Here is a 62,673-nt window from a genome sequence, read left to right on the forward strand (position 1 = left end):
TAAAAACAAAGAGCAAAGTAGACAAATGCTTGCCTTTATTCATTGCTTATCAGAGGCATCTAGCTAGGCCATTAGAAACAGAATGAGTAATATCAACCTTTGATTTAATTCTTCAGTGCTCTTCGGTGGAAATGAAACAATTTTGAATCTAAAGGGATGGAATGGCTATAAAGCACAAGTAATAAATTCTTAAGAAGCATTTTACCTGAATTGAGTCTTCAGATCCACGAAAGCTTCTTCTTCAACATCTGCCCTACTGTTAGGGCAAACTGAAGCAACTTTAAATACTAAAACTGTAAACAAAGACCATGCATTTTGTATATATATATATATATTTTTAAAAAAAAAAAGCATATAGGAGGAGTTTAGCCATGCTCTTATATAAATAATCACTTCCTAGAAAGACTGCCAAGGACAATAGTTTGTTCTTTGTGTATCCTCGTAAATGCAACTTGTTTCTAATGATTTCCTTAGGTATATCTAATATGTTAGTTCTCCAAAGCAATAATTATTTCCAGTACCTGCTATTCAGCATGATAGTGGGTAACTGTCTCCACTAAAACTGCTTTCTTTTTTTCATTTAAAAAAAAAAAAGAGGACAACAACCAGAAATTTTCCAAATTATACTTTATATTAAAAATGTTTTCAGGGAATGCACTTAGAACAGGCTTGCTTCTCTTTGTTTGAAATATAACGAGAATCTGCTGCAGATATAGTCACTGAGAAAGCAAGAGGAGTATCCCAGTTAATGCAATAGGACCATTATAACCTTGTATCATGAATTTTCATTAAAGTTGAGTGGGAATAAAGGTTTGGTGATGCAAAAGAAAAGGGAGAACATGCAGTAGCTTCTTCCCACTACCAATAAAAATATATGGTAGTTTTAAACACATTGGTTAAAAACACTTTTCATTGAAAATACTGAGAGGGAGGAAGAGCAGGAAAATGCATAACCTCCAACTATCCCAATTTAGCAGGGATGGCTTCCAATTATCCTCTTCCATCCCACTTTATCAGCTGCTTTTAAAGTGTCCCAGTTTCTCTCTCCTCCTTCCACTTTTGCCCTTTGTCCCTGGCTTACTTCAGTTTCTGCAAACTGAGTTTGAAGTGCAAAAATAGTTTGCACTCAGTTAATTCAAAAGAAGGGAGAAGGATATTGCCCTTTTAAGTTGACTCGGACAAAAGCAAACTCCTGCAGCCTCTCCTAGCTTGTCTCTCCTTCCTCATTAATAACTTTTTGTCCTCCTGACCACACTCTGATGTTGCTTGGCCACCTATGCCCCAGTTTCCATTTGTGAAATGTTGGAGGGGATGGAATATCTGTAAAAGCTGGGGGGGTAGTTGCTGAGCAGTCAGGTGAGATACAGACAGAGTGTCTGTCTGACCTCAAAACAACACCAGATTGGTAGTGCCTGAAGTAGTTTTGAGGTTAAGGTGAAATTCCCAGAAGGAAAGAATAGAACCCTGTAAATGACTGGACAATCACCATGAATGTCCCTTGACAAAGGAGTCTCACTCCCAGAGTGAGGTAATCTTGGACTTCTCTTCATGTGTAAACACCAGGTCTATCATTCACCATTACTCCTATCAGTGAAGGGATTATGTAAATGTAAATATTAACTCATTTATCCTGGCTAAGTGCCCTGGCCTCTCCCATGCTTGGCCAGCAGGAGCTCCAGATATGGTCATGAAAGTCCTTATATGTTTCCTTCACTCTTGGCTACCTGCCTAAAACTTCCCTTTAATATCAAATTGAGATCAAAAGAGGGGGCAGAGGGAGGCTAGACCTTGGGGTAACATAGGAAGGAGAGAAAGAGAGAGATTTTGTTTATTTGTTTATTTCATTTCTATGCTGTCTTTCTCCCAGAAAGAGACCCAACCTTCCCAGAAAGAGACCCAACTAATGGAATATTGGTGTGTTACAGACGCGCCTAAAGTATGTACCATGTACATACTAGGGTTTCCTGGGGGCGTCTCTTCCAGATGCCCCCAACCCTAGTACGTACATGGTACGTACAAAATGCTGGCACCCATTCTAGATGGGCACCGCGATTAGGACGTCATGAATGCGGCACCTCCAAATGGGGCAGTGCAGACGTGATGTCCTTGCGCTGCGCGAGGGCGCCTGGGGTGTCTGTTTCGCAGCCACAGAGGATTTGCATCGCTGGCACAGCCTTTAGACGGTTCTTGCAGCAACACCAGACAAAAAGGGGCCAAGCAGCCCCTTTCTCCTCCTCCCTGCCACTGTCAGGTGTCCTTGGGGCATGAAGCCACAAGGACACCCCTTTCCAGGCTGCAGGGAAGCGGCCTTTTGCCACTTCCCCACAGCATGGAAAGCGGCGGATCAGGGCCTCAGAGGCTGCCGCTGTGGCAGCTGAGACCCCGATCCGGCGGGGAAAGGGCCGGATACAGGCCGCCCCAAACGGGTGGTCTGTAACGCACCATAATTAGTTAAGAAAGATATAGTTGGGAAAAATATGATTGTCATATATCCTTCTGAGTAATTATATGTGTGACTGCATTGTTAATGTAAGTGGAACATTATTCTATGCAGGGAAAGTCCTTCTTAACTGGCAAGGCTCTTCACTTTGCCTGCTTTTTACAAGATTTGATTATTCCTCTTGCTTTGTTAAGTAGCAATTTGGAGTCATGCAGCATGGGATTTTGTTTTGTTACAAAGCTAGAAGAACTTGCAGCACTTTGTTTTGCCTGAGCTTCCTGGGAAGGGGAGTATTCTATTCCCACCCATCCTGTTCCTCTCACTGTGTTAAATGAGTGCTAAAAACATTAGCTGTTTAAACTCAGGTTGCAGCAATTTAAGTAAATCAAGGATTAAGGGGGAAAGTTGAAGGAGGAGAGGAAACCAGGACATTTTGAAAGTAGCTAAGAAAGTGGGATGGCAGAACTGGATTCCCTGCGAAACTAGGATGGATGAAGAGTATTAGTTCTCCCTTGAAAATAAGATCTGCAAAATTTTGATGGTGACAGCATATAGTAAGCCATGGTGGGGAGTTCAGCATAAAAGGCAAACATAACCAGAGAAAGCATTATAGTTGCTGCTCTTTGGTCATATAGATGTTAGTTCAGAATTTGAGCTATTTCCAGAATAGGTCTGCATATTCCTCTCCCTCTCTTTCTTTCTTTCTTTCTTTCTTTCTTTCTTTCTTTCTCTCTCTCTCTCTTTCACACACACACTCATACACATACACATACCATATTGATGCTCACTTTCTCCATGCCAGAGTGGATATAGGGAGACTAATCTCCTCCCTTCCTCTCTCATCAACAGTGACAGCGGCATTGTACAATCAGCCCTCTATATCCACAGATTCTTTAGCCATGGATTCAAGTATTCATGGCTTGAATTCAAAAAAATTATAAATTCCCAAAAGCAAAGCTTGGTTTTGTCATTTTTATATAAGGGACACTATTTTACTATGCCATTGTATTTAATGGGACTTGAGCATTTACAGATTTTAGTATCCATGGGGGATCTGCAGCCAAACACATGTGGATACCAAGGGCCCAATGTACTAGGTTCAGTCCAGAGCTTGGGAAATGTATGTGCTCAAACTATACCTCTCTGCATAGTCATAACAGCAAAAATCAGCTGACAAAAGTGTGTCCTACAAAGGCAGGTAAAGAGGAATCAGGGCACCTTTTAGGCACCAATAAACATAAAATGAAGAAAGAATAACTAGTTGAGAATGAATGGATTTATTATTTCTCCTTTGCAGAGGGATCAGCAATTAAGAATGCCACATTGCAATTATCTTCTAGTCCACGAGAGGGCAATATTAGACTATTTATTGTTTCTTTGCTGGGTGTGTGTGTGTGCGCGCACACGCGCGTGTTGACAGAATTTTCATCCACTTCACTGGCAGTGGATTGTACAAACTTTTCATGCTCTCACAGAACTCTGGCCATTCTGAGTGAGACAGATAAAGAATTTGTAATACCAACAACTGTATCTTAGAGTGAAAATAGTGATTTTGCAAAGGGAGTGGGAGAATTCCAAGTCAGAATTTGCAAGTCACACTTTACATGGCAATCACTGTTGATGGAGTTATACCAGCATTTCCCATAATAAATATGATTAGTTGAGTATGACAGACATCCAGTTCCTTGTGTATTGCACCTGGAAGGCCTGGTTAAGAGGAGATTTAAAACTCAAGAGAGAGAGAGAAAATGCTTAGTGTTTATGGTTTTAGCCTAAGACTAGGAAGACCCAGAATGAAATCTTTGCTCAGCAATGAAGCAATTATCTATTGGCCAGTTGCCATTTTTAAGCATAGCCTGCCTTATAGGGTTGTGAGGATTAAAACAAAAATACAAATACTCCACCTTGTACCTGTACTGCAACCATTCACTCACAAACCTCAAGGTTATGAGTTCAATACCAGCCAGGGGCTCTGGGTTGACTCAGCCTGCCATCCTCCATAGGCCACTAAAATGAGTACCCAGCTTCTTGGGGGCAATTAGCTTACACTTTGTAAACCGCTTAGTACATCAGTAAACAGTATAGAAATGTACTCGCTATTGCTATTGTACCACACTTTGATTTCCTCAGAAGACAAGTAGGCTATAAATTCAATAAATAGACCAGATAAAAACAAACAAAATCTTGGGGTGTGCACCAATATGCCTGTAACTAACACTGCAGGCATACGATGAAGTGAGTTCTATTCTGTGAAAAATTACATTACAGTAAACTTTTAATACATGCTTTATTTCTTTTGGCCAATAGCCATTGCAAAGAATAAACTTTTAATATGTTTTTTGAATTCTTGAGATACCACACCAGCCATCCAAAGGGCAATGTGGCATAGTGGTTTGACTGTGAGACTGCAACTCTGCAGACCAGGGTTCAGTTCTCTGCATGGCCATGAAACCCACTGGATGACCTTGGGCAAGACATATGTTTTCAGCATTAGGTAAACCTCTTCTGAATAATCTTGTCAAGAAAACCCCAGGATACATTTGCCTTAAGGTCACCATGAGTCAGAAATTAATATTCTATTATTAATATTATTAATTATCACTCTGGTTTAAATACCCTAAAGTGAAGTTAATTGTTTGATGATCCAGAGCCCAAACAAGTTCCTGAACTGAATGAGAATACTGGGAATACTTTTGCTACTGAGAGCCAATGTGGCATAGTGGTTTGAGTGTTGGACTATGACTCTGGAAACCAGAATTAATTTCCCTGCTGAGTCATAAAACCCATTGGGTGACCTTGGGGAAATCACATGCTCTCAGCCTCAGGGAAAGGCAATGGCAAACCCCCTTTGAAGAATTCTTGCCAAGAAAACTCCATGCTAGGTTCACCTTAGGATTGTCATAAGGGAGAAATGACTTGAAGATACAAAGCACACACACAAACTTTTGCTATTGACTGAATCATATCTCCATTATGCAAATCTGGATGGACATGCACTGCATCAACAGCAAAAAGATGAACTAACTGGGACCATGGAAACAGATTGTATAGCAACGAAAATTAAGCCATATGAAATGAAAGTCATTCCAAGTATAATGCAAAATAATTTATAGATATTGGACTATTCTTTATTCACAGTTATTAAGAAAGAACTACAACGAGGAAATACAATGGATCCAGATAACAAGAAAATAAGGAGAATTGTCCTCTGTATGCTTAAATTCATTAGTTACTTAGAGCAGAAGAAAACCACTGTAATAATCTTTTCTGAAACCACAGCCTGTCCAAAACAGGCCCTATGATTACCATCGAAATTTTGGACAGAAGAAAGCCATAATTTTCAGATTGAAAATCTACTCATTTCCGCTCTATATTCTGATTCTCCTCCCCCAAACATCTTTGAATAAGCAGAAATTAGAATGGTCTTGTATTCTGCTTCAAAGAGGACAGAGCTTTCTTTGAAAGCCTTGCCTGTTTGAAAAGTTATCTAGTCTTCATCCCATTTAATAAAGATAAAAAAGAAAAGTAGCAGCCTTGAAGTTCACATCAATAATAGGACAGCTGATGAGGTGCACCAGTAACATGTTTCCCCACTATGATAACATAGAGTTGGAAAAAGCCTCATGGGCCATCAAATCCAACCCCTGCTCAATGCAAGCTCTCTAGCCAGAGCATTTCCAGCAGGTCCCTGTCCAGCCTCTTTTTGAAGACATTCAGTCAAGGAGACCCCACCACCTCTCTAGACAGTTGGTTCCATTGCTGAATGTACTGTCAAGAAGTTACTTCTAATGTTCAGTCTAAATCTACTCTCATGTACCTTCGGACCATTAGACCTGGTCCTGTCCTCTGGGGCAGCAGAAAACAGACATGCCTACAACTCTCAGTGACGGACTCTTTCTAAATTTGCATCAATACATATCCTCTTCTGTTCAGTGGCATCATTAGCAGAGTGCAGGGGATGCATCCCAAACTGGGTGACACCATCAGATGGGGTGACACCTCTGTGGTGAAACTATCTCCAAAATGACTGTCTATAAAACAGTTTCCCTCTCCTCCACGCTGCCCTCCAGTGCTATGTATTGGCAGGCAATCATCTTGGAAGGACCAATAAGAGAAGCAGTTCGGGGACATCCACCTCATTCTCCCCACTCAGCCTCTCCAACTTGGAAGCTCACCAACCCACCTGCCATGCTTGCCACTTTCCATCTACAGTAGAGCAAAGTGGCACTGCGACCACATAGGGCACCATGCTGCCTGTCCAGCGCTAGTTGGAGGCTGCTGCCAGTCTTTGCCAGAGTTAAGTCCTTCTCCAATTAATACAGCCAACAATAGGAGAAACAGCTGCTGCCACAGCAGACAACCATTGCCTTGACCAGTGAAGACAAGGGAGAGACTAGCAAGCACCATCAGCTCCATGTCCCCTCTGGCTAACACATCTGTATGTCTGGACCTTATCAAACGTGTGTGTGTGGGGGGGGGGGGGTTGCAGCTCACATCCGCAGTCACTCCTGTTCTAGCAATGCAAAGCATGATGTTTTTTCACACCAGATCCAGAGTCACTCCTGTTTAGCAATGCGAATTAAGGTTAAAACGTGATGTTTTACCACACCTGGTTGCCTTTCTGTTTCCCTTCCAAATCGAGGGGAAAGCAGAGTCAGTTCTATTACAAGCAAGTCACGTGATGCAGATTCAAGCAAAGCGGAGTGAGTGCACATTATATTACCACACCAGAGGGTTCAACAGTTCGAATCGGCACCCTTGCACATGCTCAGTGGGGCTCTGGACGCTGTCCTCCTTCCCTACCCCCTTCTTAGCTGTCATCCTTCATGGGGTGAAGAAGCAGAAAGGGTGAGATGAGGATGCCGGAGCAGTCGGGGGATGATGGGATGGATGGCAGGGGGTCACTGGGGCCAGGATTGGGATGCAGGAGAAGGCAGGGGATGATGGGATAGGTCGCTGGAGGTCACTGGGGCCAGGATCGGGATGCAGGAGAAGGCAGGGGATGATGGGAATGATGGGATGGGTTGCAGGGTGGCAGAGGGGGTGAGATGGCATGAAGGAGGAGGAGGGGAATGATGGAGCAGGAAGCAGGGGGCAAGGGGGGTGACATCAGAGTGGTTTTCCACACCAGACCAATTCGCAGTGCAATCGAAGTGAGCCTGGAAGCGAATTCTGTGAAGTCACTTTTTCCGGTTTTACCAAAATGAGGGGTCACTTTGGAATCACTGCGGAAGCACCTCGCAGCACCTTTGTTTTTGTCATGGGAGGACTCAGGTTCTTTGATAGAATGATTGGTGGGACACAAAAGGCAAAAGATTGAGAACCACTGGATTTGTGAAGAGCAGTCTTCTGGGAACCTCAACCTATCTACGATGTACTATCAACCATCCCTGGGAAATTGGCCATAGTTTGTGTTATGTATGTATGGAGTTTGAATTAGAAGCTTCTCACACAAATGAATCAGTAGTTTCTTTAAAATAAAAAAGATAAAATATGTTTCTTTATTCTCACTAGTTCTCTGGGCTGGCATCTATTAAAAACAAGGATGATCTCCACAGAAATTGGAAAACTTACATTTTTGAACTACAACTCTTGGAATCCTATAGCCAGTAGGGATGCTGGCCATGCTGGCTAGAGGATTCTGAGAGATATAGTCTAAAAACATAACTTTTCCAAACATTCTGATCTAAGGATGCTGTTTAACACCGAATAATGAAATTCATCCAGCAGGTGGCAACATCATTGCCTGCTCAGAAGTATTTCAGCTATGAAAGCAACTTAACAATTCTTGAAAAGCAACTATTCTAATACCATCTTTATTACTATATTTGCATAACATAGATCCATTTAAATATCATACAGTCCAGTAGGTTTGGTGTAGGAAAGGGTGGTTTGGCAGTTTTCATTTAGCTGTATATCAATGTTGTCCTTTTCTGTTATATCACAAGACTGATCAGCATGAACATAACATGTGCCTGTGCACCGTATTTCCCACAGCTGTGTAACTGCCATTAAAGCAATGGCCCTGGATTTGCTTTCCCTTTTTCTCACCAGGATAAACTGTTGGGCAAAAGTGAGTTATGAACCCCAATACAAGAAACTAGCAAGGTAGATATTTATCCTGCTAGCTAGCTACTTTATTCATATGTCTCTTTTCCACAGCAGATTGTGCCCCAAACCATTCAAATTGAACACCAGTTTGATAAAATAGATTACAGTTGGCTTTCCAAATCCACAGATTATGCATCCACAGATTCAACCATCCACAGCTTGAAAATAAAATAATAAATAAATAAAAACCTTGATTTTTGCCACTTTTTAAAAGGAACACCATTTTACTACACAATTGTATATAACGGGACTTGAGCATCCATGATTTCACTGTCCACAGGGGTGTTGGGACCAAATCCCAGCAGATACCAAGGGCCCACTATACATATGAAAAGTGGGGAAAGCATTTTAAAAATATTAATGAATTCAAATTAAAAACAACAGTGACGATTTTTAAAATCAGTGATGGTAAAGTCACCTTTCCCCAGCCCTCTACGTTTCTACCCCTGCTGCTGCTCTACCTGCACTGAATAGTATTATATTACATGTGAAGTTACATTGAGTTGGGCACCATGTAGTCCCATGATCACACAAAGCCTCAACAGTTTGCTTTGAAGCTCTCCTAAGGCACTCCTCATTATTGTGCCGCTGAAACTGAGTGGTAAATCAAGCACCCAAACATAGTGCTGTTGTTGTATCCCTTCAAGTTGTTCTCAATTTATGGTAACCTCAGATGAACCTAACATGGTCTTTTCTTGCTTATATCCTCCCTGAGGCAGGTGCTGAGGTGAGGGAGGAACAAACAATCCCCCATCTTCAAGTAGCTCAGTCCAACAAAGGAAAAAGGCAGGCTTACTTGTATCCTCCTTGAGGCAGGTGCTGAGGCAAGGGAGGAAGATTTGTTTGGGGGGTTGCCTTTGCCTTCCCCCGAGGCTAAGAGAATGTGCCTTGCCCAAGATCACCAAGTGGTTTTCCATGGCCAAGTGGGAATTCGAACTCTGGTCTCCAGAGTTGTAAGCCAACACTCAAATCACTGCATCGCACTGGCTTTCTTAATCATAGCACTACAGACATGAGTAAGTACAGCTCACAATGGGTCTCAAAGAAGCAAAACTGTTCCCTCTAGATCATCAGGGTTTGTTCACCCCTGTATTAGGCAAACATCCAAATGAGATCTGGCCATGGCATATCTCTGTGGTTAGAAATCCAAGTGTGATGCAACCACAGAGAAAGCAGCAAGTGAGAGTATAATTTAAGGATCAAAAGGAAAGTAAGGTGAGTATAGATTACACACCTGCAACTCTAATTACCAATAGTTTACCACCCTACAGCACCTTTTGCAAGGTGGGATGAAGAATAAGGACTACAGTGGGCCCTTGGTATCCGCTGGGGTCTGGTTCCAGGACGTCCTATGGATACAAAAATCTGTGGATACTCAAGTCCCATTAAAAACAATGGCATAGTGAAATGGTGTCACTTTTATAAAATGACAAAAACAAGGTTTGTATTTGGAATTTATATTATTTTTGAATATATTTCAGGCCATGAATGGTTGAATCCATGGGTTAAAAAAATCCGTGGATAAGGAGGGCTGACTGTATTATCATTGATAATTGCTGTCAAGTTGACTTCGACTTATGGTGACCCTATGAGTGAGAGACCTCCAAGTCACCCTGTTATCAACTGCCCTGCTCACATCTTGCATACTGTGCACCCGCTCTATACGCACCATATCAGGCTTCTTGTTTACGCGGAAGCCGCGTTGCCATTGAATGAATGGCATGCACACCCGGCGCACGTGCATACTGCAACACCGCAAGCACGAGGCCCATTATATTGAATGAGGCTTGAGCTTACATGGGATTTGCCTTCCGTGGAGGGATCCATGACTTCCTGGTTGAGTTTGTCCACATGCACTATTGTCTTCCACTTTTCATTTTGCCTCCCACTTTACCAAACATTGGACCTCATCACACGTGGGGGGGTTTGCAACTCAAATCCGCAGTCACTCCTGTTCTAGCAATGCAAAGTGTGATGTTTTTCCACACCAGATCCAGAGTCACTCCTGTCTAGCAATGTGAATTAAGGTAAGAACGTGATGTTTTACCACACCTGGTTGCCTTTCTGTTGTCCTTCCGAACTGAGAGGGAAGCGAAGTCAGGTCGATTCCAAGCAAATCACGTGATGCGGATTCAAGCAAAGGGGAGTGAGTGCATATTGCATTTCCACACCGGAGAGTTCAACTATTCGAATTGGCACCCTGTGGGAAAAAGGGGACAAGGCGGGGCTCCTTCCTCTTTCCCTTCCTTCCTGTGGGTGCTGGCGCTGGCGCTGCCTCCTCCTCCTCCTCCTCCTCCTCCCTTCCTTCCCACAAGTGTCAGGCACCCACGGGGAGGAAGGGGTGGGGGGCTACCTCCTCCTCCTCCTTCCCTTCCCACGGGTGTCAGGCACCCATGGGGAGGAAGGGGCAGGGGCTGCCTCCTCCTTCTCCCTCCCTTCCCATGGGTGTCAGGCACCCACGGGGAGGAAGGGGCAGGGGATGCCTCCTTCTCCTCCCTTCCTGTGGCTGCCATGCAATCGCGGGGAGGAAGGGACGGGAGGCTTCCTCCTCCTCCTCCTCCTCTTCCTCCCTTCTGGGGTGTTTGCGGTGGAGTACCAGAGCAGTAGCAAAGCTGCATTCCACACCAGACCAATTCGCAGTGCAATCGAAGGTAGCTTGGAAACGAATTCTCTGAAGTCCCTTTTTTACTGAAGCGCCTCGCAAGGAGCTCCCATAGAAATCAATGGTGTCTGATAACACAGTCACTTTACAGCGTGAAACCACATCGTTGGAAGTGCAACCACCTCGGAAATGAGCCTGAACTGACCCAGAAAACCACCAGAAAGCTTCGTGTGATATACTCCATTATCATCTTTTCTAATGATTTGTGTTGTCTTATGAAGTACAACAGTCTCAGATTAGTCATCCTGGCCTCAGGGGAAAGTTGCTCAAGGATATATTTAGCTGTCTTTTTAGCAGTCCATGATATCTGTACAACTCTCCCCCAAAACCACATTTACAATGAGTTGATTCTTCACTGTCCAGCTTTCACAACCATACAATGATATGGGAAAATGGAGACTGGAGAATCTTCACTAGTTTCAATGATACATCTTTACACTTGAGGATCTTGTCTTGTTCCTTTATAGCTGCCCTTCTAACTCCTGGTCTTCGTCTGATTTCCTGATTGCAGTCCCCACATTGATTTATGACTGAACCAAGGTACCACAACCTTAAACTTTTTCAATGTCTTCATCATCTGCTTCAAAGTTATATAAATCTTCAGTGATCATTATATTTATTTTCTTAATGTCCAGATCTCAAACTGCCTTTGCACTCTCTTCCTTGACTTTCTACAATACTTGTTTCAAGTCTTTGGGGTTTTTTTCTGCTAGGAGATAAGGATACAAGAAACTAGAAAAGAGCATGTGAATCTCAGACCCCCTTCCTCCTGTTCCCTGTGGCAAACCACTTCACAGCCTCCCTCTCTAGGCCCTTTTCCTTCAGTAGAGATTTTTGTTTTTTGTTTTTTAATTTCTATCTCCTGAGTTTCTCAGTATGGAGCCCAAGCTGGTTCACAGCATACAATAAAATGAAATATAGCAACAACAAAAAACCCACCAAAACACCACTTCTTTAAAACAATTTAAAACTATTTAGAACCATAAAAGCATAATGGGAGGGGGGGGGCATGCACATATACAACAAAAAATAGCCCACAATATAAGAAATATACATTCTGTACCAAGATAAATGTGGAATATTAAATACATACATGTGTGGATTTTTGTAGTTTTATCTCCCCCCCCCCCCCCTTTATTATCCTTCCTTGTGTTTCCTGACCCTTACAGTTTGGCTGGAACACAGACATATTGTTGTTGTTGTCTTGGCCATCAGTTTGGCTTCAGCTCATGGCCATTCTATGAATGTGAGACCTCCAAGGGCCCCAGTCACTAACAGCCCTGCTCAAGACTTGAAATCCCAAGGCCTTGACTTCCCCCATTGAATCCATCTACCTGTACTGTTCCTCTTTTCTTCCTGCCCTCCCATTTACCAAGTATTCTTGTCCTTTCTAATGAGCTGTGCATCTTATGTTGTCTCTTCCTTTTTATTATACCCTGCACATTAGCATGCCACAACTCATACAACTTTTTAAAAAAGAAAAATTCTGTTGCATGATACAGTAATTAAACAAAAACAAAAGTGTGGCTGGAAACTCCAGGCTCCACCTAGAAACAAAGAAGTCCAGTGCCAAGTAGTCACATCATATACTCACTATGTAGTTGTTTTATATGCTCACTGTAATATACTGAGTATTATAAAGGAAGTCATCACCCTCATATTGTGCTGGCAGACTTCTCATAGGCAAGTGATTGGTCATTGTGTCAACAGAATATTAGACTGGATAGTCCTTTGCCTTGGCTCTTATGTTCTTATTACACTTACAGCTGACAAGAGAATTGATGATGACTTCACTATATGTTTGTGACTTAGAAGTAAGAATAAGTAATACTTAAGTATTTGTGAAGGGCCTTTGTGTTTGTTTGAACTAGGAGGGCATATTAAGGAGTTGTGTACACATATCTCTGTGTTAAGTGCTTTGAGTTTATGAAAGGATTTGAGTGTTGGGGGAAGAGGGAAACATGAAGCACCTGGGGCTTTCTATAGCACTGTGTTTGTGTTCTATTTGTCTTACACAAAAATACACATACACACACACACACACAAACTCATACACACCATAAAAGGAGTAATTTCAGGATCCTATGCAGTAATGTTTAACAGTGGAAATGCTGTATTATGGGCTTCTTCAAGCAGCTAAATAGATTTTTAAAAGACTTTGAAAAGAACAGATAAATATAGGCATATAAATTTCATAAAATGCATAGTCATTTGAGTCATAGACTCAAATATACCCTGCACATACTTATTCAAAGAAAAAGGCTTTGTAGAAGAGTGTCTGACTTTTATGTCATGGTTGTGAAAGCTGGACAGTGAAGAAGAAAGTACCTGGGGGGGGGGGGGAGCAATTAATTTGAAATGAAGTTTGGAGAATGGATATCACAAGCTGTTAAAAAGATGAAGGGGACTTACAGCACATCAAGCCCATTCTGTCCCTAGAAACCAATATGACTACACCGAGACTGTCATACTTTGGACAGCTCATGAGGCAAAGTGACTCATTAGAAAAGACAATAGTGCATGGTAAAGTAGAAAGCAGTAGGAAAAGAAGGTAACTGTTAATCGTAGGGTGACTTGGAAGGCTTTCATTCATAGAGTGATCATAGTCAACCTGATGGCAATTAACAAAAAATACTGCATGTATATTGATTCAGTCAAAGAAGCCACAGCTTTGAGTTTGCAAGTCCTGAGCAGGGCAGCTGATAACCCACTGGTCTTGGAAGACTTTCATTCATAGGATAGCCTTAAATTGAAGTCAACCTGACAGCAAATAGCAATGACAAAATGAATTATGTCAGCATTAATTCTCTTATTAACCTGAGGATTTTCCAATAGCTTGGGTACTTGATTCTTGGGAAAGCACATTCAGTGACAGCCTCATAATAAGCATTTGAAAGACTCTTGCAAGCAACAAGAATTCTGTGGGTGTTGGTGGACCAATCCTCCCCGCATCATAGAGACCTGTACTTTGCTGGCCAGAACATACTGTGACATTTCAAAATTGCTGCTCTGTTTCAGGAAGACAAAAACACCATAAAAGCCTCTGTAAGCCAGATTCACCATTCTTAATTACTTCATTTGTTTTCCCCTCTGTAATTAATTGTTTTCCCTCTGTAATCAGTTGTGCTCACTGCTTACAAATTCTTCCAATTTTAATTAAATAAATTAAAGGGGCCAATTGCTGATTTACAGCAATTGGATTTTTATGATCCTGGAGTGCTCAACCACAACAAATGTCCATTCCTTCAAACTCCTTCATAAGGACAAATATCACTTTTGCTTTCTTTGGAGATGTAAAGCTTCTGAAATGTTCTGCTTTAGAATCTCATGTGGATTTGTAGAATATTCATGGAAATGAGCATAAAACAAAATGTTTCTTTCTCCTTTTTTCTTAACAGAGTCACAGAGACTGACTTTGGGGAAAGGGAATATAAAATTATTGGGCCTAGGACAGTTAACTAAACACCTAATGGAAGTATACATGGGAGAGAAAGATTATAAACTACCATTAAAACATAATGGCTCAAAAAATCTGTTACGTAAGAGTAGAAAAACATGAATAAGAAATAAGATGGGAACTGTGTATTGTTACTCTGAAGTCCAGGCTTCCCCTCAGGCAATAAGTGTAACTAGCAAGGGTAGCTGGATTATATGTGGTTGTTTTTTTCGGTGCATAGCTGTATCTAAAAGTCTGAAAACACACAAGCATTTCTTTGTTCCATTGTAAATACGGCCAGGTGACTTGAAATAATTAAAGTGAATTTAACACTATGTAGCTCTTTCAACAGCTGCTACTCTCGACTGCAGATTCTGTTCATATTCCCCAGAATTCCTTTCACCACAATCCATTTGTGAAATGCTTCATTTCTTAGAATACAACAAAATGTTAACTTTTATTGGGCCAACTCCAAAGCATAAAATACATCATGCAAGCTTTCAAAGCTTCGCTGGCTTCTTCATCGGGCAAAAATGTTGAAAATCATTCAGGAAAAAAATGATGATGATGTTAGAGTCACAGGCCAACATCTTGTCTGAAATTTTGCCAGTTAAGATGGTACTGGGGAATTTCAATGCAGACAGAGGCCACTACTAGACCTAGACTATCAATAGATTTTACAGTGGGAAGTGCTGTATTTAATTTCAAGTGCTGGTTATGACCTATAAAGCTCTATATAATAATAATAATAATAATAATAATAATAATAATAATAATAATAAATTTTTATTTATATCTCCCGCTTCTCCCTTCGGATCGAAGCAGGATTACAGCAAAAAAAAAATCATAAAATACAAAGACAATATAAAATACAAAATACTTCAATCAGAAATAAAAAGGGAAGAGTTGTTACAGTATTGCTTACAGTCGTAAGAATCGAGTCATCATATTCAGTTATTCAAAATCAGATTAGAGGAGATCTGTTGGATAGGCCTGCCAGAAGAGATCTGTCTTCAATGCCAGAGGTTACCAGTGCGTGTACTACTGTTTTAAGGTCCCCCTGAGCCAGGTAGGGACGCAGTTGGCGTATCAACCAAAGCTGACACCATGCACTCCTGGCTATCACCTCCACCTGAGATGTCAACTGTAGAGACAAGTCCAGGAGCACTCCCGAACTGTGAACTTCATTCTTCAGGGGAAGTGTGACCCCGTCAAGGATGGGTTGGGAAATCTCCTATATGGCTTAAGTCCAGTCCATCTGATAGACTGTATTTCCCCTGTGAGCCAGTGGATCCTGAGATCAACAGGTCAGACCTTTCTTTTAGTCTCAGCACATTCACAGATACAGTTGGTGGGAACATGAGATGGGTGGCTTCTCTTCCTTAGGGAGGCTAGAATGGCACCCTCTGTGCTGTCTTTCCATCAGCAGACAAATATCTATTATTATTATTATTATTATTATTATTATTATTATTATTATTCAGACAGGTTTTTAGAACTGAAGGCTTTTATGGAAAGAGTTTGTAAAAAGATGCTGTATTGTTTTAAATGAACAGAAAATTAAATTATTTAAATTAAATGTTGTTCTTGTGTGCCTTCAAGTCATTTCCGACTTATGGCGACCCTAAGGCAAACCTATCATGGGGTTTTCTTCAGAGAGGGTTTGTCATTGCCATCCTCTGAGGCTGAGAGAGTGTGACTTGACCAAGGTTTCCATGAGAGCTGAGATTTCAATCCTGGTCTCCAGTATTGTATCCCAACGCTCAAACAACTACATCTCACTGGCTCCCTAACTATTTTATTTAAATAAATTTAAAATACGATCCCTGGTCATGGAGAAAAAGAAAATAAGGCAGGAACAGCTCCAGTGTGTCTAAGCCCAGAAAAAGATGAAGAGCCCTCCATCCATCCCAATTGTCACTGTCCTGGCCTCAGAGGGAGAGGAGAAGAAGCAGTATCTGCTGGACATAATGCCTTCCCCCAGTATTATCCCTGTCCTTGTATGCCTTATCTTTAGATTTTCAGGCTGAGTATAAGATACTTAATAGTTTAGGGTTGATTTTTTGTATGTGTTTATATTGCAATCATTCTAATTTGTAATCAGATTTGAATCCCAATATTGGAGAAAAGAAAAGTCAACCCTATCATCATCATCGTCGTCATCATCATCATCATCATCATCATCATCATCGACCAGAATCCAGTTGAGTTTCTTGATTTCTCTGCTATATAGCTAATACATAAACTTGTATTACATAGATCATAATACAGGATTCTGGCCATCGTCATCATCAGTATTAGCATTTAATTTCAAAAAATACTTTTACACTCAGAAAGGCAAGGGGCTAATTCTAACCAGTATGAGACATGGAAAAGTCTGTTGAATAGGAGACAGATTTAAGCAACCCCCAAAATAAGAAACAGGGCAAAGTCAGGGCAGCTTCTTTGGTGAAGACTGGGTGGTAGTTGGCAGGACTACTTCTTACTTTTCAGAAGCTTCAGACTTTTCAGCAAATTGATCCTTGAGACATGCCAAAAGAGCAATCTCCCAAAAGAGCGGCTCCTTTGGCTGAATTTTCCTGACAGAAAAGACAAGAAAAAGGAGTTGAGAAGAGACATGAATAAATAAAATCAGAATTCAGTTTGTAAAAGCTTATATTGATTTGATGAAGAGAACTCAAATTTAACCTGTAAAAATTTGGTTGACTGGCAACTTAACCAGTGAGAGTACGCAAAGGGATCCAGGAAGGACAAATGAACTTCATTTCACTCCATTCATCTGAGAAAGTAGACCAAGTCTACAAAAGCTTACGCTACAACTTCTTAAACAAAGTAAGTCTCAAAAGTGCTGCAAGATCCCTTTGTATATTCCAGACTAATATGACTATGGAGATTATCACACACAATTTATCTCGTCGTTTTTCTGACAGGATACAAGCACATTTAACTTCAAACACAGGTCTTACTGCATTCTTCCGTATGTAGCCCATATAAAACTTGGGCTTATGCCACGGCTTTTCAAGGACAATGAGTTGCACTCTCTGAGGTCAAACTGAGAGCCCAGCTATATGATCAACACTGGCTACTTCAGAGGTAGCGATCTGTACTGCCTCTGGCAGATGGCATGGCAGGATGCGGTGTAGACAGCTGCCTGCCATAACTCTAGAGTATAGAGGTAACAGAGGGACTGGGGGCAACTCCCAGAGTATTCTGGCCAATACACCATCAGAAAGATCTTCATACAAGAAACCAACATTTTCTAAAAGAGTACAAGCTCTACACTGCACTAGTTTCTGTATCTGTGTGGATTTAGATAACAGAGGACTACACCCAAGCCTTTTCCTAATCAGTTTTATGAGAAAGGCAATATGTTAACAATTTAAAGTTGAAGGCTTTCATGGCTGGCATCCATAGTTTTTTGGCCACATAGCCCAAAAAACCCACAAATATATATATGTGTGTGTGTGTGTGTGTGTGTGTGTGTGTGTTAACAGCTGCTGGATAATGCTTAGGTGATAGGGGCAATACTCTTGTTCTTAACAATGGTATGTTATCACCATGCTATTTTGGTTGATAGGAATGGAAAATGAGTGGATTTCAAGCAGTTTAAAGTGTTTGTCTATGTGTCAATGGCAGTTTCAAATGGAAGATCAAATTTACTTAGAAACTGTGGTGTTGGGTGGGGAATTTAAAATCCATCTCCAACGCTTCCATTGGCCTGGAGGAAATGGGAGGTTTGGGGCAGTGAATGAAATCTAGAAAAAACCATGTAGGGAAAGAGTTAAAACCAATCAACCCAAGTAGCACTCTCACAGTGCTGATCAGACCTCTCTCCCCACTTCTGGAGTGCTGACTTGCTTCTTTGATTTTCCTTTAAATCTAACAGGATGAAATTGATTTAAGAGAACATAAATCTGAACTATTGTAAGCAAATGCAAAATAGGAGAATATGTGCACTAAAAATTCTCCCTCTATCATTTCACAAATATTAGGAAGCTTATGGACACATTTAGGGAAAATGTGTCAAGAGCTTTCAATTTATCTTAAATCCCACTAAATAAAGATAAAACTTACTTTCGGAGCTTATCACATGAACTTTAAAACCAGCTCCAGCCTCCCGGATGGAACAAAGACGCGGGATGGAGGTGGGGATTATTGCATGCTAAACACCACCTAAGTGCCACCTGCCATCAGCCCGGGTCCGAGCCATGCTCCACCAGCACTTTTTAGAATCCAGAAAGCTTCTGACTTTGGAAAAGTGGTGGCGGAGCATGGCCGGGACCTGGCTGGGACCCAGGTTGATGGCAGGCAGCAATTAGGTGGCAATTTAGCATGTGATAATCCCCACCTCCATCCTGCTTCCCAGCTCCAGCCTGGGAGGCTGGAGCCAGTTTTAAAGTTCACGTGATAAGTTTCTTCATTTTCTTGCAGTAATTTTCCTGCAAGATTAATGATTGTGCTTGCACTGAGATGTGTGTGGCTTATAGCACTGTGCTGGAGAACATGCTTTGTTTGCTTGAAACTGTTAGATGACAACTGTGTAAGGAAGTAATGAGAGCATGGAATAAAATTATATATTCATGGAATATAACTTAATAGCTGGATGAAAGTAAATGGGGGAAGGAGCATCAGAATTCACTCTTTGTTCATCTTATACTTAGAAAAAAAATATTTATTTATTTATTATAATTTTTATACCCTGCCCTTCAGCCCTATAGGCTATCACAGCGTCTTACAATTATTATTTTTAATTAGATGATTCCCTGCCCTCCGGCTTACAATCTAAATGTCTAAAAATTTATAGGAACAAACAGTTCATTATGCATAAGCAATCACAACCACATCCCCAGAGGTTTACTCTTGCTAAAACCTTGAACAGCAACTGGTTTTACAAGAGAATCAGCTTTGAGGAGGGAATGAAAAATATATTGTTGAAGAATCTTGGCTTTTAGAACAGGCACTGCTAGATATTTTTCTAATAACGGGGATGTGTAAGGACTGAGTATCAGTTCATCTTTTAAAAGGAATTTACTAAAAATTCTTTATATTCAGGATGGAAAGAGCTGAAGGTTTAATCCAAAAGAGGTATGTGAATGAGCAGAATAGCTTTATATAGCTACTGGCCCTGCCTTGTCCATACACAGTGTTTTGGCACCTTGTGCCATACATAATTATCTCTGTCCTCTCACTAAGGAAGCCATCAAAGTTGGTCCCCTTCCCCACAATGTTGTTCCTTGTATAGGTCTGGGATTGTATTGCTTACCAACCATGAAATAAGACCAGACAAACAGAGTTGGGTTAAATAAGGGTCATTTCATTTGACCTAGAACCTAATTAAGCTCTATTGAACCCAGAGTAATCCCAAAGGGGTGTGGGGATGCGAACCACACCCCAGAGGCCTTTCCAGGGGAGGTATGCCTTCAGGGTCCAGAGGCCACAGTGCTGCCCCCCTCAGCAATGGACTGGGTGGGAGGGCTGACATAAGGGAATGCAAGGCAGTTCACTCCACACATACATACACATACATACATACATACATATGCATGCACACATGCACCAGCTGAAACCAACCCTAGTGACTGATCATACCTAGAAAGGGGGAAAAAGCAACCGAATGCAGGATCAGGTCAGGCCAGATGTCACCCCTTCACTTCCTCCTCAGCCTTACCTTGGGCAAAACACCTGAGCCCCAAGGGCAATCCAATAACTACACTGTCCCTAGCCAGTCATCTACTGGAAAGCAGACCAAAGGCACTCCACCTCAAGTCACAGGACTTTTTAAGTGAGAGCAAAACCCCCAGGCTGACCTCAGAGGTAGACTCCTTACCCAGCCTCCAGGTCACAGCACCTAAAGAGGCAGTTCCAGATTCCTACCCTGCATCAAAAGAGTTGCAAGGTGTACACTGAAACTCTGATATTCTCCCCCTGCTACCTGCCATGGGCAAGATACAAGTGTCTGCTTAGTCCCTTTCCCCCACCAGACCAGCCAATATATCCCTCACTCTCTGTTCCAATTCCCCCAGGAACAACATGTTACACGCTCCAGATAGATACACACCATCAGCCCTGGATTGTCCTCAAGGCTCAGGTGTTTTGGCCAAGGGAAGGCTGAGGAGGTAGTCAAGGGGTGACACCTGGCCTCAGCTGGCCCCATATTAATTTGTCCATCTCCCTTGTTCCTAAAACTTCAGTCAACTGAAACTTCAGACAGGCCCAAATAGGTTCTAGTTTCAGATAAAAGGGGCCCTTATTTAATCCAGCTTTCTGTGACTGTTCTCATTAGTCCATGGTTGGTCATCCAAGATCTTGATAGGATACTGACACACGTGAAGCTTTTTAAAATGTGTGTGAGAAACTGAAATTGACATATCTATCTGTCTAAGACTAGGGCTTCGAAGGCAGTTTGGATCTGAATCGCTATGAATTTAATGATGTTAGTGGTTAGTTAGAGCTGTCAGCTCTTCTTTTTTTTCTGAGAAACTCATCATCTTGAACAACAATACAATGGGCAGGTACAACATGGTTCTCTCCATGCTAGGAACAGGTGGATTTTCCACATTTGGCTAAGTTCAGATAGGGAAGATTTTTTTTTAATGAATTTTCTAAAATATGCAAAGACTTTAAGGACAGAAAAATCTTCAGATTTAAAAATCTGAATGTAAAAAAGTGAAGCTGAGAAGATTTTTCCATCACTAACTGAGTCTGTAAGCCAAAGTGGTTCTGGAGAACAGGGTTAAAATCCCAGCTCAGCCATGTTAAACCAGCTGGGTGGCCCTGGACAAGTCACACTTTCTCGAATGAAGACAATGGCAACCCCCTCTGAAAAAACATGCTAAGAAAACCCCATGATAGGTTGACTTTAGGGTTGCCATAAGTCAGAAATTACTTGAAGGCCCACAACAATGACAAACTGAGTCTGTAGGGAACACCAAGGCTAGGAGATGGATATATTTCCTTTCTGCCATGACGATTATTATTGCAAGTCTCCTTCTTTGGAGGTCAGATGCTGGATCTGATTGTGCCTTTCTGCGTGGCAGGGAACTGGACTTGATGACCCTTGAGGTCTCTTCCATCTCTCCCACTCACCTATGTCCTTCCCCCATGGCCAATAGAGAAGTTGAATGAGATGGTCAAGCAGAGATAGAATTCTGCTTTGCCAGTCTGATTAGCTATATGGAACTGGCAAAACAGAGCTGTCCTTCAATCTCTTTCTCTGTGCTTCTCTGCTTTACAAGCCCAAACAGCTTCCATAGTGGCTGCCTGAAAAACTGTAAAGGAAGTAACTTCATTTTCTCCATAGCCAGTATGCAAGTTATTAGACAAAACAGAGACAGAGTATTCTGTTTTACCGGCCAAATATATATACCCCAAACAGTTTTCAAAAATGTGCTTGAAAGACAAGTGCCTTATTTCAAGGTAGAACCACACATGCTGTAGAAAACTAGTGTGTTGTAGTTTGAGCATTGAACTACGACTCTGGAGACCAGTATTTGAGCTCCTGCTCAGCTATGGAAACCCATGGGGTGACCTTGAATAAGTCACACTCTCTCAGCCCCAGAGGAAAGAAAGGCAAGCCTCCTCTGAACAAATCTTGCCAAGAAAACCCTGTAATAAGATCATCTTAGGGTTGCCATAAGTCAGAAATTACTTGAAGACACACAGTCATAACAAAAAACTTCCTGTAGGTTTCTGGAAGTTGTATTCCTTAAAAAACAAGTCATGTGTCCTTTGCATACTTTCTTTGTCGTTGTGTGCCTTGAAGTCATTTCTGACTTATGGCAACCCTAAGGTGAACATATCTTGGTACATTTCTTCATAGAGGGTTTGCCTTTGAGGCTGAGAGAGTATGACTTGCCCAAGATCACCCAGCAGGTTTACATGGCTGAGCCAGGATTTAAACTGTGGTCTTCACAGTTGTAATCCAGCACTCAAGCCACTACGCTACACTAGCTCTTTATACAGAAAAAATATTTCTTTACATGTAAAAAAAATCTCCTAATTTTCCACCACTGCTCTGGGAAATTTAGCTGTGAAGGTGCAAAGGAAGGCAAATGCTATGCTATGGCAGTTGCCCAAATGTAGAGAAAAAAGCACTGATAAGCTGCGAAGAAATTGAAGATCCTGGCCTCATTCCCACTTACAAATAAATCAGTTTGCGATCTGAATCGATGGATCAATTTGACAGCAGAGCGAGGTTCACACTGCATTTGACCCAATCGCATTTTCTTGTTGTAAAATAGTCCACTTCTCATTCACATTGACCAATGATTCCATTCCAAAAGGATCCTCTTCAGTGGACGATCATCTGATCACATCATTAAAAAAAACTCGATTCCAATTTGCATCCCATTCACACTTGCACTGAATCGGTTTATTGCAAAAGATGCGGAAAAAATGAGCGTCAAAAAGAAGTGTGTTAAATGGGTCTAATGCATACCCTCTCTCCAAACCACTTCAGCAATTCGGCTCAAGTGCAAACAAGGATCATTTAAACCACTTCAAGCTGGTTTACAAACCGGTTTAAAACATAGTGGGAATGAGGCCCTTGTTGAGAAATCAGTGAAAGTCTACATGCAGTATCAAAGATCCTGAGTTTAATTGAAGAAATCCAGCTGTGCTAAAGACATCTTAACCAAAACAGGCCTGGCCTATTAACATTATGCTTGAATAGTCTGTAAGAAAGCTGAAATAAATAACGTCTTACATCTGTGAGAAATAACTCAACTCTCTGACCATAGGAAAGAAACCCCTCAGGCAGTAGGGAAAGCAAAACTTGAACAGTTCATGTGTCATTATTTTCTTCATTTTTCCCCATTCTTCTTTGCTTGTGGCTATGACCACTCCTTTTGCTTCCTTGCTATTTCAAATACTTGCACATAAACATATTAGGAAACGTCATTCTTTTCACACCAATATTTCTGGAAACCCTAAAGTTAGTTCCCAAGTAATCAAAAGGGACACTGACTTTCAATGGATGACAGAATATTTTAAAACCCATGGTTTGGTTAGGTTTGGTTTTTTTAAAAAAATGAGGCCGCCTGACTTACCGGGTCAGCCTGGTTGCCGCTGGGGTTAAGGCTGCCGCATGTTGGGACTAGCCAGGCCAGCAGGCATGGACTTCAACTCTCAGCAGGCTTGTGAGCCAGAAGTGCCACCTGATTGAGGCTGGCTGGGCTGACTGGGGCTGTGACCAGGGCCTGTGATTTCCCAGCTCCTGTTTTGGTTTGGTACTATTTAAGGCCACATGGCACCCAAGCCGGTGCCATTCCAGCCCAGCTCTCCCCTCCCTCCCTCTGCTTGGTTTGGGCTGCGCTGTCACAACTTCCAAGAGGCGGTAGCATGGATCTGGTGGGTGTGGTTTCTAGGGCTGCATAGCCCTGGATCGAGTCCTACAGTGACCCGAGCTGCTGGGAGATTGCCATTGAAGGGGCAGCATCGTGTCAGCATCCCCTGGTGACAAAAGGCGGCGATCCAATGATGTGCACAACCGGTTAACAGAGAGCTGGAAGGGTGATTAATTGGTCACCCTCTTTGGTCATCCTGAAGCTTGGCCATGGCCAAGCAAATGGGTTCATCGTTCAACAATGGATTGATTGATGACAGATCCAGACCTCATGCATGTTTGGGCCAACCCTACCCTCAGCTGTTAATAAAGTATTTTCCTTCCAATATAAGTGTTGGTGGTTATTGTTGCAGCGCCTCCACTCCAAGGCAACAGTGTTTACCAAGCTTTATTCATAGAATCATAGAATTCATATTACAGTTTAATGTTTATTAAACAGTGAACATTTATTTATTTTAGTATATCTGTCTATACATAGATAGGTTTTTTTATTGAACACTAAACATTGTAATTTAATGTTTATGAAACTCTTAAAAGAAAGGCAGTTTTACAAATCCTATCAAGCATATCTTCATACAGTTTTGTTCTAGTATTTATATCAGTTTTGTTTTAAAGTTTTCTTTTTTAAAATATCTTTTTATTACATAGGTAAATAAGACAAATCTAACAATTACATATTCATTCATATATATAAATTCAATGGTTATTTTGTTATATCGGTTCTCATTATCTTCATATCCCATTTTCATCTTACATTTCCTATATATTCTGCATATTTTAAAACATATTACTTTTTAAATATATACATTAATACACACACACACATATTTCTTTTAAAGTGTTCTTAGTGCCACATAATTCACAGTCACTACACTCACAGCAGGGTCATGCATTTTCCCTGAGTGTATTTCAACTGCATCCACACTACAGAAATAATCCAGTTTGACACCATTTTAACTGTCATGGCTCAATGCTATGGAATGCTGTGAATTGTAGTTTTGGGATACATTTAGCTTTCTCTGTCTGAGAGTTCTGGTGACACAACAAACTACACTTCCCAGAATTCCATAGCACTGAACCATGGCAGTTCAAGTGGTGTCAACCTGGATTATTTCTGAAGTGTGGACACAGCTATCTGTGACTTCAAGCTCAAGCTGCAAGTTAACAGATTAAAAGGGATAGAATCATAGAATCATAGAGTTGGAAGAGACCACTAGGGCCATCCAGTCCAACCCCCTGCCATGCAGGAAATCCAAATCAAAGCATCCCTGACAGATGGCCATCCAGCCTCTGTTTAAAGACCTCCAAGGAAGGAGACTCTATCACCCTCCGAGGGAGTGCATTCCACTGTCGAACAGCCCTTACTGTCAGGAAGTTCCTCCTAATGTTGAGCTGGAATCTCTTTTCCTGTAGCTTGCATCCATTGTTCCGGGTTCTGTTCTCTGGAGCAGAAGAAAACAAGCTTGTTCCCTCCTCAATATGACATCCCTTCAAATATTTAAACAGGGCTATCATATCACCTCTTAACCTTCTTTTCTCCAGGCTAAACATCCCCAGTTCTCTAAGTCGTTCCTCATAGGCGATGGTTTCCAGACCCTTCACCATTTTTGTCGCCCTCCTTTGGACACGCTCCAGTTTCTCAATGTCCTTTCTGAATTGTGGCGCCCAGAACTGGACACAATATTCTAGGTGGGGCCTGACCAAAGCAGAATACAGTGGCACTATTACTTCTCTTGATCTAGACACTATACTTCTATTGATGCAGCCTAAAATTGCATTGGCCTTTTTAGCTGCCGCATCACACTGTTCACTCATGTTCAACTTGTGGTCTACTTGGACTCCTAGATCCCTTTCACACGTAGTTTCATTCAGCCAGGTGTCCCCAATCCTATATTTGTGCATTTTATTTTTCCGCCCTAAGTGCAATACCTTACATTTCTCCGTGTTGAATTTCATTTTGTTAGCTTTGGCCCAGCTTTCTATTCTATTCAGGTCATTTTGAATCTTGATCCTGTCCTCTTGGGTATTAGCTATTCCTCCTAATTTGGTGTCATCTGCAAATTTGATAAGTATGCTCCCAATTCTGTCATCCAGGTCATTGATAAAGATGTTGAATAGCACTGGGCCCAGGACAGAGCCCTGTGGGACCCCACTGGCCACTTCTCTCCAGGATGAAAAGGAGCCATTGTTGAGCACCCTTTTGGTTCGGCCGGTCAACCAGTTAAAAATCCATGTAACAGTTACCTTGTCTAGTCCACATTTTACAAGCTTGTTTGCAAGAATGTCATGGGAAACCTTGTCAAAGGCCTTACTGAAATCAAGATATACTATATCCACAGCATTCCCTTCATCTACCAAGCTGGTAATTTTATCAAAGAAAGAGATTAGATTTGTCTGGCATGACGTGTTTCTCTGAAACCCATGTTGAGTTTTTGTGATTATGGAATTGCCATCTAGATGTTCACAGACTCTTTGTTTAATTATCTGCTCTAGAATCTTTCTTGGGATTGATGTCAGACTAACTGGACAATAATTGTTGGGAACCTCTTTTTTGTGGTTTGGCTTTTGAACATATGTGCCTCGGTCTTTTCTTCTTGATATCACCATATCTAATCATTTGACCAGCTCTCTGAACCCAAGTTTTGAAAATCCAAACCGTACTCAATACATGCATAGTAAACAATTGGGGATTTTCTACCTTTTCGCATACCCTAACTCTGCTCTTCAAGCAATTGCTCCACTCTATCTTATGTTAGAGGTGATCTTTATATTTCCCACCTCAATCTGCAGGGAGAGGCGGGAAATATAAATAATAATAATAATAATTATTATTATTATTATTATTATTATTATTATTATTATCTTACCTGATCACCACATAGCATATGTACACTGTGTGGATCCCTCATTGGCCCCTCACAAGCCTACATTATACATTTCAGCCAAGAAAGAAAACAACAGTAAATATACAGAGAACAAGATTCAAACAATTCAAAAGAACCAACTGCCATAGTTAAGGTTTAAATACCTACCAAATGAAACGCAGAACAAATCCACAGATGTTGTGGATAGGGTTTCCATCAAACAGCATGGAGATCTCAGATATAACCAGAAGAGCCTTTGCACTCATTAGTCTCAAAATAGATAACTGAAAATATCATGATATCTCTGAAAAAAACATTATGGAAAACACTATAACTTCATAAGCACAACCATGCTAAAGTCCAGAGTAAATTAAAATTAACAAAATCCATAGCACGTACATTAGCACAACAGCCCTGTACTTTCAATGCTTTCAGCCTATTGCTAAAACATATATTGGGCTGGTTCATCTACCCTTAAGTACACCTGGAGTGTAGGTACAGGGACTGGGAACCAACATGATGGCACTGCCCAACCTGTAAAAATTCTGCCCTATTCTGCAATTTTTCTTCAGTTCCCCAAATTTCTAACATTACAATAACTTAAAATGTCAATTAAGCATTTAGAAAGATGGTTTAAGCATTCAAAGAAAAGGGGGCAGGAGTTACCAAGCTGAATGCTAACACATCAGATATAAGAGGCGTGAACAATTTTCAAAGATTCACCCTCTGCAATGCTAAAAATTTGGGGATTTAAGGAAATTCCATTTGGAATGGCAGAATTTTTATTGGAGGGGCAATACTCTCATCTGTATCTGTATTCCTCCTGGTCTCACATGTTCCTCAGTCCATCTTCTCCATCCAGCATGGTTAGCGGGAGAGGGAGTTAATTTCAAGTAATAGTTTATAAAGCTGTCCAATTTTCAGTAAATACAGTGGTCCTTCCTATACGCAGGGGATCCATTCCGGACCGCACCCTCCTGCCTATGGGGGGAAATGCCTATGCAGGAATCCTATGGATTACTATGGCAGTGCGCTCCTGTGCATGGCAGAGCATGCTCGTGCCTGCAGTGCCCTTGCCATTTTGTCTGTGGATGGCAAGCCCACGGATGGTGCGGGCAGACTGTATAGATAATCACAGTTTATGATTTGGGTCTCTTCCTGGGAGAAAGGTGGCATATATGTTGCATAACAGAACACACCAAAAAAATTTCAGGAGAAAATCAACTTGTGCTTCATTGATTATAGCAAAGCCTTTGATTGTGTAGATCATGGAAAACTATGAATCACTCTTAATGAGGCTACTATTAGGATTAAATGTAAAAACAAAATGGTTTGCAACTGGCTTTCCATCCAATTCCAAGGAAGCTATCTCTGTACTAAACCAGTGTCTGCTATAGGTAATTGACTAGATGAGAACAAACAAATTGAAATTTAATCCAGACAAGACAGAGGTACTCCTGGTCATTTCTCTAAGGTAGACCAGGGAATAGGGATTCAGCCTGTGTTGGATGGTTCACTCCCTCTGAAATCTCAGGTTGGCAGGCTGGGTACACTCCTGGACTCAGAGCTGAGCCTGAAAGCTCAGGTTTCAACAGTTGCCAAGAGTTTGCCCAGTCCTGCAAAATCACATTCTCACAGTTGGGCTGCACAGGTCATGTCTTAGAAAGGTTGATACATGGCGGTTGCCATTCAACTTCAATCGGTCTTGGATGATGCTGATTTTCTAGACCCATTTCAAACTGGCTTCCGGGCAGGCTATGGAGACTGCCATGGTCGCCCTGGTCGATGATCTCCGTCTGGGCATGGACAGGGGTAGCGTGTCCCTGTTAGTGCTCTTAGACATCTCAGCGGCTTTCAATACCATTGACCATAATATCCTTCTGGAAAGCCTGAGGGAGTTAGGTATCGGGGGTACTGCACTCCAGTGGTTCCGTTCCTACCTCTCGGGTAGATTCCAGATGGTGCAGCTGGGGGACGTGTGCTCTGATAAGAGGGCACTTACATCTGGTGTCCCTCAAGGAGCCATTCTGTCCCCCATGCTATTCAACATTTACATGAAACCGCTGGGAGAGATCATCCGGAGACACGGGGCGCAAAGTTATCAGTATGCTGATGACACCCAAATATGCTTCTCTGTGTCTCCGACTGATGCAGTGACCAGGGATGGCATCTCCCCTCTAGATTCCTGTCTGGAGTCAGTAATGGGCTGGAAGAGGGAAAACAGACTCAGCTTGAATCCAAAGAAAACGGAAGTACTAGTGATAGGTTCCCCAGGCCCAGGAAAGATATTTGTCCACCTGTCCTGAATGGGGTCACGCTCCCCCGAAGGACTCAGTTCGCAGTCTGGGGGTGCTTCTGGATTCATCGCTCCACCTTACATCTCAGGTGGATGCGACAGTCAGGAGCACTTGTTATCAGCTTCGGCTGATACGCCAGCTGTGACCCTACCTGGGCCGGGGGGACCTTGAAACGGTGGTACATGCTCTGGTGACCTTTTGGTTGGATTTCTGTAACGCACTCTACATGGGGCAACCCTTGTACCAAACCCAGAAGCTTCCATTAGTGCAGAACATGGCAGCAAGGTTGGTCACTGGATGCTCCAGGACCAGCCATATAACACCTGTCCTACAAGATCTACATTGGCTGACCATTCTCTTCCGGGCGCAATACAAGGTGTTGGTTATTACCTATAAAGCCCTAAATGGCTTGGGCCCAGGGTACTTGGAGGACCGCCTCTCCCCATATAATCCGCCCCGCGCTCTCAGGTCGGCCGGGAAGCAACTGTTGAGGGTTCCAGACACGAAATATTCCGTGACTACACAGAGGGCGTTTTCTATCTCGGCCCCGCAGCTTTGGAACTCTCTTCCCAGTGAGCTCCGCTCGGCTACCTCCCTTGACCTATTTAGGAAGAGGTTAAAAACCTTCCTCTTCCAACAGGCTTTCCCCCAGATGTTGTAAGATCTGCTCTCTCCCCGTTGCACCAGCACTTTAAGCTAGTTATTGTGTGGTTTAAGTCTTGTAATTTTAACATTGTTTTTAATAGTTTATATATTGATTTGGATGTTTTATGCGATTACTGTTTGTAAAGTGTACATTTGTGTACTTCTGTGTAACCTGCTTTGATCTGCCAAGGAAAAGTGGGCTATAAATAAACAGATTATTATTATTATTATTATTATTATTATTATTATATTTCCACTAGTATAGCCATCCATAGACAGAAGTTAAAATGTGATGGTTTAGTCGCATATATACCTGTTTTTGACCATGTCATGACATTTATTTCAATTTTATGGTATCCTTCTGGAAGCCAGTTACTGCCTACTTGTAACTACTTCTGCTCTTGTTGCTTTATTCAACTATTGGAGCCAGTGTGGTGTAGTGGTTTGAGCACTGGACTACAACTCTCGAATCCCCACTCAGCCATGAAACCCACTGCGTGACCCTGAGCAAGTCACACACTCTCAACCTCAGAGGGGGGCAATAGCAAATCCCCTCTAAAGAGACTTGCCAAGAAAACCCTGTCTTAGGGTTGCCTTAAGTTGGAAACAACTTTGAGGGCACACAGCAAAAATAACATTAAACTATTACACATTAAATACAATTCTACCATCCCTGGTGGTGCAGAGGTTAAATGCCTGTACTGCAGCCACTCACTCATAAACCACAAGATTGAGAGTTCAATCCCAGCCAGGGGCTCAGGGGCCACTCAGCCTGGCATCCTTCCGTAGGTTGCTAAAATGTGTATCCAACTTGTCGGGGGCAATTAGCTTACAGTTGAAAACCACTTTGGGAGTGCTTCAGTGCACTGAGAAGCAGTACTGAAATGTACTGGCTATTGGGGATGTGGTGGCGCAAGTGGTTCAGACGCTGACTCTACTAGTTGCAAGAGCGGTGGGTTGGCAGTTTGAGGCCCAGGTGCTACATGATGGGGTGAGCTTCTGCCAACGTAGCAGTTTGAAAGCATGCAAATGCAAGTAGATAAATAGGTAACGCTCGGGTGGGAAGGTTAACAATGCCCTGTGCAGTCATGCTGGCCACAGTAGTCTCTGACAACGCTGGCTCTTTGGCTTAGGAACGGAGATGCGCACCGTGCCCTATGGTCAGATGTGACTTGGCAACCTTGTCAATGGGGAAGACTTTTCCCTTTCTATTGCTATTGCTCTCCAGGTCCAGCCCTACTCTGCCATGCTGGAAGCCACTCTCAAAGCACCCCTGATGGTGGTCCTCCCTCCGGCCTCTGCCTCCAAAGAAGGAGAGGGGCTCCAATGACTCAAGCCTCCATCGCTGCCAAACAGGACCACCCCGAGGTCCCTGGCACAACTTTGCCCTCCCCCAAAAAAGGAGTCGAGGGGGCGGCCCCAGAGGAGGCCAGAGAGGCAGGGAGGCAGTCTGGCTGGGCAGCCTTGCCTCCCTGATCTCTGCCAGGGCTCCTTGGCGCATCCTTGGCCCCGAGGAGCGCCCCATCCAGCCGAGGGCAGAGGGGCCTCAGGAGGCTGCTCTCGGAGGGGATCGGGACCCGGAGGAGCAGCCCAGGGAGCAGCAGGGGGTCCTCCATCCCCATCCGGGACCTCTCCCTTCAAAAAAGAAAGGAGGTAGGTAGGAGAAAGCCCGGCTGCCAGGCGCGCCCTCCCTCCGCCTCTGCAGCCCTGGCATATGTTCTTCTCCTTCTCCTTCCCCCTTCTGCCTGCTTTGTTCCACGGATCGCCCTTGGCTTCCTTCCCTGGGGGGAAATAAGCAAAATCCCGGGAGGAGAGCCCGGCTGGCGATGGGAAGAGAGGGAGCAGCCCGTCTTTTCCTTGCGGAGATGCTCCAGGCTTTGCAGGCTCCAGCTCTCCTCCTGCGCCCTCTTTCCAGGCAAAGGCTGCAGCCTCCTTTCCTCCTCCTCCTCCTCCTCCTCCTCCTCCTTCTGCTGATCCTGAAGAAGATCCAGAGGGGCCTGGTTTCCTTCCGAAAGAGAAGGAGGCAAGCAAGGCTGCTTTCCCAAGCCAGGCGGGGCAGAGATGCTCTTGGGGCTCCTTTCTTTGGGGGGAGTGCCGCAAGATGCTGCCTTTTGGGGCTGGGCTCCTGGAAGCCTCCCCTCCTGTCTGTCTGTCCCTGAAGGGCTTGGGCTGCCGGAGACACCCTCCCTTTCCCCACCAACATTTAAACATACTAAGAAGAATCCTGAGAAGAGAGCAGGCTCCTGTTCTGCTGCATCCTTTGCATGCCTTCATGTCAGGGAACGTTTTTCTGAGCCCCCTCCAGCTCCTCCTCCTCCTCCTCACTTTCTAGTTTGGTGCATAGCAGACTGCTCTCACACAGAGGCACAAAAAAGCCCACGGGGTGACAATAATGTCATCGTACTCCGGGGAGAATGGGATATCAGCTCTCCATTTGCTTTGACCCCCCCTTCTGTCCTGTCCTCGTCCTCCTTCTTTTGAAGCTGCTGCAAGACCAGCAGAAGTCTGCTCAGGAGGAGCAGGTGCTCCCGCGAAGCCTTGCTCCTTCCAGCCTCGATGGGCGTCGCACCTTCTGGGGAGCTGGGCTGGCCCAGAGCAAGGCTTAGGCTGGGCTTCTGGGCTCCAAGGATTGCCTTGCTTAAGAAGAGCAAACAGATCTGAGCTACTCCTGGGAAGACGTCTTTGGAGCCCAGGGCCGGGGTTTGTTTGCCCTCCAGCTATTTGTCCAGTCCTGCCCAGAAGGAACCATAATAAAGGGCCCTCTGTGGGTCTCTTCTTCTTCTTCTTCAGTTGTGAGCAGGAGAGACTCAAGAAAGGCAACCAACTCCTACTCAGCTGCCCAGTGAAGGATTGAGCCAGCAAAGAAGTTGGGACTCAGGGCATCCATTCTCTCAGTTGTGTAGCAGGAGTGCTTAGGTGAGTCTCTCTCTCTCTCTCTCTCTCTTATTCAGTAACAGTGTATTTTTGTTTCATTTAATCATATATGCTTATCCCATTATGTCAAGTTACAACTATTTGTATAATTCATGGGGTTGACATAAGTCAATAGGCAACTTGAGGGCATACACACACACACACACACACACACACACACACACACAAGGCAAGCCTATCAGGGGATTTGTTCAGAGGAGGTTTGCCTTTGCCTTCCTTTGAGGCTGAGAGAGTGTGACTCAGTGGGGGCTTCCATGGCCAAGTGGGGATGCAAATCCTGGTCTCCACTAGGCCATGCTGTCTCCCTGTTTGTTATTCCATGCTGTCACATCAGCTAGACTTAACGGAGTCTTTATGAATGAGGCACCTCCAAGATATTTTCTTATTTATGGCCTTGCTTGGCTCTTCTGGACTAGTGCTTTCAACTTTCCCCAGCATTTTTTCCGGGGAGTCGTGTTTTTTTTTCTCATGACTCACCTTCCACTACTGAAAACAATTTCCTGGGCTGCATATATGCTCAAAGGTGTGCCATTCTTCAGTTCTGTGTCCACTTTCCTGAGTCACTGTTCTGCACTTGGCTTCAGTTTGCGGAGCTTGAGGCATGTACTGCAAGACCCACACCTAGCCCTGGGAACAACTGTTTGATTCAGCAGGACCATGGAAACCCATTGAGGGACTAATTGTTTGACTCATCTAAGCCATGGAAACCTACTGGGTGACTCTGAGCAAGTCACACTCTCTCAGCCTCAGAGGATGGCAGTGGCAAACCCCCTCTAAAGAAACGTGCCAAGAAAATCCTGTGTTAGAGTCACCAGACATTGGAAAAGACCTGAAGGCACACAACAAACAATTGTTTGATGTAGTACAAGGTAGTTTTATAACTTTATTTCCCATTTTTAAAAGAAATGATGAAAATGTTGTCTTGAAACGCAGACCTAAAGAATGCTTTCCTTAAACTTGTTTGAAATTCACCCTTTTCAGCTACTGCACATAAATGGAGAGATAAACTAAGAGGACAGAGTTCTGAGCCATGCTATTTCTTGAGTGGTAGAAAACTGAATTTTTGATCGTCTTCCCCTTCCTATACAATGGAACATCAGGGAGATAGATAAATTAGATCTCTCTCTTTGATTTTCCAGCAATCTACCTGCAGGATGCTTTTTATATGAGGAAACATTCAAAAGAATGCAGTTTCTCCACCTCCAGTGGTACAGTCCAGAATTCTACTCCATTTTGTATGATCTCAGGAATAACTGTCACTCTTATATAGACTGAAGGACTTTTGTTTTTACGAAAGGCAGAAACTTTGCAGATGTGTAAGAATTAACTGGTATGTTTTTAAAATGGAGTCATAGGCTATATAAAAAGATAACTTTCCCAACATATCCTGTCCTCTGCCCCATTGGAGCAAGCCCTCACACTTCTTGTGTTTCCTTGACAAAAAATCCTAGAACCATTTTGAGCCAAACTGTATATTTGTTTTTGTGCCTGATTTTTCCTTTAATAATAATAATAATAATAATAATAATAATTTATTTATTTATTTATACCCTGCTCTTTAGCCAAGGCTATCAGAGTGGCTATTTTCAGTAAGCAAATATTAGGGAGAGGTGGTTTTTCCTTTGGGAAATACATTTTGAACAACTTGTTGTTGTTGTTGTTGTTGTTGTTGTTGTTGTTTTGTGCTTTCAGGTTGTTTCTAACTTATGGTGACCCTAAGGCAAATTGGGTTTTCCTGGCAAGATTTGTTTAGGGAAGGTTTGCCATTGCCTTCTTCTGAGGCTGAGAGAGTCTGACTTACCCAACGTCACCCAGTAGGTTTCCATTACTGAGCAAAAATTCAAACCCTGTTCTTTCAGAGTCCTAGTCCAGCATTCAAGCCACTGCAGCATGCTGGTTCTCTCTTTTTTTGACCAGCTTTGTCTTATCACTTCATATTCCTTCCCCCCATACATTTTTGACCAGAATTCTTGTGTTTTATTTAGTTCAGTTAAAAATGTTTTTGATTGGCTACAATGTGTCTTATTTATTCTACATGTGCCATGTCATGTGTAACATATGTGTGTGCATATGCCTTTGAGTGGCCTGCTGATAGGACCATGAATTTCATAGGGATTTCTTGGGGAAGAAATACTCAAAGGTGGTTTTGTCAGTCCCTTCCTCTAAAATATAGCCTACAGCACCTGGTATTAATTGGCATCTCCCATCCAATTACTAATCAGGGCTGACCTTGCTTAGCTTCCAAGATCAAGATCTTAGCTTCCAAGAGTATTTAGGCCTTCTTATGACATTAGGGCTGTAAAAATTTACATCTTCTTTTGTCATATTTTTTGGAATCCTACCATTCCTATACCATCTTGGTTCCATATTGCATTAAGAGGTTATTTCCCCCACACACAGGAAACTGACCCATCTTTATTAATTATCTAATAGCACCACCCTGTTAAAGCCAAGATTGTGTAGTGGGTAGAGCTCAAGTTCTTGCTTCCCAGTCAAACTTGTGTTATGGTCCCAAGACATCTGGAAGGGAACAGGACTTGGTAGTCCTGGATTCAAATCTCCATGCACTTGGAGCAGGCAATACCTCTCAGCCTAGTCATCCTCTTAGTATGATTATAAGGATAAAATGTGAGGAGAGAGAACCACATATGCTTCCTTTTGTTTCTTAGGGAAAATACAGGATCAACAAAATAAAATTCAGCATTGTTTTCTCAGAACTAAATCCCATTGTATTCTCTTGCTCTCAAGACAGTATATGTGTATAATTGCAGCTTAAGTTTCTACTGCCCTGAAGTGACAGAGCCCTCCCTCCATGGCCAACTGTCATCATCCAGCCTGGAGGGAGTGAGAGGGTGGGTAGGGACTAATTTTGTATTGCAATTTTTACTGTACACCACTATGATCATTGCGGAATAGCGGTCTATAAATAAAACATATTATTATTATTATTACTGTAATTGCAGCTTAAGTTTCTACTGTAATTGCAACTTAAGTTTACACACACATATATATTATCTTGAGAACAAGAAGAAGACAGGCAGACTTGATATTGTCTAGTCTTTCAAGGTCAGCAACATATAGTACATTCTTCTATATCTATCCTATAGTTGTGGTGTTAAAGGGGTGATGGATTATTTTCTCACTATCATCATTGTCCTAACAGCCTAATAAACTGAGTCATTATTATACTTGTTATTCCCCAGTCCTGTACCAGTGTATTTAGGTATAACTCCTTTGAGTGGGATATCTCATCTAAGCATGTGGGGATGAGCCTGAACCCTTCTCCTTTTGGTGGGCCCACAAGCTTCCACTGCTTATACTCCTGTTAGGGTCACCTTGCTGGGTCTTCTATATGAGTTTAGGTTCAAACCCTCATGGTGCTGGGGCAAATTGGTCACAGTTGTAGGATGGATTCTCCATAACTACAGACTTCTAAGAACCATCCTGTAGGTTTCTGCCTCCTTATATTAACAAAGATTTTGCTGGGAAACTCCTGCACATTACTGGCAGGTAGACACTATGGAAGATGAACACCATATAGAGGTTAGAAGTGATTTGCTCTCAAAAAAAAAGTAAGTCTCAATCTTTGATTCCAGTTCATCATCACTGGATATAGTTTAGAGTTACACCTGTTTTGATTTGGATCTTGTAAAACTGATACATTTGTGTGCCACATAGTATTGCCATGCCTATTGTGAATTACTTGGCCTTTTGTCTTTACTTTAAAAAATCAACCATTTTTCTACATGCCCCTAATATTCTTAACTACCCAGTTCATCCTTTTTCTAATGTATTACCCTTTGGCACAACAAAGCGTATGCCACAGGGTATTGGTCCTAACAGCACAATCATATACATATTCACTTCAGTGTGGGTAAATCCTGTTAAACTCTGTAGAGTGGGATTCCAGTCCATTGTATATTTCCTTGTTAGTAGATCCTGCTGAGTTTAATGGGGCTTACTCCCAGGTAAGTGTATAAGATCATACAGGAAATTTCTTGGGTTTAATAGCAGAATACCACTTACGTAGACTAGTTGTAGAAGACAAAGTATTCCATCATTTTGTTTCACTTTGGTACTTGCTTGCACACATGAACAGTCCCATCCATGTTCTGACAGTTTTCTGTGTTACATTTAGCAAACAGGCTTTTGGGAACTTCAGGAGATGCTTGTTTTTGTATGAGAAGACCACAACCATGTAGTAGAGCCTAAGACAGACCAGTGGAGGGAAAGCATTTGGGGCCAGGGGGCTGAATTCCAACTCTCAGGTGGCTGTTCCAGAACTAGGAGAAATTAAAGCCAAGAGATAGGGACTTTTGCATAGTTTTAAATATTGTAGATGAATAGCATGCTCTGTTTGCCAAGAGTGAGTGAAGACTGAGCATGCTTTTCATGGCCATGCAATGTCAGCTATTGGGTAAATAGAAAACTAAAAGATGAATGGCAGGGTTGGTGGCTGGAACTTTGAACATGTCAACATTTTGTGGCAAGCCCTATTTGTAATACCACAGAACCAAGAGCTGTTTGATGCTGTCTCAAAGATGGTAGGGCACTGTGTTTCACTCTGAGCCATCTCAGTACCAATGTTTGAATCTAAAATCTGGCCTAAATCTGTGGTGGAAGTAATATTGTAGTGGTAACTTTTGGAGTGCAGACTCTCATCAGGACAGTCACTGTAACTTAGGCAGGGTACAGACCGCCCAAAAAGGGTGGCCTGAACACACCTTGTTTTGCTGCGCGAGGAAGCTGCAGTGGACAAACCGCGTGGCTTCCTAACACAACAAAAAGAACCCACAAAAAGCACTTGTGATGTCACAATGGCATCACAACTTGCAGACACTAAGTGTCTGTGGCGTCAAAATGGCAGCGCCCATCTGTACAGGGTGCCGCCATTTTTATGCCCTCGTCACATGCGAGGGGCGTCTGGAAGCCCTGCCCCTCGCACGTAACGATGGCGCCACGTGGAGCACCAAAGACTCGGACATGGAGCAATAGATTCAAAATACAGGCAAAAAGATTCCACCTAAACAACAGGATGACTAAAGACATCAATTTGTTGAAAAATCACAGTCTAGATTGCTAACAGCCTATCTTGAAAATGATGCAAAATCTGTTTGTTAGATTGGGTCTGGCGCTCTTCATTCCATTGTACAAGCTCCTAGCTGTGAAATCCCACCTTGGGTTTGGGAGGAACATTTTAGATGCATCTTTACTGATCCAAATATCACTTATTCAGCTTGTGATAATACTCTGGATAGCATTCCCTCCTTTGTACTTCTCTGGAAACCTGTAACATGGATGAGATTACTGAATTAATCCAACAGGTTAAAGGGGCTAAAGCTCCAGGAATTGATTACATTCCAACCGAATTCGCTTAAAAACTCAACAGTGGTGGGCCCCACTTCTGGCAGCCCTTTTTACAGCCATAAATTGCTCTGGTAAAATTTCTGCTAGCTGGAAACATGCAATAGTGGTGCCAATTTAAAAGAAGCCACATCAGAAGGACCCTGGTAATTATAGACCCATCAGTCTGTTATCTGTTGTGGGTAAGATATATGCAGGATACTTATGTAGTAAACTATCAATATCCCTAGAGTGAATTTCTTTTTCCAGAGGCTCAAGTAGGTTTTAGGAAAGATGATTCTGCCATGGATCACTGTTTAATTTTGTTCCATCTAGTGAAGAAAGTAAAAAGCTTTTACATGCCTGGAGCTGATTTTCTATCATTCCCTGTCATGGAAACTTCACATTGAGGCCATTTCTAAGAAATCGCAAGTAAGCTCATCTGCTAGGCTTGCCATATCCCGCCTGGGGGCGGGACTTTCCCAGTTTGGGGCGGGGCCACATGGTCCCACCCCGGTTTGGCCCCTCCCCCGGGACCTCCCCCCCAGCAAGGCCCTGGAGGCAGCTCCAGCCCTCCCCATGGCTCCCTGCCTGGCTTAGCCTAGAGAGCAGGTCTTCAAGACATCTGCCACTCAGAGCTATTGCCAGCCCACTTGGTATATATACCCTGCAAGAGGCATTACTTTCAGGTTACAGTGAGCAAAGAAAAAAAAGGCCATCAATCGTTCCTGTTTCCCTGGGAGTCTAAATGCCTCATCTTTTAAATGTCTACCGCTCCGTATTGTTGTAATTCTTTATCACAGGGTCGTTTTTGAGGCCCTAAACACCTTTCCTTGTAATATGCAAATTTATCCCGAAGCTGACCAATGGGAAAGAAGCAATCAGCCCTCTCCTTGGGTTGGTTTTCAAGGGCTTGGAAGGAAGAGATTTTGCCTTGCAAGTTGCTGGTAAATAATAGAAGGCTTTGGGGTAGCAAAGGCTGCAGAAATAGTTTGACCCCCCCCCCTTTAAACATCCATGGCTCAGTGCTATGGGATTCTGGGAATTGTAGTTTCTTGTGGCACCAGAGCTCTTTTGACAAAAGGAGACTGAATGGAGGCGTTGCCTGGCTGGGGGCAGAGCCTCTTGCCAGCAGTGAGAAGGCTGCGATGATGAGGAAAAGCAGGGGCTCCTCTGGTGGTCCTGGCCACTTCCCTTGGCTCCCTCCCTCCTCCTCCTCCTCCTCCTCTCAGAGCTCATTCACACTCCCTGGCTTTTCTCTCCCCCCCCCCCTCTGCACTTTGAGACCCCTTTAACTGCCAAAGCTCAATGCTCTGGAATTCTGGGGTCTGTGAGGCATTTGGCCTTCTCTGTCAGAGAGCTCTGGTGCCACAATAAACTACAATTCCCAGGATTCCATAGCACTGAGCCCTGGCAGTCCAAGCAGTGTGTTTTGGACACAGAGATCCTCCAAATGAATCCAGTCCCTAGCTTTTATATCTCTCACACACACTGTAGGAATAATAACCCACTTTGAGACTGCTTTAACTCAGTGCTAGGGAATCCTGGGAATGCGAGTGTTTGGGAGACATTGAGACTTCTCTGTCAGAGATGGCTCTGAGGCCACAATAGACTACAATTCCCAGGATTCCCCAGCACTGAGCAGTCTCAAACTGGACCATTTCCTCAGTGTGGATGCACCTGGGGAGGAATTCTGGGCACTGCAGTTCAACTACGTTTGGAGGGTTATGGGACTCCCTGTCAGAGATAGCTCTGGGGCCACAATGTACTACAGTTCCCAGCATTCCCCAGCACTAACCCAGGACAGTTAAGTCACTCTCAAACTGGATTATTTCCTCAGTGTGGATGCAGCTTTGGTGTGGATGCAGCTTTGGTGAGGGCATTTCAGTCCAGCATTGTTTTATTTCTGCAGTGTATTTTGGACCAGAGACAAGGTGACCAGGCATCCTCCTCCTTTTCCAGGACATGTCCTCTTCTGTCAAATTTCAAAAGGTCCTCCATTTGGATCATGGCTAAGAAGCATGGATTTATAATTACATGGGTGTTTTTAGCTTTTATTTACATTTTTTTGCTTGGGTGCCCTACATTTTGGGGTGAGGGCATTGGTCACCTTGGTCAAAGAGCTTTCCAGGGGTTTAACTGCCATTCTGCTGTGGTGCTGGAACAAACCACCATTCCCAGAATTCCATAGCATTCAGCCGAGGCAGTTAAAGTGGTCTCAAACCAGATTATTTTTCCAGTGTAGATGCAGCCCAAGCCTTTTGCCTCTCTTATGCCTGAGATTTCAAAGCCCAGCCTTGGCACCACAACAAACTACAAATCCCAGGATTCCATAGGATGGAGTGATGAGAGTGAAAGCAGTGTGGCAGCAGCCTAAGTGTGCTTAATGCAGTTCTTAACATGGTGCACCTCTTGCCTACAGAGTCTCACAAGACTTTTTTGTTTAACAACTTGTACCCATTAACTCCATTTCATGTCTCCTTTATTTAGTGGGGAGGAATACAGACAAAACAAGCCAAAATGAAGAAAAACCAAAGTCCCTTGACCAAAGGGTTTGGTTGTGGAATAAGCCTCTGAAATATGCAAGAGACAATGTTAAAGCCATGTTCAATGCTCAAATGTGCTGTTTGGAATGGGGAGAGGGGGGTGGCCAGAAAGGGAAGGACATTTCCGTGATCTGTCTACGAATAATGTCAAAATGCCCTCCATTTTGATCATGCCTAAGAAACATGCATTTATATTAACATTTCTAAAAAAGCCTCAATTTTTTGCGTGTCCTCCATTTTTAAAAAATGTGTCCTACATTTGAAAATATTGTCCTGCATTTGTCCTACATTTGTCCCGGTTTGGAGGTCCTCACTTATGGCAACCCTATCATCTGCAATAATTTGATGTTTGTTTGTTTTTTCTCAAAAGGAGGCCTCTATATTCCATCAACGACTCCAGTATTTGGATAGAGGGTTTATCTCCTGACTTGGACAAACAACAGGAAAAGTTTCCGAGGTCATCGTTTCAATTTCCAAACTGCATTCCAAATTGTGTATTATTGCTGGAAACAGGAGAAAGCCCCTTATCTATTAGTGCTTGGTGGCTTTCCCTCAAGTTATGGATGAAGGTTATAGTGTTTGGTGATGGCTTCAGTCTCCTTAAACATCTGGCACAAGATAAACACGCCAGCTCTAGGTCCAAGTGTATAGTGAAGAAAAATGCATCTATTACTCTTTCTTCGTCTCTTCTTTCTAACCTGGTTTCAATTATTGACCCCAAATCTGTCAAATTAAAGCTACCAGAAATAGCTTTTTGCAAACTGCATTTGCAATCCTATGTCTCTTGTTTCCTTATAATGCATATACATTATGATGGTCCTTTCCATATGGCCATTTATCTGGTGAACCTGTCTTTAGGCAAGTATTGCTGTTTCTTCTCCAAAGCTAGATGCAATGTATATTCCAGAGAACTACTTTGTAGTAGATTTTCCTGTGTTTCTTACAATGAAAGAAGATGCCCATGTAGTAACTCAGAAGTGGAGTCTATGAAACATATTTATACTGTAATTTTATAACCAGATCCAACAAGCAAAATCTATCCATTATTAAGGGAAATGAGTGGAAGATCAGTTCTTTTTTATGTAAAATTCTTGTTGGAAGATAAATGCCTGAATGTATCTCTCGAAGTCGCAATAAGTTTCTCTCTGAGGCATCTAGGATTAGCAACTTCTACCACTCTTGTCTTATTGTGAGAGATTTTGGGGATGTGTATCTCCTGACTGTTTGTGTAAATTTTGAGTTTGTGAACTATAATAAATTATGACTATTAAGGTACAAGACTCCTCTCCAGTCTTCACTCTGGCAATCCGAGGTTTGTCCCTTTGAGTTCCTTTTTTTTCCCTTTTGTTTTTCAAAGATTTCTCTTTCTTTCTTTTTCACTGTCTGCTTTTGTTTTGGGGGAGGTTACTTCTGCAAATCTTGGGCTTTCCCTGAACAAACCCCATACTCTCATTTCCCTCTAGGAGGTATCATGGACTGTCCTCTGTAAAAAAAAAAAAGAAGAAGAAAACTAAAAGTGGATGGAAGTTAACTTCTAATTTTGAAATATGTGTAATTTCTATTTGAATTCCAATGGTGATGATAATGAGCCAGAAAAACTGTGGTCTGAGGAATGTGGAAGGGTCAGACCCTGACTGATCTTGAAATCTAAGCAGAGTCAGCTCTGATTAGTACTTGGATGAAAGATCACCAATGAATACCATGTGCTGCGTACTACAGGCTGTATTTCAGAGAATGGAACTGGCAAAACCACTTCTGAGTGTTCCTTGCCTAAGAATACCCTAATAAATTCATGGAGTTGCCATAAGTCAACAGGTGATATGAAGGCACGCATGCGCACACACACACAGAGCAAAACAATGGGTTGGCATGTCTTACTATGTTTTATAGATCAGAAATAAGTGTTCTTGTGTAATGAATGGAAATTCTGTAATCATATGATTATTATGATGTAATGGGACATGGGTAATTGCTTTGAGCATGTGTGTTAATTATGTATTTAAATGAATGTATAGGCACTCATTCTGTGTATCATTCCAGAGAGCAGAGGGAAGAGCAGGGCAGTGAGAAAGGAAGAGTTGATTGTTTGCTTTAACATGAGATGATAGGGAAAGCCTAAAGAGTGAATACTGGGGGAGAAGTTGAGAGCATCCTTCATTGTGGAGGGTCATCAATATGGGTTATTCCCTGGTGGCTAGCTTTGTCATGCTACATCACTGTGATGCAGAAACTATTTCTGATTTTCTACCATGTGAAGGACATGACATCTAAGTTCTTTTCAGCTGTTGTTGTTAGCTGCCCTTGAGTTGGCCTCAATTAATGGTGGCCCTGTGGATGAGACATCTTCAAGACTCCCTGTCCTCCACTGCTCTGTTCATCTCCTGCAGGCTCATGCCTGTGACCTCCCTAACTGAGTCCAGCCATATGGAGTGTGGTCTTCCTCTCTTTCTTCTACCCATCATTATTGTCTTTTCTAATTAGTCATGCCTTCTCATGATGTGGCCAAAGTAAGACAACCTCAGCTTCATCATCTTGGCTTCTGAATATTTCTAGCTTGACCTGTTCAAGGATCCATTTATTTGTCTTTTTAGCTGTCTTCAGAATCCTCAGCACTCTTCTCCAACACCACATCTCAAATGAGTTGATTTTCTTTTTATCCACTTTTTTCCACTGTCCAGCTCCCACATTCATACATAGTGATTGATAATATCATGGCATGGACGACTCAGTTGTATATCTTTACTCTTTAGGATCTTCTCTAGCTCTTTCATGACTGCCCTTCCCATTCCTAGGCTTCTATTTATCTCTTGACTGCAATCTCCATTCTGAACAATGTTTGATCCCAGGTACGAGAAATCTGTAACTATTTCAATTTTCTTGTCTAATTTGAATTTATGTAAGTCCTCTGTGGTCATTATTTTTGTTTTCCTTATGTTCGGCAGCAAGCCTGCCTTTGAACTTTCTTCCTTGACCTTCCTTAGTAAGTGTTCCAAGTCCATAATATTTTCAGCTAGTATTCTTATGTCATATACATATTTTAGGTGGTTAATGTTCCTTCCTCCTATCTTCACTCCTTCTTTTTTTAAGTCTAACCCTGCTCTTTGTATGATGTTTTCAGTGTATAAATTGAACAAGTGTGGTGATAATATGCAGCCTTGCCTGATTCCTTTGCCTAATGGGAACCATTCTGTTTCTCCATATTCTGCTCTGACAGTGGACTCTTTTCTTGAGTATAGATTTCTCAGCAGAACTGTCAAGTGTATTGGCAGTCCCATGTCTTTGAGAGCATTCTATAGTTTTTCATGATCAATGAAGTCAAAGGTGTTTCTATAGTGTATAAGGCACATGCTGCTTTTCTTTTGGAATTCCTTGGTGTGCTCCATTAGCCATCATATGTGTGCCATGTAGTCCTTAGTGCCTTTACTTTTCCTGAACCCTGCTTGCACCTCTGGGATTTCTCTGTCCATATGTGGCTGAAGTCTGTGTTGCAGCATTTTAAGGATAATTTTGCTTGTATGGAAGATTAGTGCTATAGTCCTATGGTCCTTTTATGTTAGCGGTACACAATCTGCAACCTGCCTGCAGCCCAACTGTTTGTCTTTTTAGCACCCCATGATATCTATAGACTGCCAAAAAGACCAAGAAATGGGGGCTAAGAACTGATGAAGCTTCATCTGAGAGCAAATGAAGCTTGAATTCTGATTAGAAGCTAAAATGACTAAACTGAAACTATCATACTTGGGACATGTCATGAATAGTTACTATCCCAATTATTTTTTACTAGGCAACTTATGCATAAATACCACTGTGAATTACTTATGTATTCAAAAATGGGGGTATAGAAATGACATCTTTTTAAAGTTGTCCTGACAGACTACTAGTGGGTAACTTGTACATACCACTACTGATCAGGGAAGCCGGAAGTACAAAACTACTCAAAGGTAATTATTGTTTTAACTTACAGTGATGTTGGGGAGGTATGTTTATTTTTTAATGTTTTAGATTGTTGTAATTAAGCAAACATTTACATGCAAGGGGAGTAGGATTATTATTAGAAGATAGGATTTAAGATGTAATCCAAAATCTCATCCATGCGCCCCCTCCCCTCTGTATTCCAATACAATGCAAAAGATGTAGATTTTACTAGTAGTGCTATTGACAAGGTAGCTACAAGCAGAGTATGCTGCACTGGGAACCTTTTCATTTGTAATATATGTTTGTTTGTTTTGAAAAAAATGGGATAGAAAAATGATGGAAGATGATTAAGGTGGGATAGAAGGATGATTAACGAAAAGAAAGAAAAAAAGAAAGAGAAAGAAAGAAAGAAAGCTTGTTAGTAGAACTTTGGCCACATCATGAGAAAGCATTGCTCCCTGGAAAAGACAATAATGTTTGGAAAGGTATAGGGTATGAGAAAAAGAGGCAGACCACATACCAGATGGATAGATTTAGGTAGGGCATCTTGCAGGTGTCTCATCCACAGGGGTTGCCATATATCAAAGTTGACTTGAAGGCAGTTAATGACAACAAAAAGCACAGAAATATGTATTTCCTGAAATTGAAATACTTGGACAAAACTGTGTAATACAGAGAGAGCCATGATCCAGTCTATGGATCTTTTTTGTTGTTATTAAAATTTTATATACATAAAAGCTTAAAACAACTCTTCATTACACCATTACAGGGATATAAACCCTTTCTCGGTGTCAGAGAATACACTGAAAATATAACCACATACTTCCTAAGTTACTTTGAAGTCAACTCTCAACCTCGTACATAGAATTCTTCCTCTTCTCTTTTTCCCCATTTCTGATTGTTTTCTTGTACCCTCGAAGTATAATTCTAATCAATAAAGTCCAGTAGACAGTAATACAGTGCGCCCATGTTATACACGGGCGTGTTTTACTGTCCATATGCTGGAAGCCGCACCAGAAGAAAACAATGGTGCATGCTCCTGTGGGGTGTGCCCCGTGCACTGCCACCATACAGGCACGAGCCCCATTCATTTGAATGGGGCTTGAGCATCCGCGTTTTTAACTTTACCCAGGGGGGGATCTGGAACGGATCCCCGCATAAGGGCGGGGATGACTGTATTACATTAGTTGTGTGTTTATCTTATTGTAAACTTATTGTCTATTCATGCAATATATCAATATCGGGTGTCACTCTTCTTTTATTACTGTAATGTCCTTGTGAGATAAATGACCCATTAGAATGTCCATCTCCCACATTTCATAAACTTTCTCCTACCAAATTTCCAAATCAGGTATCTCTTGATTTTTCCAAAATTGGGCAAGTGTAATTCTGACAGCTGTTATTAAATAAAGTAAAATTCTTCCATGCTTGATCTTAATTTGTATAGGAATTTTATCTAGCATGTTTAGCAAGTACATTTCCGGTCTCATTTCAAATTTAGCCTGTAGTGTATGTTCAATTTCTCTATGTATACATTTCCAAAAAAGTTTTAATTTTGGACATTTCCACCAGACATGAATCCAAGTTCCGGGTGCATTGCCACATTTCCAACATGTTCCTGGTCCTGTTTTATAAATTTTTGCTATTTTGTTAGGCGTCAGATACCTCCATTTTCCAGGAATTTTCGCAAAGATTTTGGGATTTTGTAAATTTCATATGGATCCTATTTTAAACACTCATGAACCTAGGTCCTTTTCACACCACACAGTCATGATACCATTTTACTGCCATGGTAACATGTTATGGTTTGTGGTTTAGGCACTGAGAATTCTCAGCCAGAAAGCTCTAGTGCAGTGGTCCCCAAACCACTGAGGCTGAAGCTCCTGGGAGCTGAAGTCTGAAATCTCCTTAAAAGGACTGTTTGAGGACCACTGCTCGAGTGCCTTACCAGACTACAAACCCTATGATTCTGTAGGCTGTAGCCACAGCAGTTAAAGTAGAATCATAGAGTGGAAGGGTCCAAGGGTCCTAGTGTGGAAGGGTCCAAGGACAGGACTTTTTAGTTCCCCAGAATCTGTTTTTGTTTTTCTTTAGCATAAAGTTCCAATGCAGGAATTCTTTGCTATTGCCACATGAAGAGTTGTAAACATTTTCTCCCAGTCTAAATCACTTGGCATGTAAAGAGTTATTTTATAATAATAATAATAAGTTTTATTTATAGGCCGCTATTCCGCAATGATCATAGCGGTGTACAGTAAAAATTGCAATACAAAATTAGCCCCTACCCACCCCCTCACTCCCCCCAGGCTGGATGATGACAGTTGGCCGTGGAGGGAGGGCTCTGCCACTTCAGGGCGGTCCCGATGGTGTTGGACCCGCCCCCTCACTCCCCCCAGGCTGGATGATGACAGTTGGCCGTGGAGGGAGGGCTCTGCCACTTCAGGGCGGTCCCGATGGTGTTGGACCTGCCCCCTCACTCCCCCCAGGCTGGATGATGACAGTTGGCTGTGGAGGGAGTGAGAGGACCCACCAAAAAAAAGACCTAAAAGATCTACTGTATCATTCCATTGGGGTACTGCTTTATCCCAGGCAATGTAACATACTGGGACAGAAGATGACCCTTGCAATTAGTGGCAAATTGGGAAAGCAAAAGCAATGTGCTGTGATTGTCAGTAGGAAGGTGACATTTAGGAAGATAAGAATCCCCCCCCCTCCCCCAATTATGTGGAGATACTGAAATTCCCATTGGGAATGTTACATTCTAACCATAACCTTACTGTCCATTCGTTGCAAGTTTTGTTGGGGGTCAATAAATACTCCACAACTGGCACAATGAAATGTCTTGTTTTGTTTAATCATGGTGCAGGAAGGCTGATATAGAAGTTAGCATAGAAGGAATTGCACTGAGGTAGTGCTGGTGAAGAAGCATTTGAACATTATGAAAATGGTTCCAAAACCGCTGTTAGCCTTGCTTGGGGCAGGAGGAGGCAGACATTTTACAGGTACCAGCATGAGGAGAGCTTAATTCCTCCCATGCCACTGATTCAATTCCTTCCCAAAACTATGTAATTTTCTACTTCTAAACAAAAATATTTCACAAATCTCTCTGTGGTGCATTGTTTGACTGGCTAGAACAGAAATATTTTTCCTAAGGAGCCAGGCATTAAGGAAGATATATAGCTTCACCTAAGGAAACGGTCATGAACCGATCTCAATAATGATAAACATCAAATGAGCAAGAAAATCTGGTTTTGATTGGAACATGATACAGCTGCCTTTCAAGTTTCCCTTATGTGTGCTGATCCAAAAATGCCAGCAATGAGAAATGGTAAAAACAGGAGAACAGAGGTGAGGAAATTCCATAAATGTTCCCCATTACTCTTTTCACACTCTTAAGTTTAATTCTTTCACTAGCTGGCTGGTGCAGAACCTCACTCTCTCTGGCATCAGTTTGAACTTCCAAAAATGGTCACATAAGATTTTTTGTTCTTAAATTCTGAAGGGAAAGGTCAGAGAGTGACCAGAAGGTTAAAGTAAAATAGAGCCATGCTAAAGGAAAAGTATTCTGAATCAAGGAAAAATATAGACAATGTGGCTCTTTCAAAAAAAAAAAAAAACCTCAAGGAAAAGAGGTTTAGACATTACCAGAATATTCTGATGCTATCATTGACTAACTGGCCCTTTCCACTAATAATAATAACAATCAGAAATTTAAGGAACCTAAATAGTTCTTACTTGGTGCTCGCTTGGCAATTTTCCAGTACCCTCCAATGATTTGTTAGTAAAGTATACATTGCTTTGGTGCCAGATTGCCAGGGTAGTGTTGACATCAGGACTGACACTGTGTCGATAAATAAACTTCTGTCTTCAATTCTGTATTCATCACCTGAAAACTGAGCAAATTTCCTTTTCATTTCCTTTCTTCTTACCCTTAACTTCCTAGGAAAAGAGGCGATGACAAAGCAAGGGGGGCATCAACTCTTAGGAGATTACCGCACATCTTAATAATGCAATTTACCTCTCCTGAATTGAAGTCTAGTTTGGGCTGCATCCAGGTCCTATCACATGGCTTTTGTCTCCAAATCCTCCATATGAAGTTTAGAGTACAGCCCGGGTCCCTTAACACACTTTGACAGCCATTTTTCAAAGGTGGAAAGCTCCCAACTTTAAAAAATGGCTGCCAAAGTATGTTATGGTACCCGGGCTGCAGCCGGGCTGTACTCAGATGGTGAATTTGAACACAAAAGCCATGCAATAGGACCTGGATGCAGCCCGAATGAGACTTCAGTTCGGAAGAAGTAAGTCATATTATTATCTCCTAAAGTGAAAGTAGAGGTTAAAAAGTTGAAATGTCTAAAAGGTTAGTGTTGTAGTAAGAATATGGGGGAAGGGGTCTCAGATTACTAGATTACTATACTATTTCCCCACCCATCCTACTGCCCTCATCATTATCACTACTAATAGGACATTGGGACAGTGAGAACCAACAATGGCTGCTGATTCCAAGGCTTAGGTCAAGTTGCACCTTCAATATCAGAAAATTGAGTGTGTTCTTCTGTCTAGTTGTGCTGTTGTGAAGAAAGCAAGATGGTGTTTTTATAATCTGCCATGCACTCTTAATGTACAAAATCCTAATAATTAATAATGTGAAATGAAAGTGTGTTCCAAGTCTGTTGGTGAGACTAGCATTTGTGCTGCTTATTCTTAAAGCTGAGCATCTGTTGGCACAAAAGTTTCAAAGTGGGAGTTCAGGTATTAGATCAGTATGGTGTTTTCTTGGTTTCTTGCTTCAGTTATCATTCTTTCTTTTTTATTTCTTTTCTTATTTTTTATGACTTTGTTGTCCTCTTGACTGAGTTCTTGTTTCTAAATTATGCATGTGTAATCCCATTATCCCAAGATGATCTTACTGCGTGGCATGTTTCCCAAAAATATTAAATAAATCCCCAGTCAGAATGAGCCAGCTTTCAGAGTGTTAAATGCAGTGGAAATGGTGTTAAGAGGTGCTATAGCAACTGTGTGAGATGAGATTCAGTTGTTATGGTCTTCTTAGAAATGGAAACTTAGGTCTTTTCAGGGGTATCTGCATAGAACCATTTTTAACTTTTTTTTCTTTTCTTCTTTTTTTACCCTGGAAGACCTCTTTAAATAATTTTTAGGTCTCAGACAACCCGTGCATACAGCTCCATAAAAAAGTGTTTACTTTTTTTCAACCACTATCTCACAGAACCCTAGACATAAGAACCAATAGAATGATGGAATGATATAAAGTATATCAAGTACCACGGGTTAGGAAAAGATGCCATTCCCTAGAAAAGTAGACTACTTTTGTCATTGAGACTGCAGCAGGTTCAACTTGCAGTTAAGCCAAATTAAAGAGAGTTGCTGCTGTTTCAGTCTGCTGTAATCAAAGCAAAAGGATGTTTATGCTGATTTTTTAAAATTGCTGCTGACATAATAATAATAATAATAATAATAATAATAATAATTTATTTGTGTTTCCCCGCCTCTCCCAAGGATCAAAGCAGGGTTACAGACTACTAAAATCAATACATACAATACTCTATAAAAAGGCACAAAAATATTAAATCAACATTACATTATGCAATACAATACAACAATCCATCAGCATCAGCAGCCAGGGGCAAGACAGGATATCATTGTCAACAGGCATATTGGTCTTCACTCCTTGGGGGGGAAAGCTTGACAAAAGAGTACAGTTTTAAGTCTCTTTTTAAATGTTTCCAAGGGGGTCATGAGACGGAGCTCCTCAGGAAGACTATTCCAGATCCGTGGGGCCATTATTGTAAAGGCCCTTTGAGATGAGGAAACATATTTGGAAGATGGTGTTTCCAATAAGTTCTTACCAGATGTTCTGAGGGTGTGGGGCGGCTCATAGGGGAAGATGCGGTCCCTCAAGTAACTCGGGCCCAAGCCCTGTAGGGTTTTATAGGTGATAACCAACACCTTGTATTGTGCTCGGAAACGAATAGGCAGCCAGTGAAGAGCGTTCAGCTTAGGTGTTGTATGGTCAGACCTGGATGCACCGGTGACCAGTCTGGCTGCCATATTTTGTACTAACTGAAGCTTCCGGACTTGATACAAGGGTAGCCCCATGTAGAATGCATTACAGAAATCTAGATGAGGTTACCAGAGCATGTACCACTGTTTCAAGGTCTCTTTGGTCCAGGTAGGGTCACAGTTGGCGTATCAACCAAAGCTGATAGCAAGCACTTCTGGCCGTCACATCTACTTGAGATGTCAACTGCAGGGACGAATCCAGAAGTACTCCTAAACTGCGAACTTTGTCCTTTAGGGGAAGTGTGACCCCGTCCAGGACAGGTAGACAAATTTCCTTCCCCGGGCCTGGGGAACCTATCACAAATACTTCCGTTTTCTCTGGATTCAGTCTGAGTTTGTTTTCCCTCTTCCAGCCCATTACCGACTCCAGGCAGGCATTCAGAGGAGAGACGCCATCCTTAGTCACTGCATCAGTCAGAGACACAGAGAAACATATTTGGGTGTCATCAGAGGCCCCGTGTCTCCAGATTATCTCTCCCAGTGGTTTCACTTGTAGCATCTGCACCTGAAAAGATCTCTGAAATGTGGGATGGGGATAGAAAGTTAAGTATGGACATCTCGTTGAAAACATTCAGTTTTTTTGGAACCATAGCAGTAAGGGAAGGGTTAAATTCTTGCAAACATCCGCCCTCTTTCCAATACTACTTGGGGTCTCTGGAGCTGCTAGTTAGTTAGTTATAACTAACCTCTGGTTCGGGCAGTTGGTAAAAGTTTGTTGTTCATAGTTAGGTTTTCCATGTCTCAGATCACTACCTATAATTTCAGGGAATTGCTTGTGTGTGTCACCAGGCAGGGATAGTGACCATCTCAGGGTAAATGATACTGAAAGCTCAGCACAAGGGTGTTTGTATATGTATTGTACTTGCAGATGCATCAATCCAACAAAGAGCAGGAATAATGGGAAAGTACTGGGCAGCGAGCTGAATGCATATGTGTTATTTGAAGCAGGGAGGGAAGAGCTGTGACTTCTAAGCCTTCTTCTTGCACAGCCTCCAGTTGCAGTGGCATAGGACTTGGGAAAAGTTTATTGTTTGCTGAAACTGAGACTTCCATAAAGCACTGTGGGACCCATAAAAACTCCCTGTGTATTATGTATGCTAGTTACATGCTCTCAGCCTCAGGGGAAGGCAATGGCAAACCTGCTCTAAACAAATCTTGCCAAGAAAACCCCATTATAAGTTCATCTCGGGTTGCTTTAAGTCAGGAATGACTTGAAATTACACAACAACACCAACAAAAATAAGAGTGTATGCTGATGTGTTGTGCATACTATAGGATGAAAGCCCTAGCACTAGTGGTGGTATGTATGGTATCCTATTTCAGAACTAGGTGTAATTCTAGGCCTTTCTGAAGGTTTTTTCAGTGCCAGACACTGGCACATAGTATTGCTATTGCATCAACTTTATTGGTGGTAAATGATGCAGCAAATAGTGCCCAGCAGAGAAACATTCCAGCCCTTTCCCTGTTGGGATCCAGCACTCCTCATAGCCTATTGTAGCATTGAGACCCCCTCCCTCCGAAAAAAATAAATTCTACGTAGACTATCCCATGGACAACAATGAAATTTCCCATCACTGGATGTATGAGGAGCTCTTGGGCTGTTGTACACACACACCCCAGCAAAATCACTAGAAGATGGGCTTCTAAGTGTTATAAAATGCAGAAGCAAACCAAGAAAATCAAACTTTACAAGTCTGACCCATCTCCCTCCCCCCCCCCCCAAATAGCAATGAGAACTATACAAGCAGGTTAGCTACAGAGAAAAAAATCCCTCCCCCAGTTGTTTCTCAGTCTTCATATTTCTTTGCCACCCTTAAACTGCCAATCCAATGTAAAAAGGCTCCAACAAGGCCATTGATGCAAGTTAACTCTTTCGCACCACTGGTCAGCTGTCAGTGATTGGCCATGATACCAACATGGACTCCCAAACTCATCTATCTGCTGGCAGAGGCAGCTCACTACATGTGCTCATGTGTTATGTATGCTATGCAATACAAGCCCTAGAATTGTATAGTGTACACTACCAATTACGTTTGCCGCATGCTCAGCCACATGCCTCCCCTAGCTCTCAGTGTCATGTTACCTGGTTAGCTGTGTTTTGCCATATTTTTGCCCAGTTTACTTTGGTTCCCCTTGTTCCTGTTCCTGTGATCAGCTCTCTCAGAAGTAATACCAGCCCCTCTTGTATTTACCCATCATTCTTGGCTTTTGGCCCTGAGGTCTCAGGGAAGGGAATGCAGCTGACCTGGGAACCGTATTCCTGCAAGGGAAGGGGAGAGCTCTCATTTCTTCCCTCACTCCCAGTAGCATTTGGACATGATTCCTCTTCGGACATGTGGCTTTCACATGAGGAAGTTATAGTGGAAGAGACAGAATGGAGCCAGGAATTCACTTCAAGTTCAGGATACGCTGCAGGGTAATTGCAGTTTGACCTCACTTTAAAAGCCATAGCTCAATGCTATGGAATTCTGGGATTTGCAGTTCCCTAAGATGTTCTTCTCTGTCAGAGAGCTCTGGTGCCAAAACAAACTACAAATCCCAGGATTCCATAGGATGGGGCCATGGCAGTTAAAGCAGTGTCAAACTGCATTAATTCTGCAGTGCTGCAGAAGCTCCAGACTAGACACTGGAAGAACTATCCAGACGGGATAAGGGTCACCTCTTTGGATAGCTTCTTTAATTTTCTGAAGATATGCCACAGCAGATTCTCTGCCCCACTGACATGAAAGCCACCAGCCTTCACTTCCACCCTTTCTAGTGTCACTTTCTCACGTGAAAGAAACATGTCCGAAGAGAAGGGATTGCTGTATTGGTAGAGGTTCTCTGTGCAAGCCAGAAGATGGGATAATCGGAATCCTCACAAGGGGAGCCTCCATAGGTACAAGAGGCTCGCCTGTTTAGACATATGGCTTTCATGTAAAGAAGGCAACAGTGGAGAGGCTTGTGTGCTCCCTTCCTCATGAAGAGTGCACATGCTTACTAAACATACCTGAATAAGCCTAATTAAAACTGTAAAAATCAATCGCAATTGTAACTTGTGCATTCAGGCGTTCAGGATGATGAACATCCAGGATTCCTCCCCACCACCTTTTTGAGGGCAGTACTATTATAATTTGCTATGCCCTTGAACTTAAGTAAACTGCTCCAGACAGTAAGGAGCCTGATGCAACACAGACAAACTAGGATCATCTTAATATCATGTTACTTGGTAACAATACGTTTATTTATGTGAAAGACTTTTTACCCCTCCTTTTCCATATACTCAGAGCAGCTTACAACACATAAGGCGTTTCTGAAGTAAAGCAAGAATTTGGAAACTACACAAGCTTATGCTTGTGCTTTGAGTATCCTCTTAATAATGTTCCTTCTTGCCACCTGCTTGCTGCCAGCTTCATTTTGTTTGGATGCCTACAGAGATTCCTATTCTAGTCCTGCCAACAGTTAGCTCAAAATAAATAAGGAGTTGGGGAAGGACAAGACTTGCTACCCTGTATCTCTAACCTGACTTTTTATGATTGTCCTGCAGTGCTGATGTAGTGTTCTTCTATCATATTTAACACTAGTTTGTACATCATCAATATGGCATATGCAAAACTTTTAGCCTCCAGAAAAAGCCTACTTATTAACATTATTCCATAAATATTATATTCTGCCACATATCATCAGGTCCCAGAGTGCCGGAAAGACAGGATCAGTTTAATGCAATTTAGAACCATTTAAAATGTTGAATAATAACAATAACTTTAATAATTTAAAAGGACATTAAACAATATAGCAATGGAAACAAATTAGGACAGTTAAATTTTTTGTACTTGTAAGGATTATAAAATCTTGTAGCTGTGATGTAGAATAGAATAGAATCTTTAGTACAGTCATAGACCAGCACAGATAAAAAGTTGGAGTTGTCGAGATGTTGTCGAGCTATAATGTATTTTCTTTTCCTGTCCTAAAGTCTTGGTACTCTACAAAGAACGTGAATCATTGGTCCAACACACACTGCAAAAATAATCCCCTTTGAAACCACTAAACAGCCCTGGCTCATTGTTAGGAAATTCTGAGAACTGTAGTTTTGTGAGACATTTGGCCTTCTCTGTCAGAGAGCTCTGGTGCCACAATAAACTACAGTTCCCAGGATTCCCTAGCACTGAGCCAGGGCAGTTAAGGCTGTCTCAAACTGGATTATTCCTGTAATGTGTTTTGGGCCATTGCTCTTGTGCAAAAATGAGGTTCCCAGGCAGACTTCTCAAATTTCTCACTAGAGCTTCTGGAAGTCCAACAACACATAGGGCCCCAAGTCTGGAAACAACTTAGGCCTCAGGGAAACATAGATGGCTCCTGATGAGTGGTAACTTCTCCTCACCAGTCTTGGTATCTCTTAGGAGGTGTCTGCACAGGCCAGAATCCTCTGGGAAAAGCCTGGCGTATTCTGCCCAGTGTTGCCTTGATGTCCCCAGTTACGAGGGCACTCATGTTGCAATGCCAGGTGGCTATTTGCACATCCATCCTGCTGTGCCACCCACTGCAGTTTCCACAGTGCCATGTCACTCACTCTAAGGTCAGAATGAGGTACCCAGCCATGTGACTGAGACTGGGCACCTCATTGTGACCTCAGAGCAACTGACTAACTGCTACTGTGGTCATGCCCTATTCACACCAGAACTGGGGTTTGGGCCATGCATCATCCAGGTTCACTGCTAGAGAATGCATTGAGGAGATTTTACTTGGCCTGTGCAGACAGGACCTATGTCTGAAGTGTGGTCATCACATATCTAAATCAGATGAGGTTGAGTTTTGTTGTTTGTTGTTGCTGCTGCTTCTGTCTTCACATTCTTCAGCTGGCATCTTCTCTATGTGCCTTTAATAGTACAGTATTTTCTGACTTCATAAGCTTCTCTGGGCTCTTGGGGTAGAAATTATCAGTGGATAGTAAAGTTTTGTGGGTGAGTAAAATTTTAGGGCATTAATTACACTGGAAAATTGCAAACTACCACTGTTGGATGTATTAATAAAATCTTATATTTTCTTTGCCCTCTTTCTCTCTGCAAGGAGGCTCTTAGTGCAAGGCTTGTCTCCTACATATCCTGATTCATTTTGGTTTGGGCAGGGCGAGACCTACCATCAGGAGTGAGGGGGCTCCATCAGGCAGAGGGTTTTGGGGTGGCAAAATAGACGGTGATTTACTCTATTTACTCTGTAATTTTATTGTCCATCTTATTTGTCAAAATAACTTGCCTGGTTTTGTGTACTCTTGAACAGATCTTCCAGTTCCAGGGGTTCCTGGGTGGAATGGATTATCTCAATCCATTTCAGTCTCACTTTGGGCTTAACTGTAGGCCCGAAAAAGCTGTGGTCATTTTGAGAAATGGCCTGTGCCAGAAAAATCACAGTGGCAGTATAGCCCTGTTGGTTCCGCTAGACCTCCTGGCAGCTTTCCATACTGTTCACCATGTTGTCCTTTTATGCCTCTTCTCCCTTTTTATGGCAAAATTTGTTCAGATGGGGTTTGCCTCTGTTTTCCTTTCAGGATGAGAAAAGGTCACCCAGTAGGTTTCTATGACTGAGCAGGAATTTGAACCCTGGTCTCCCTGAATTGACTCAAACCACACTGGCAAATTCTCAAAACCAGGGACAGCAACCAACCATTGACAGAACCCTTCTGAGAGGCAGGGACTGACAATAGGTTTAAAAGCAGCAGTCCTGTGGAACCTACTACCTTGCAGCACATTTGTTCTCACAAATTAAGGATAGACTATACAGTAGATTACAGACTTTAGAAACAAATGTCCAAATGACAGTTCACTGCCCTACTGTATTATCTTTGTTTATATACCTCTTAGGTAAAGGGATTAAGTGTTAAATCAAATTGAAGCACTCCTCTTTGTTTGTCTCTGAAAACCATGAGTGGCAATATATTTGCATTACAAAGAACACAGGTAACTTTGATGTTCAGGATTAACTCTGTGACAGGTTGTTGTTTCCTTCCTGCATCATTCATCTTTATTATCTGTCTTCTGCTTAACAGGTTAAATTTCCCAAAGCATCTCTGAATCAGCAATGGATCTGAAGCGGGTGAAGGACTACATATATTGGCTGTATTTTCAGTATCTCCTGGTCACCTGCAGCTATGTCCTGGAGCCCTGGGAACAATCCATGTTCCACACCATTACGATTACTGTTGTAGCTATGGTGGTCTACACAGCTTATGTCTTCATCCCCATCCACATCCGCTTGGCTTTTGAGTTCTTCGCTCAGATATTTGGAAGCCAGTCTGAAAGTACTGCATCACTCACAAACTGAGCCAGCCATTTTTGCATCCACTGCAAAACACCGTCTTCCTCTGCGTTGTCTTCCTCAACTATGCCCGTTTTGGAATCTGTTTTGAACATTTGGATTCCTGAGCACACATGTGCCACCATCTCTTTTAACAAAGCTGGGCTATCATTGCACTCACTTGACTCCTACCTGCTGGCTAATTGTCACTGAAATGCATGCACAACTTCTGTTCTCTTGAAGTGGCACGGTCCTATTGGGATGGGTTGCTTTGCTAAACCTCTCCTTACAAATTGCAGTTGTATGCAGCAGACCTCCCACAAGAATGAAATGTTTGTTCTTATAATGCCTTGTGAACTTGTTTCTTGTATCACTTTGGGGAGACTAAGGTTAGTTTAAGTTTGCATGCACTTCACTGTACTCTTTTGTACACCATATATCTTGAGGATTCTTTTAAAACAATTTTTAGCATTGTTCAAATCTGTCAACCTGGTTCTGAAAGGGGAAATAGAAAAAGTTGTTACACTTCCTATGGTTTAAGGCTTTCCTTTTAAAATGTTTTTTTAAAAATAAAGATACAGGATCTTTTTTCCTCTTGTGCTCTTTCTCTCACATTTCCTGTTGCCAACATATACAGTGGGAACCCTGGAAATAAGACTTCATGAGAACTCTGGGTTTAAAGCAGAGCTGGGAAATGTTACTTTTGGATTATAATGCCCAGAATCCCCGATCCATCATAGTTGTGATGTTGGCGGCATGGCATCTCTCTCCTGTTCCCCATTGTCTTTGCATGGCAGAGGAGCAGAACACTCAGACAACACTTGCAAACAGCAGTTGGTACAGAGATGTGTAAACAGAGCTCTACCTAGGGCATTTTCCCCTTTTCTCTGCTGCTATTGACCTTGCTTCCCAAAAGGGAACAGGTGAGGTTTGGAAATGAGTAACAGAACTTTTGGAGTGGTAGAAATAGCATAGGAGCTGCAGTTGTTGGAGGGAAATGGCAGAAATGAGAAGCTTTATTGCCTCAAAGCTAAACTCTCACAGTGCCTTCTGTATCCCCACCATGGTATTATCAAGAGCCCCAATACCAATGTTTGTATTATTTTATATATAGTTTTATGGTAACAGGAACATGTGTGAGTTCAATGAGATGAGTAATTGCAATATGAAGGTTTTTTAAAAAAAAACTTGGCTTTTTGCATGCAAGGAAACTCAGAACTATAAATCATTTTCACTTTCTTTCTTTTTTTTGCAAAAGATTATGCGTCTTCTCAAATAACCAAAAGTGAGCTGCTTTCTCTTCTGCTAATTTTTGAAATAAAGCAAATGTTTGTGTATTGTATTATAAGTTATTTTCTAATATCTGCATAAGCTCTGAAAGCATTTATATGGAAGTCTCAGTGCTAAGGTTTCCTTTTATAAAACAGAAATGAGTCGTCCTCATTTATTTATTTTTTATTTTTGGAAAAGGCCAATGCTATGCTACACTTCATCTAAATGACATGTGAATGCCAAAGAGCAAGGTTGCACATCCACTAGATCTGTTTTGTGCAGTTCACACTGCTACCAGTGAAACATGATTTTAAATGTCACATGCAAATAACTCTTAAACAGTATTTTCACAACTACATGCATTATATGACAAATTCTGACTCTCAGGCATGTTAACTGAGTAAACTCCACAAATAACAATTTATACTGTTTCTGTCATAAAGACATGTCTTGAAGATTTTTGTGATCTGAACATGTATCACATTTTGCAGAAACAATAAACTGAATTTTATTTTAAAAGGTGTCTGCCAGTTATTTGTTAAGTATTATATGATGGGGATCTTTGATGGGTGTTCAACCTAATAGATTATTTCCTTCCATTGCACATAGTAGTTTCAATTGGGTATAATTGTCACTATGTTCACAGAAGGAGCAAAATATGTTGTCACTTTTTAAAATTTTTGTGTTTGCTGTGATCCTACAAATTAACTAACTAAACTGATATTTTCATATTAAGAAAAACTTCAGGTTTAATGCAAATATGTATTTAACTTTATTTGTAAATGTGGCATAGAGTTCAATTGGATCTATTCCCAAGTGAGCATGCAAGAGATTACCGCCCTAATGGGAAAAACCTTTTAATGAATTTTGAGAATAAGAGAGTGAATGCAGGCTTGCAAGTGCAATCCCAGTATATATATATATGTAAAGATAAGGGTTCTCACTGAAGACAGGGTAACAATCTATAACTAAATATTTGTCAAATGCAAGTGTTACAGGTTTGTGTTTGATCTACTGATGGTGAGTCCTGATCAAATTGAGAGTTCAGGTTTGGCCTGTATTCCTACCTGCATGAATACATTCCCACCCCTTGCTCTTTGCCCCTTCCTCCATTTGTCTTAGCATGCCAGGTCATTCTTGCACTCATAGCTCTTGGGTTGGCCTCTGGCAAACTACTGAGAGAGATGGTGAAATTAAAAGACCATAGAGGGAGTGAATCTTGGAAGGCTATTAGTTCCCACCTTTTTTAATATCTGTGTTAATTGATTTAGTGAATTAGCTGGAGCAGACTTTCTTCCAGTAATCAGCAACAGAAAGATTTTCAGCCAGGTGATTTAGAATTCTTCTTTCTTTTCACTTGGGTCTTAAAAATAATTTGGATGCATTTAGTACATATTGTAAAGATGAAAATCTATAATAAATCCAAGATCATTATTTTGGTAGTCATATCCCAGGGCACACATTGATTTTACAGCAATTTGTTGTTGTTGTTGTTGTTGTTGTTGTTGTGTGCCTTCACATCATTTCAACTTATGGTGATGCAAGATTTGTTCAGAGGGGGGTTGTAATTGCCTTGAACCCATTTATTTAGATATTTGAATGTTGTCTTCAGCATGTCTCTCTCTCTCTCTCGAGAATGGTACAGAAAGGCAGTAAAGCTAAAAGAAGAGAATACAACAAGTATTACTACAAAGGTAATAAAATCTTTGACTGAAGCCACCCTAGATATTTCTAGCAGTAAATTAACTGCTCCAGTGCTAATGTGACCAAATTAAAGTTTCAAAATAACAAGTGAACCATTCTCATTACGTAAAAGTCTACAAAATTTAACCAGTAATATGGAGTGAGGGTTACAAGCATTCGTTTGTTAGATCCTAATTAGCACTCAAATAGGCCATAGTAACAGCATTAATTCCATAATAACTCTGCCTTATTCCCACAAGGAATAAATCTATTTGCTGGGACTTCATCAGTACAGGCCTCATTACAAAAGGCTGTCCACTAATATGGTAGATAGGTTTGAGAGGTCACTTGCACACAACAAATATTAGAAATGCAAGAATGCTTAGCACAGAAGATACAAGAAGGCCTCAGAGAGGGTAGATATTTTGAGTGATCCAACATGTCCTCTCTTCTCTACATATCCTGACCTCTCTGTGATCTAAAATGATAGGGAATTTTTTTCCACCTCTTCTCTTCCCAGGATCCCCTCAGCTTTTTCCTAGAAGGAAGCTAAATTAGATTACTATCCTGAATAACTTTTCTTAGAATAGGGATTCAATAATTAACTTGTTTTTCTGAACAAAATAGCTTTGGTTCTTAATCTGGATCTCAGCATAGTGGTTTGAGCATTGGGCTAGGACTCTAGACCAGGGTTTGAGTCCCAGCTCAGACATTAAACCCATTGGGTGACTTGGGCAAGTTTCAGCCTCAGGTGAAGGTAATGGCCAAGCCTCCTCTGAACAAATCTTGCCAAGGAAACCCCATAATAGGGTCACCTTAGAGTCACCAGAAGTTGGAAACAAATGTATATGCATGCATGCACTAACCATTGCACATATTGTCTATTAGGGAAAAGGTTAGAATGAAACTGAAAAGAAAGAAATAACTGCCACCAGATGTTAGGCACTAAGTACTGTGGAGTGATTCATTCACAAATGGCCACTGTCATTTATAGTCATCCTGTAGTGACTGCCTTGTCCAAAGCTGGATTAAGTAACTCTTCTAGATTCCATCTCCCCAAATCCCCAGGCAATATGGCAGGTAACAATGCTGCTGGGGCATTCTGGGACTTGTGGTCTAAAATGTAACATGTCCAAGCTCAGCTTTTGGATGACAAAGGGATATCAAAGCTGAAGAAGCTGCCAGAGCTAGAAAAGAAAGGAAAAGAAAAAGAAACAAAACACTGGGACAAAAATGCAGAGCATAATTACTTTAGAAACGTATTGCTTTCTTGGCTGGTGAGGTGCTAATGCTGCCTCTAACACAGCTGCCAGATTTCAACAGGATCTAGGTGGATGCAGAATACAGAGTGCAATGCATCTATTTGGAAAGCCATTTTTATCTTGACCTGTAGAAGGCTGATGATGGAATCACAAGAACGCCAGCCTTCAATCAGTATCACAAAATCATAGGGTTAGAAGCGGCCTCATGGGCCATTGAGTCCAACCCCCTGCTCAATGCGAGATCTCCAACTGCAGCATCCCCAACAGGTTGCTGTCCAGCCTCTTTCCAGAGGGGGAGACCTCATCACCTCTCTAAGCAATTGGTTCCAAGCCATTCTTACTGTCAAGAAGTTTCTTCTAATGTTCAGTTGAAATCTACCCTTCTGTAACTTCAAACCATTAGACCTAGTCCTACTCTCTAGGACAGCAGAGAACAGGCCTGTCCCCTCTTCTCTGTGTCATTCCCCATGGGATTAAAAACTACCAGGTTTAGCAACACGTAAGTGTATTTCATAATACGGAGCAGAGAACACTTTCATTCTGTAATCTGGAACTTGTATGTTGAAATGTTTAGACAGACTGAGTCAATATTATCTTATGCCCTAGATAGAATTTAGAGGGGCAGAAAATGGTATGTTAAACATTCTTATTTCATAGTGACTCACATTTTTAATCTGATTTTATGATGTGAACACACTCCCAGTCTCTAGTCATCCTCCCCTCCCTTTTTCTTCTTTTGTCCTTGTTCTGTGTGAATAATTTAAGTATATGATACATACTGGCAAAGTATTACACTGGACTCTGTATATTTATACTGTTTTACACTTGTACTAAATTAGAAAATAGATTTTTATGACCCAGTTGCGAGTCTATATAGCCAATTAACTTTGAAAGCCTCAGTTTTGTCATAATTGTTACTGCAAAAATGCTTGTGTAAATTCAGAAAAAGGAACTGGCAAAATCACCTCTGAGTATACCTTGCCTAAGAAAATCCTATGAAATTCATAAGGTCACCATAAGTCGACATACATACACACAAGGTACATACACACAAATGTGTTGAGATGTGAATATATTTGCTTTAGGCATGGTGCATCTGCCCTCTGCTGGGAATCTTTCAAACTGCAATCATGCCTATCAGTCTCTTCATACCATCTGAACTGAAGACACATCTTTTGACAAAATGCAGGCCTATGAGTATCACTGTCCATTTCCCCCTCTTTCTACTGTATGATTTGTAACACCTTTGCCTGATGAAGCCAGTGGAGCTTTGAAAGCTTGCAACATGTATATTGTACATTTTGGTTGGCTCGATAAAGGGATCGCTATTTTTTGGGTTTTGGATGTTACTGTAGGTTGCAGTGGCCAACACAGCTACCCCCAGGTATGGCTGATAAGAATCACAGAAAGTCAACTGATTAAAAAGTTCCAGATTTTGTTTCTGTTCTGTCTTGTTTAAATAAACCAACCTGGGAAGATGATATAAAAATCTCTGATCATACTGTGAGATAACAAAAAATATTCTGGGATGAACAAAACTTGTAGAGTTTTCCAAAATAAAATCAAAAA

At 41.9% G+C, this 62,673-nt stretch overlaps 1 protein-coding gene across 5 annotated transcripts; it reads left to right on the plus strand.

The window, feature by feature from the left end:
• Window positions 1-31,364: 31,364 nt before the first annotated feature.
• Window positions 31,365-58,051, plus strand: SPTSSB (serine palmitoyltransferase small subunit B). 5 transcript variants are annotated; one of them, XM_089508922.1, is made up of 3 exons: window positions 31,365-31,451; window positions 32,589-32,714; window positions 56,640-58,051. In XM_089508922.1, the coding sequence occupies exon 3, from the start codon at window positions 56,672-56,674 to the stop codon at window positions 56,912-56,914; it is 243 nt and encodes an 80-aa protein (XP_089365048.1). In that variant the 5' UTR covers window positions 31,365-31,451; window positions 32,589-32,714; window positions 56,640-56,671; the 3' UTR covers window positions 56,915-58,051. The 5 variants fall into 5 exon arrangements, with proteins under 5 accessions (XP_089365048.1, XP_089365047.1, XP_089365046.1 ...); XM_089508921.1 differs by lacking the exon at window positions 31,365-31,451 and having other exon boundaries at window positions 32,381-32,714; XM_089508920.1 differs by lacking the exons at window positions 31,365-31,451; window positions 32,589-32,714 and adding an exon at window positions 33,999-34,062.
• Window positions 58,052-62,673: the final 4,622 nt, after the last annotated feature.

Source organism: Sceloporus occidentalis, unplaced genomic scaffold (genome assembly GCF_023333645.1).
Source record: "Sceloporus occidentalis isolate IW3139 unplaced genomic scaffold, rSceOcc1.0.p SCAF_2, whole genome shotgun sequence".
NCBI lineage: Eukaryota > Metazoa > Chordata > Lepidosauria > Squamata > Phrynosomatidae > Sceloporus > Sceloporus occidentalis.

What these genes read in the sequence shown, in the direction of transcription:
- SPTSSB (XM_089508922.1), top strand. Translation starts at nt 56,672, where the DNA reads ATGGATCTGAAGCGGGTGAAGGACTACATATATTGGCTGTATTTTCAG.